Genomic DNA, 71750 nt, shown 5'->3' on the forward strand with positions numbered 1-71750 from the left:
TGCAGTCGGAGGCATCAATGACAAATTTTGTTGTTGGTGATGTATTTGATGCCTCCGACTGCATTTCATTTTTACGCAAATTCGAACGATACGAAGTTCGCCGGGTCAGCTAGTATAAATAAAAAACTCCTTAACATAGATAAATTTTTCCTTTTTTATTTTTGACTAGCTGTGTTCGTCCGCGTGGAATAATGACTTTGGGCAGGCAGTTTTAATAATTTAGTCTAATTATTTTACAGATAAGACACACGTGCGTAAATACTTAAATAAGCTATGTATTTAAAGAAAACTAAAACATATTATTTAGATAAATTAACAATAAATCATCAGCTCAACATGAAATGATGAATTTCAGATGCTTGAATATTTAACATACCATAACATTAGAGGGTTTGCCGCAATTTCCCTAGGATTCCATCATCAGACTCTGACTTGGTGACAGTGGGATCACATCGGGAGTATCCCTATCGAAAAAAATAGAAAAAGTACGTATCGTTCTAGCTTCAAAAGTGAAGAATTTCCACCCAAACTTTCATCCCTTAATTGTATTACTCCCTTTAGGGCTTAGGGTAACATTCTTAGAAACTTTAAATGACATTTTTATTTATGTCTAATCAAAAGCCTTAAAAATATGTTTCAACATTCTAATTGCTTCATTTAACCTTTCATCCCCCCTTCAACCCCTTATAACCTCTTTTTCGCATTAAAAATAGCTTTTGTCCTTTCTCAGAATCTGGACTGTCTGTGTACCAAAAGACAATGCCGGAAATTGGCGTCTTTTTTTTTCCGCGCGGCCATCGACCAAACTTTGTTTTTTGATTACAAAATAGTGTAATAAACCAAACTTACTATGACATGTATACCTCTAAACTCAGTCTGAACTGAGTTACGAGCATTAGAAGTTTGATGATTTTCATACTAGATTTGCTTTTTTCGCGCAAAGTTTTGTAAGAAATTGCAACAAAATAGTGATATTGTATGTGTAAACAAACAATACCATCCATTAAAGGCTCCAGACATCAGTATGGAGCAGAATCAGCGCAATAAAAAAATAGCGCAATATTTTGTTGCATTTTCTTACAAAACTTGCGCACAAAAAGCAAATCTAGTATGAAAATCATCAAACTTCTAATACTCGTGACTCAGTTCAGACTGAGTTTAGAGGTATACATGCCATAGTAAGTTTGGTTTATTACACTATTTTGTAATCGAAAAACACAAAGATTGGTCGATGGCCGCGCGAAAAAAAAAAGACGCCACTTTCCATACAAAATCTGGCATTGCCATTTCATTCAAATCGGTTCAGTAGTTTTGACGTGAAAGTGAGACAAACAGACAGACAGAGTTACTTTCCCATTTATAATATTAGTATGGAAACTTTATGGATTAAGTAATGACAAACGAAAGGTACAACCACGTACAATTACATAACATTACAAACATAANCCGCGTAAGATAGATGAAGGGGGTAAAACGGGATCCACGCGTACGATGTCGCGGGCGGCCGCTTAGTGTATGTATATTTCTTGGGCATGGCCTACACCCTAAACGGCTTGACCGATTTTAGTGTGAGTGGTGTTGTTAGATTCGTCTTAATCGTGAGAGTGAAACTGCGGGCACGAAACTGGCGACAGCCGAACCACGCCGAGCGATGGCGAGGTGATGCGACGGCGGAGCGGCGGCGATGCACACGCATTGACTGGACAGTATAATATGGTAACGCGCACGAAACGGGCGGCGGAGCGGGACGATCGCGATACTATTTCTCAAAACAAAAGTAATTTTCTCAAAACCTATCTAGTAGGAGGGGGGGGGGATCAAAATAAAGGGCTTTTTAAGTAGCTTACAAAAATTTATGTTATTTAACTAAAGTCGGTTCGCCGAGAGTTGATAAATATTATGAAATGTCTTGCAATAGCGACTGTCGCTTAAGTATCGCATTTTGTATGTCACAACGCGCACTGAGTACCATGGTACGGCGGGCGGCGGCGGCCACAGCGTGACCACTTTTAGTAGATTTCTACTTTTTTGGTAGATTTGAGGCTCAATACTCAATACTCAATACTTTTGTAGAATGTTTTATTTTGGTAGATAATCGGTATTTTTAGAACATTCTTATAAATGGTAGTCCAAAATTAAATTGTAACCGAGCCGAGAATACAGGCCAAAAAAAAGGCCAGGTCAAATAATCTACCAACTTTTTCATTATATCGACAAAAATAATTAGCGGGCCGCAATTTATAATGAGTTTAGAACCTCTGACATTTTTTTTTATTAACTCTCGGCGAACAGACTTTAAAAAGATTAAAATACAAATATTATTGAAATAACAAAAAACACAAATGCGTAAAAATGAACTAAAAGATAAAAAAATATTTATTGAATAAACAAAAAACCCAACTGCGTAAAAATGAACAACAACAAATGAATGAAAGGTACAACCACGTACAATTACATAACATTAAAAACATAAAAACGATAAACAAAAGTTATAGCTCTGCACAAACAAATTACCTATTTACAATTCAGTATGGTTTGCCACACCTCTTAAAAATTGAAGTAAATCCATAGTATGCCGTTTTTCGCTTAATTTTAAAAGTGCATGCGAACGTTCTTTAATTTTTTTTCGGGGCGGGGTCTTCGGAATGCAAGCTAAGGTTTTTTCAATTGCATGGTTGGTGGTGGTTTGTTCCTTCTTCAATTCCCGAATGGTTTCATACAGGCCATGTCGGTTATTATTTAACAGACTGTTCCACCTACGATGCCATGCCTCAACTTTATTTTGGGTTCTGGGCAATCGCAGGTGATTGTTCGTATTTATAGACCACAATTGCGGGGGGAACATTGGCGAAGATCTTGAAATGAAGACTGATGTACTATTACTGGGTTGAGACACAAGTTTTCCCAAAACATAGTAAGTTTCAAACCACTCAGTGACGCTTCGAGCTTCTTCAGGTAGTACGCTTTCCTTGAGTGATTTGAAGGCTTCGGGGATTTCATCAGGCGGAAGATAGGCCAGAGCAATTAAATGTCTCAATTTCAGTGAAAAGTCACTATCACTGCCATAGCGCGAAGCTAACCCAGATCGTTGTATCTGCCTCCACACATTTTGACCAAGGTGGAATAAACAACCTTGATGATGAGCATCAGGGAAATCAATCCTGATTATGTTTATGATTGCAATTTCGAAATCAGTTACAATATGGCGTGGATTCAATTCATATTCATATTCTGCAGCAAATGATCTAAGTTCTCTTATAAAAACCAAATAGCTCTCTTCTGTTTTATCGGTCAATAGACAGTAAACCAACGGTATTGTCTTTTTGGTTTTATCATCATGTCCAACTATAGCATGAATGGAATAGATCTGACGAAACAAGGCTGGACAAGTTTTAAAAGTTCCGTCCATCAACCAAACTAATGACTCGGAAAGTATTTTTATATTTTGCTTAGTGCAAAATAACAACATGCGATTTTTTCCGCCATATTTCGTGTCACGCGCCAAAAACCGTTCTCCTTCGACGAAAACATATTCAGATGGTATATCAATATCATCTAAAGTCAGCGGTTCTTTAGGTTTNCCCAACTGCGTAAAAATGAACAACAACAAATGAATGAAAGGTACAACCACGTACAATTACATAACATTAAAAACATAAAAACGATAAACAAAAGTTATAGCTCTGCACAAACAAATTACCTATTTACAATTCAGTATGGTTTGCCACACCTCTTAAAAATTGAAGTAAATCCATAGTATGCCGTTTTTCGCTTAATTTTAAAAGTGCATGCGAACGTTCTTTAATTTTTTTTCGGGGCGGGGTCTTCGGAATGCAAGCTAAGGTTTTTTCAATTGCATGGTTGGTGGTGGTTTGTTCCTTCTTCAATTCCCGAATGGTTTCATACAGGCCATGTCGGTTATTATTTAACAGACTGTTCCACCTACGATGCCATGCCTCAACTTTATTTTGGGTTCTGGGCAATCGCAGGTGATTGTTCGTATTTATAGACCACAATTGCGGGGGGAACATTGGCGAAGATCTTGAAATGAAGACTGATGTACTATTACTGGGTTGAGACACAAGTTTTCCCAAAACATAGTAAGTTTCAAACCACTCAGTGACGCTTCGAGCTTCTTCAGGTAGTACGCTTTCCTTGAGTGATTTGAAGGCTTCGGGGATTTCATCAGGCGGAAGATAGGCCAGAGCAATTAAATGTCTCAATTTCAGTGAAAAGTCACTATCACTGCCATAGCGCGAAGCTAACCCAGATCGTTGTATCTGCCTCCACACATTTTGACCAAGGTGGAATAAACAACCTTGATGATGAGCATCAGGGAAATCAATCCTGATTATGTTTATGATTGCAATTTCGAAATCAGTTACAATATGGCGTGGATTCAATTCATATTCATATTCTGCAGCAAATGATCTAAGTTCTCTTATAAAAACCAAATAGCTCTCTTCTGTTTTATCGGTCAATAGACAGTAAACCAACGGTATTGTCTTTTTGGTTTTATCATCATGTCCAACTATAGCATGAATGGAATAGATCTGACGAAACAAGGCTGGACAAGTTTTAAAAGTTCCGTCCATCAACCAAACTAATGACTCGGAAAGTATTTTTATATTTTGCTTAGTGCAAAATAACAACATGCGATTTTTTCCGCCATATTTCGTGTCACGCGCCAAAAACCGTTCTCCTTCGACGAAAACATATTCAGATGGTATATCAATATCATCTAAAGTCAGCGGTTCTTTAGGTTTATTTTTTTTTCTAGCGCGATATATAACTTGCCTCATGGCATTTTTATTTGGCAGGCTCGATGCACTTGTGCTTGGTACAGCTTCCAAATTAGCCTGAATTATCTGTACAGGTTTTATCGAAGTGGCAGCCGCGTCTTGTTTTAACTTGTTTTTAAATGATATTGACGACAATAATGAAGCGTCAGGAGAGTGAGAGTGTTCAGTCATATCTTTAACTACGGAATGCCCATTACCTTCAGAAAATTCGGTTGTCATAGTACTGGAACACTGCTTCCTTTGCTTGTGCACGCAGCACCAATAAAATTTGTCATTCACATTTTTGTTCAAACAAAACTCATAACCACTATTAATCAGTATGTCATTTCCGCGTTTAGATTTTTCTATTATCACTGAGTCATTCATTTCAGCAATTTTTTCATCAACCCACTTAAGTCATAGAACCCTCACAGTAAACCTCAAGCACCTGGCATAAGTATTATTACAACACTAACTTTGTCTGCGGCTTCACTCTCGTGAAATTTAGTTTGTCACAGATCGTCATAAATTATAGCCTATATGTTATTCTGGGTTATAAACAATAATACTGTAAAGTTTCATCAAAATCCGTTCAGTAGTTTTTGCGTGAAAAAGTAACAAGCATCCAGACATCCAGACATCCATACAAACTTTCGCATTTATAATATTAGTAGGAAGAATGTGAGTGAAACAAACAAATGCTCATTTGACACTGAGTTTATTATTTTTCTTAATAGGTCTATGGTACAAAAAGTATGTAAAGGTTTATAAAAAGTATGTAAAGGTGGTCGTAATAAAAAAATCCAATCCCTCTCCCATTCCTTTCCTCTCTGTTTATAAAGTCATGTTAAAAATTCTAGAAACTTTAACGTTAGGATCATTGAAATCAGTTTCCCTAAGTAACCATAACAAGACGTGTAATTGAACAAGGCTTCGCAGTATGATATTATCGCAGAAAAATTGTTCGCAGTAAAGTCTTTCGATGTAACGAAACATCGCAGTAACATGACGTCGATATAATGAAGCGTCGCAGTATAATAACTTCGCAGAAAGGTTTTCGAAGAAACAAAATTCGATGTAACGTTTGTCGCACTGACGTAGGTAACCCCTAAAATATGTAAGTTAAATAATGGAATATGATAATGTATGTTTATATTATTATTATGTATGAACAGTATGATTTATGTTGCACAAATAATGAAGGTATTTTTAGTAGCTTTTGCCAGCGGCTCCACCCGCTTAAAATTTAGTTTGTCACTGATTGTCATAAATTATAGACTGTATGTTAATCTAGGTTACAAACAATAATACTGTTAAGTTTACACAAAATCAGTTCAGTAGTTTTGGCGTNGTCGGCCGTTTGGTGTAGTGGTTCAGAACGGACTACTATGCCGAGAGGTCCCGGGTTCGATTCCCGGCCGGGCAGAAATTGAAATGATGAATTTTAATTTCTGTGACGGGTCTGGGTGTTACTATGTATAATATGTATGTATTTAAAAAAAAAAAGTATATAAGTAGTATATCCGTTAAGCTAGCACCCATAACACAAGCATTAAGTTGCTTACTTTGGGGCTAGCTGGCGCTGTGTGAAATTGTCCAAAAACTACACCCTCATTCTCGTCTATCACCATCGTGACCAAAGACTACTATTGTATATGTTACGGTNTCTGATTGGAACCATGAGTGCACCAGATTCACTCCCGAAGATATAGGAACGATAAACGTCACCATCTTATTCACGTATTTCTGATATTCGGTTTGACCGAAGCTTCGGCTGGTTTTTGGCCGAAAACGAAAATATGGCCGAATGTCCATTTTTTGGCCGAAAATGGCCGAAAACGAAAACGAATATTCGGTCGGTCACTACAAATTAGGCACAGGCTCTCTGTTTATAAAGTCATGTTAAAAATTCTAGAAACTTTAACGTTAGGATCATTGAAATCAGTTTCCCTAAGTAACCATAACAAGACGTGTAATTGAACAAGGCTTCGCAGTATGATACTATCGCAGAAAAATTGTTCGCAGTAAAGTCTTTCGATGTAACGAAACATCGCAGTAACATGACGTCGATATAATGAAGCGTCGCAGTATAATAACTTCGCAGAAAGTTTTTCGAAGAAACAAAATTCGATGTAACGTTTGTCGCACTCACGTAGGTAACCGGTCTCGAATACAAAATGTCGAATAAATCATTAATTATTTTTAAAAACAAGAGTTTTCTACATTTTCGAAACCTACCTTTCATCTCAGCCCAAAATGATATTTTTTCTAATACCTAGTTCTGGTTTTGAGGAACCGGGTTTTTTGGGTCTGGTCTGAAAAAATCGGGGCCCCGATTTTATGTTTTTTTTTTATTGAAATAACACTTCTTTGAATAGACTAGAAATAATCAACAGACAAGATACAATATTTTTCTATTTTTACATTTTTTTTTCTCTAAAATAAAATAAAAAACTTAAAAAATCTACTTCTAAAATCTTCTAAAAAAGTAAAGTAATTAGTTTTCATTGAGGTACAACAATCGGTCTTTTTCATCCAACTTAACAATTTTTTTTTCTTGATAACAGTAAATTATCTGTTTTTCATAGCCTAAATAAAATATATTAAACTAAAATATAAATTCTAAGAATAGAAATTGAAATACATAATTAGTCTTAAATCAAGGGCAACAATCAATGTTTCATTACTTTCATTCATCGAAATTAACCACATATTTTTTTATAAATCAATAAATTATTTCTTTTTGATAGCCTTTTGCTCCTTGTAATAAGTTCTCAATAAAAGCATCTAAACTCTGGTCACTTAAACGCGACCTTATTTTATTGCAAAGCAATCCGGCAGAGGATTCCGGCAGGAGATCCGAAATTTTATCCGTTATTCCACTCCACCTATCAATCTGTACTTAACGAGACTGTCACGCAGCCCCTCAAAAAATTGCAGGTCACTGCGAGTTTCTTCAGCTGAGCTATGTATTTATCTCTATGTAGCTTAATATTATAGCTCAGCTGAAGCTATTATTATTATACTTTCACCTTCCGTCTGATTTCTATTGAAAAATATATGCCTATTTATGCTTCCATTACTTTTAGGCATGCAGTTATCTTTTAGGGCTTTTAGTACTTAGTCAAATTCCTTCTTTTTTTCCTTGGGCCTTGTCCAACAGGTGCAATAATATGGCCGCTCTTATTTCTGAGCTTTTCTTGTGGCAATCACTCGCGGCCATAGACAGCTCCAGCTGTAAAATGATTTTGAGCTTAAGGAGAAATTGTTTCTAATTTTGTAATTCACTGTTTCACATTCACACACCTTTTTAAATGGAATTAGGTCACTGCAAGATATCTCAGGTCAATCAGTTTGAATTCTTCTGTTTGCACGTTGGTTGAAATCAAATCAAATCAAAATCCATTTATTTGCTTGATAAGCGGTACAGCAGATGTCAATATAAAAAATAGTTCTAATGTCTGCGCGCATTATCTTCAAAGGATATTATAACCATAGGCGGACTGGTTTTCCCATTCGCAGAGAAGGTAAACATCACGGTGAGGCAGCTCTTTGCTTGGGCATGGTCGATTTCGTACACGTTCCTATTACCTTTTTCACTTTGTGTTTTTAGGACATAGTTGAAAATTGGTCTCATCACCATTAAAAATTCTAGACGGGTGATGAAGAATGTCCAGCCATTGATTTTCCTGTAAAATTTCTTCTATTTGTCCAAACCACTTCCGTATGTTTTCTTCTGAAACATTTGCGCTTGCAGCAGTTACAGCTTCAGCAGTTCTGCTTACTATCTCTGGATTTCGTTTGAGAAATAGGCGATACCACCCTTCACCTGGTTTATTGTTTATAAAGCTGTTAGGTCTTGGATTTTTTATCAAAAATTGCTCAACACTAAAAAGTACATCCTTTTTCCTTCGAGGAAACCCTCTTTTGCTGCAATGTATTATCCACTTTACTAAAGTTTTTTCTTCTTCATCTGTTAAAACGGTAGCTGGTCCTGGCTTAGTTTTTATAAACTGAGAACTCAAACGAAATTGCAGAGTAGGCCTAGGCACGCCATACTTAGTCGCTGCATTTTTTTAGGCATACCTTACCTTACCTTAATAGCATTCTTGACGTCTTCCTCAGTATATTTTTTATAGTAAGAACCTCCATCTGCAACTTTCGGCATTTTTCTTGACTCTAGAATTGATAAAAAAAAACTACGGAAGCACAAAAATTAACGCGCTATTGATAATAATTGCAACGATTGGCATAGATGGCAATTTAGGCCTCTCACCCGAGCTACACAAAAGTAACCTTTTCTCATTTTGGTAACAAACATTTGCAGTTGAATTTGAACTGTGAACAAGTTGTAATTTTCCATTTTTTCGCTTCATGAACAAACTCAGTGAAGAGGCTAGTTTTAGTTTCACATTGTGAAGCTTGCTTGCACAACTGTTCCATAGTCACATATTTCAAGGTCGTACTTACTCTGGAGAGCCTTGGTTTTTTTTTTCAGAAACATTCCACCTCAGTGCAAGAAGGTTCCTCTGTGCGACGATAGATGCATGCATATTTACAGCCACCAGCTGAAGCTGCACAGTCCAAGCACTGAGCTAACAACAGTAACAACTTCACCCTCATTCTCGTCTATCACCATCGTGACCAAAGACTACTATTGTATTTGTTACGGTAATGTGATAAATTGAAAATTATTAATAATCGCCGGTTATTATGAATAATTACCAACCGACAGTCGAGGTAAAATTCATGAAGCCGGAGAGCCAGTCTTCACTTGCATACTCATTCTTGGGACCAAGATGCTGGCCTCGTGCGTGATGTGGTAATGTTTGGCTAAGTCAAACGCTAATCTTCTTATTTCTTTTGGGGACAGTCTGTAGTATAATATATCTGCCGTTCTTATCACATACTCACGTTTCTTGACTTTCAGTAAAAATTTTGGTAGCCGTATTGTAGCCCATACTTACTGTGTGGCCTTCGGGAGCAGTTTCTCTTTTTTTGGTACCTTGATAAAGAGACATGGCAGAGATCAATTAATATTCTTGCGGCAGCACGAACTGAGCGCCTTTGACAGATCTCCTCGTATGCTTGATCATATTGGGCATTTCGATTTCACCTTGAGGTGCCTTGAGCGTCCGAAAAACAAAATGGCGATTAGCAGGCGACCACTCCGCACGGCGTCGCTCGCGCGATTGGCGTTGTGTCCAGTGTTGCAAAAGTCAAAAAATAAAATTCGGTAAATTTTCTAGCCAAAAATCGGGAGAAATCGGGTGATTTAAAAAAAAGTCTATACCTTTACTTTAAATACTGTAAACTTTATTAAAAATAAAGAAAGGTATATTTTTAGGTTTATTAATGCTCATACCATTTCTTGGCAGCAATTTTTTCAAACATTTTATGTTCTATCTTAAAATTATAACATATTTGGTCATTTTCTACTACAAATCTTTTAGTGTGTAGGAGACCTATAATAGATTCGGTGGAGAGTTTGTTATTTTAAGGGAATTTCCTCTAAACAATATTGAACCTTATTGTGAATGCGTTTCGATGCAATATCTTTTGTGTATACTGCGGTAGTGAAAGGCCGTGCGAGAAGTATTGGGGAATTCCCCTGCATAGTTTAAGTGTTACCAGGTTAGTTTTAGTGTTGTCGGCCTTAGAATTGTTTGGCACCTTAGTAGTAAAATAAAGGAAATGGAAATTCGGGAGATTAGGTCGTTAAATCGGGATATCGGGAGGGAAGAGCCGAAATCGGGAGATCTCCCGATAAATCGGGAACGTTTGCAACACTGGTTGTGTCGAATGAGTCTAGACTCTAGATGTGTTAGTACACGCACACACGCGCAAATACACAGGACGATACTGTAGATATTGTCGATGTTACAACGGCCCCTGTTACTTTTGCCTTCGGTCTACCCTACGTTATTCGTTATCATTTCTTGATAACAATGAGGGCAATACAAATCGGCGTACTCGATCGCAGAGATTAAAAACGTCTTTGAATTGTAATATCCACAATTGTAACAAACGTCACTTGCGATAATGCCTTCGTCTTGAAACCATGGTCGAACATCCTCATGTGGAAGACAGTCCAAATACAGGGTGATTCAAAATATCCCCTAATGCCTGAAAGGGCACAGAAACAATAAATCTGAAATAGAAGCCGTTGTCCCTTGTCGTATCTTGAACTGTTTTGGAAAAAACTTAAATCGAAAGTTTCCAAAAAGTAGATGTTTCATATCTTCTGTTAAAACTTTTTTACTTGTTTGTCTCAATTTTGGCCTTATAGACGATAAATAAGGATCAGATGATATTATTAAATAATTTAAATTTTTTTCTTTCTTCGCTTCTTTTGAATGGGACTCAAATCACTGAACGGTTTTCTAGGAGAAAGTTTTATAGTAGAAGTACCCATTGAACTTGTAGCTTGAACTGAAACCGGAACATCATCAAAACGAGATGTAGAGGTCTATTGTCAGTATCCATGTTTGTGGAATCTGAAGTTAGTTTGTTCTGAATACTATTAGGCCAAGAAATGTCAGACTGTAACCAGCTTTCATATTTTTTTATAAATGTAAGATTTGTACGATTAGGGTGCATCGTTGAACAGTGAACCGGCCTTTTTTCTAAATGCTCTAATTAGCTGGAAAATGAAGCTAAAAATGTCGTTATGGTCTTATCAGTCAGGTAATTTAATAAGGTTTCTAATTTTTAGGCTATAATTAGCCTCAGCAATAAAACGGAAACTTAAATTAGGTTTTAAAAAAAATGAAATTTGGCTCACTTCAATATATCAATATATATTGGTTATGGCTATTGGAGCGGGTACCACTTTCCATACATTGGTGCCCATCATCCTTTATGGAAACTTTCTTTTCCTAGTTGCCATACCATGATCGTGACGTTGTAAGAGCTGCTCCTCACCTTGACAAGAAATGTAAGATTTGTCCTGTGCACAAGGTATCTTACATTTCATTGTGCAAATAAATTGTATTCTCATTTCATTGTGCAAATGAATTGTATTGTATTGAATCTGACTCGCGACGCAGTTGCACATAACCAATGGCATCGTCCCCATACGATTCCCTTGCAGACCTGCAAAAGTAAACAAATTATGGTTTGTTTCACGAAACTGCGCCAAAGTTTAACCTATAAAAGTTAACATTCACAACCTATTATCTCAATCATTATTTCACTTTCTTATCGTCAGTAATAGGTGTATTCACATTCGTCTGACGAGACAAGGAAACCATTGATGATGTCTTCGTTTGTCGCTTTCGACAAAATTTGCGCGATTCTGTTCTCGTATTAACGTTGGAGTCTTTGTTTCTGGCTTTCGATGCCTCTTTAGATAATTTGCCAATAGGCATGATATTGAAGTGCTTAATCATTTCAGCCCGGTGCAGTAAAAGTTTGTGGACACTTAAAGGCATGTGATACCATGTGCATGTGAGCCATAGAGCTCCACATAAAATTCTGCTGTTTGGCGCGCAATTTTTTTTAACGCCTCAACTTTTATGGGCTCTCCCCACAGGCCATCACACGCAAGTGTTGCTTGGATCAAATTAGCATCCAATACTGTAATATCTGCAGTTCTGGTAGGATTACTAAAAAATATCCTTGATGTGTTTCCATCGTTTGTGGTTCCGGAACCTGAAATAAAAATTATAAATGAATTAAAACTAATTCACAACTTTGCATAGAAAAAACTAACGTTACTTGAAAAAAAAAAAGTTTAAGAACAACGACTGTTATCATAACTCACCTTGTTTGACGATGTCTACTAGGAGGCCCATTTCATCACGGATGGTTATTTTGTTATGGTTTGTTTTCTACTCTTCAATGACTCTTTTCTGGCTTGCCATGTTTTGAAGTCCAGACTCCAGTCTATACGAAATATGGAGTAGGCACTCCATACATCTAATCCACACATGAAGTGTAGATAAACCATACTGATATTATACATATCTGTTGAAACAGGTTTTCTGGATAGAAAGTGAATTAATTAACAAAAATATACACAGCATTACGGTAATCTGAAATTAATTTATCAAATTATTTAAAACTTACTGTGAGATTTGAGATTTTCTCCAACTTATTCATTTCCGAAGGGGTAGCTTTACAGATGTCACAAGTCTGCGTTGAGGTATTTGACAGTTGCGAAGTGATTTTACCATCTATCATGGTTTTATGCTCCGGTTATGGTTATAATATGTCTTATGACGGCCTCCAGTGCTGCAATCTCAGTTTCAATCAAAGCCTGTTCTTCCTTAATATTTAATTTGTTTTCATTTGCGAAATGAAGCGGTCTGTAGGACATTGTCAGTGTGACCAGATTAAATTTTACGTAATACCGAGGCACCTCAAAAAAATACTGAAATATACTGACTTACATTGGGCAGATATACCAAAAAAAATACTGATTGCGTTAACAAGTTTTATAATTCATGCTCACAATAAATGTTAGAATTATACGACTAAGCACAAGTGTTTGTGTTTGTACTAAGATCAGTCGACTCGTCATTAATAAGCGAAAACTCGTCAATAAATTACTCAAACTCTCTTTATTTAAAACTAATTAATAATTATACGAGTATGTAGGTATGAATTGTTGTTATTTTATTTTTATTTTTAGCGATATAAATTTTATTGCATGTTCAATGAATCAATTTAGAATTCAGAGGTATTCCACAAACAACACTATGCCGCGTGCGTTGCGCTTGCGCCCCCCTATCCGCGCGCCGCGCCCGCGCCTCCTCATTTGTCAACTTTACTCTCAGGGGCATCGTGGGTCTGAAGTGTAGTTCTTTAACGAGACCCACGATACCACCAGGGAATGTCTGCAGTGNGGAGCAGGCCACGCCCTAAAATGTCCGGATGTCGTCATAGTATTATGGAATACATATAAAATACTTTTATTATTTCATTTTTTAATCCTCAAGTGTCCGTTACAATCTAATTAATATTTAAGTATTCAAAAAGTAAGAGATTAATTTTGATACTTTACTGCTGTGCCCAGGAATCTAAGGCGGTTTCTGACAATGTCCTTTCATTGCATGTTCAATGAATCAATTTAGAATTCAGAGGTATTCCACAAACAACACTATGCCGCGTGCGTTGCGCCCCCCTATCCGCGCGCCGCGCCCGCGCCTGTCCTCATTTGTCAACTTTACTCCCAGGAGTATCGTGGGTCTGAAGTGTAGTTCTTTAACGAGACCCACGATACCACCAGGGAATGTCTGCAGTGGAAACGGAGGGTCTGCAGTGAATTTCAGCAACTGACAAATTTGTAGAGCATCCATCAAATGTAACACTTACTACTGAAACTCCAACGTCATGCCATTTTTGTAAACAGGTGGTACAGCAGTTTTGCCTGCTATTAAAAAGTAACCTACAGGGAGTTTTAAATTTTCAGTCAGCGACATAAATACTAAGGCCTGTGATGCTACGTACGTTATCGTCATCATCACCTTCTTGAGGACCTGCTCCGAAATTAACGGCACCGACCTTCCGTTGGTTGTGATATAATTTTTGTTTACGAATAGCCATCTCGTCAACATGATTATGAAAGTTTAAAACAACATACATAAATAACAATATATTCTGTACATACATTTTTTGGATACTCTAACAGGTGTTCTATTTTTGCCAATAGAAATAATACACTCGCTTTCGAATGCCGATATCTTGTGAAAAATCTTTTCGTCGTATTTCGTGAAAAAATCTGGTCTTTCACGATAAATGTGGTCGCCTAAATAAATTTGATTCAAAAAGTGTTTCCACAGTTTCTATAGCATCGAAAGCTTAAAAAAAATAATTTAATTCAGAAGTTTCCATTTTGCCATTTGCCGCGTACCCAGTGTGACCACTTTTTCATCAGATAATCTACCAAAAACGATGCTCAAATCTACCAAAATCTACCAAGACCTATTTAAAATTCTACTTAAATTCTACCACTAATACCTATCTAATCCAGGTGGTTGGCACATAAAATAAAACATATAATTTGAACAAAAGATAGTATTTTTATTTATTCATCATCATCATTATAGTCTTTTTTAACATTTTTATATAATTTTTTGTCAAATTTCATTACTTGTAGCATGGATGCTTCAGGTTTAAAATTTGTGCAATTTCCAGCGCTATTTATAATATTAGTATAGATAATAATTATAACACTTTTAAAATTAGTACTTTTTAATAATACAAGTTTTAAGTTTAATTTCATTGATAAATAAAAGTACTTCTTAAAAATAAACCCTTGGTTTGAACGTTTGAATTTTTTTATGTCGATATTAACAACACTAGCCAATATGTGGCAACATTTATGTGCATTGAATTGAACTGTCAAGTTAGTTCGCCTTCTTATAGTGACCATAAACGGACCCTAAAGTTCTTTTTTTCTGGCCTGGATTCTCGGCTCGGTTACAATTTAATTTTGGACTACCATTTATAACAATGTTCTAAAAATACCAATTATCTACCAAAATCTACTAAACGATTTCGCACTACTAAATCATCGTTCTCTTTGCCTCAAAAAAGTAGAAATCTACTAAAAGTGGTCACGCTGCGCGTACCTAATTGACAATAAAACTGTCATCTAACACTTAGGGGCCCGGAAAGTTTATTATTAGAGTTAACATATTGAATTGAAATAATATCTTTACTTATGCTATCTTTTATGAAATGATATTTGATATCAATATGTTTGGCTCGTTTTGAAATTTCTAAACTTTTTGACATCATTGCACTTTGATTGTCAACAAACAGTTTTACATTATTCAGATTCAGACAACCCAAATTACTTGCCACTCCGACGAAGTTCAGTAGCTCTTGTGTAGTTGCAGCAGCGGCCACATATTCCGCTTCTGCCGTTGAGAGTGCCACGCAACCATGTTTCTTGGAAAACCAAGCAACTGGATTGCATCCGTGCAATCTTTCAAGTAATTCTCTTCCCATTTGATCGATAAAAATTTTTAGTTCACCCAAAGCATTTCTGATTAGTTTCAATGCATGGTAAGGATCGATAAATACCTGTACTTGTTTCCCATACCATTAGAAAATTGGTATCTGTCTGGTGGTCTGGTCCTTTAAAACATTACAACCTAAAGTTGTGAACATGCTGAAGTTCCCAGCCAGACCGTCGCACGTTAGACTCACTACTTCCACTTTAGCATTTTGGCACAATTGGAGTGCTGTGTCGCACAGTGAAGCTTTTTGTTCGCCTGAAAGAGACAGAAAGTATCCTATTGGAAGTTTCCAGGACCCATTTATTGCTGTTACAAGTAATACCAAACATTGGCTGACTTCGCCAACATTGCCATAGCTTTGGGATCCCATGACAAACACTTCCATATTGACATTTCATCCATCGTTAATGCACAAATGAGAGGGTCGCGGCTTTCAGAAGCTTTTAGCTTTAACTGCCGCATTACTTGCCGCTCCTCCCGGATATTGAAATTAATGACTTCCTCCTCGTCGGCGGCTTCCAAACAAAAGTGACGTATAAGATTTATGCAATCATTTTTGTATTTAAGAAAATAAAAAAGCGCCCCCGCCGCACTTTACCGATTTTTAGAAACTTATATGCAAAGAACCATAACATATAAAAAAAACACACATCAAAAACTTATAAATATCCGAAAGGTTTCGTGTTTTGGCATTCTCGCGCACTAAGTTGCGGGCACAGCTAGTTTTTAATAAATACTTACCCTGAGACGGGAACCAGACGGCGTAGGCTGATAAATCACCGCCTCCTCACTCGAGCAGGTGATTGTCCCACTTGGAGATCTATGAGCGGGGAAGGCAGGTACTAATTTTTTTGACATTTCTGTAAATACAGAGGTTTCTTATAAAATATTGCAAACGGAACCCTACTAACAGCTGCTTAGCAAAACAGGACGGACAGACACGAAACTATTACTATTGACGAAGAAATCGCGGAACATACCAACTTTGAGTAACCTGATAATTTCTTCAGACATCATAACACAACTTAAATCCTCATAATTTCTTCAGACATAACACAAATCAAATAAATTAGTACGCTAATTAAAACAATAGTCCTCAAAATTACACATACCCAATAGCTACGGACTGTATTGCTCTGCGTGAATTGGAACTTCATGCTCAATAATTTCATTATCTGAGATGTCGCTAAAATTATCTGAAGCTGTAAGTGTGTCTGACCCTTTTTTTTTTTAGATGGTAAAAAATGCATTACTGCATACCCGCCGCTGGGTCAGGCGGCGGGTTATGTGAGGCTCTCCTCGCCAGAAGGGTGGGGCCTACCCACTAAAAACTTCCACCAGTCTCCATCTTGCTGCGTGTAGGGGGCGCCGGTGTAGCGAACCTTTCCCGGATGCCCCTACAGCACAGTTTGCCTGCCAATGCAAGCCCATCGGTGTTGACCGCTCCTACTCGGAGGCTAGATTCGGGGAATCTGCCTATGACCCTTGGAGACTATTTACAATTTGTACAAAATATGTATTTACACTATACACTGTACAAAAATATTTACAACAATCCGTATATATACAAATATATATACAGGTGGTGCCAGCAGCCAGGTGTAGAGAGCCTGACTGCTGACTACCGGATATCCTACTCTATGACTAGAAGTGGTCAATAGACCGACTAGACTAAGGACGACGCGCAAATGCACGCCGCCTACGACCCACTCTTCTGCGGCGAGCAGGGTCAGCGAGGGGATCCTCCTCCCTCTCTCGCTCGCTCTCCTCTTTGGTTGCCATCACCACTTCGCAGTAGGTTCTGACAGCGTCAAATCCGGTAGGGCTGCTGACGATAGCACTAACTAGCGCCGGCAGTGTCACGTCCGATCCTATGGCCGCACGGAGCGTGGCTCTGTGCGGCGCCCACGCAGTACACACTTCGAGCGTGTGCTCTGCCGTATCTTCCGGTTCGCCACAATGGTGGCAGACGGCAGATCTCTCACGACCGATTCTGTGCAGGTATCGTCCAAAGCAACCGTGCCCGGTCAGCACCTGCACCATCCGATACGTGAGAGATCCGCCGCGCCTCTCGACCCATTCTCTCAGATAGGGCTGCAGTGCGTCGACCGTCCGGTGACCCGCGCTGGGCTCCGTCAGACGGGCCGACCACTCGTCTCTGATCTCGTTGCGGGCCTCCTCCCTCCAGTGCTCAATAGCGATGTTTCCTGGGTCAAAAAGCAAGAGTTTTAATTAGTCCGTCAGTCAACTTATCAAAAAATACTCTACACGTATTTTTCACTTTTTCAAACTAATGAAAATTTAAAGAGATAGAGCGCGCCAAAGTTCATAAGAAGAGGCCCGTGACGTCAATACTTGCATAAAAGTGCCGCACGTTGTGACGTCGTGCGGAACTTCAACGCACCATAACTATGTAATATTATTTGTTAGATTGACAAATAAAAAAATATGTGTCCAATATTTTTTGATATTAAACATGACGGACTAAAAAGATTTTTTTAGGAAACTAGCCTATTTCCCGCGGTGCTGGCGGGTTTCCGCTGCGCTTTGCGGCGGCAGTGTGATGGTACACCTCAGCCAGCACTTTGGCTTCAAGCTCCCATGGAGGGGTGCCCGCAAGCGCACAGGCAGCTTCTCGCGACACCGTGCAGTAGGCACGCACAATCCTCACAGCCATGACTCGCTGTGGCCTCCTGATCCTGAGTGCTGTCAAGTTCTCTCTTCCGAGGGCGTCCACCCATATGGGCGCGCCGTACAACGCCATGGAGCGTATAACTACGGCGAAGAGACGACGACAACCAGTGTGCGGACCACCCAGATTTGGCATTATGCGGCACAGTGCCGCTGCCGTCCTCGTCAGTTTGGGAGCGAGATATCGGAAGTGGGCCTTAAAGTTCCATCGGCTGTCGAGGACCAATCCCAGGTATTTCATGGTCGACCCGACACCGATGGATACGCCACCCACCATGATCTCCGCCCCCGCCGGCGGTGTTCTACGAGGCCCGTGGAAGCATATTGCTTCGGACTTGTTTAGCGCCACCTTCAATCCCAGGCGTTTGATGCGGTCCACGGTAGTTTAGTTTTATTTGTGTCCATGTCATATACTCTGCTTGCGGGCGCAGCTGCCCCACCCTCGCTCCACGACGGGGTAGCAACTAGATACCCTCTAGCCATTCGTCCCCTCGGCCCCCGCCAGACCTTGGGATTAGGGGTTTTATAGACTTTTCCTTGTCTTGACCCCGACTTCCGTAGCCGGGGCCCCCGGCCCCCCTCCGTTGGGGGGTTACGGGTTGCCCGACAGGCCCGCCGAGTTGACGCGACCTGCCGCGCCGGTGAGGAGTCAGCCGCCCGCGTGACAGAGCACGCGGACGTTGATGCACCACGGGGAGGTCCCTCACCATCGCACCCCAGTGTGTCTGACCCTGCTGTAAGTGTATCTGACCCTGCTGTAAGAGTATCTGATCCTGCGGTAAAGGTTTCGGAGCTCGCTGTTGATGTCTCACAACTACTCGGTCTGTCGAGGCGATTGTCACGGGCTCGTCTTGACTCATTAGACTAGAGGAAATTTCGATCACGTGATGGCATGCATTCCATTGAGTCCCAGACTAAAGCTCCTTTGGTGAATCCAGGTTCTGCGTTTAATGTTTGATACCATTTGCTTAGCGTTCTAGGATGTGGCAAATAAGTATTATACGTTTAAGTGAAGGGTAAGTGCAAATTTCCTGCTGACTTCAGAATACTTTTTCGCATTAGGTAACCTCCTTAGGTAATCCTTTAGTTTTATTAATTTGCCTCTTCAAAAAATCTTTTGGCACTGCACTTTCTTCTAATACGATGCTTTCATCAGCATTTATAAATTTTATTTCCTGAAGATCCTTAATTATGTTAGAGAAATGTGCTAACTTTTTATTTTGTCTCCGTATCTTTTCATTTAACGTTTTTATTTTCTTCTTTAACGTCATAGATAGATGCAAAGGCAGTAACATCCAGTTTTACCAAAATGGCAGTAAACGAAATTTTTAGTTTTATAGCAGTAAGATGTGGTGTTATTTTTAACATACATTGAGAGAATCTGTGATTAATACAAGAAAAACAAAGGATTTTATAGTACTAATATCGTATTTTTTTAAGTAGCTGGTCTTTTTTGTCAACCCCACCCATGGAGAGGTTATAATCTAGTACAACTTCGGGCTTGTATTTATATTTTCCATACTTTTCTTTCCGCCGACTTTTGCTGCATGGTATGTTGATATGAGGGACAACTACGTTAGACTCTTTCCAGACTACTATCGTAATGTCCCTCGTTTGGCTAAAAGCCACTTCCCCAGTGCCCATGTTCGCTGTGGTCTTGGATTGGAGGCTGTTGGGAACAAATTCGCGGTTAAGGCGCAATGTGCCCATTGTGTCCGTTTTGTATTTTTGTTTCAATGCTCTCGACAGCAAAGGGCTGTTGTAAAAATGATCCATTACCAGAGTGTGCCCCCGATTTAATAATGGCCTAACAAGATAAAAAACAATCTTGCTGGCGGCACCCTCTGGCTCATTTCCGTCGCTATCGTCAAAAGACATTTCATGCCCTTTGCCGGCATAGAACTTCATCCTCCACAAATATCCCGACTTGGACTAGCGTTTGTGCTCAGAATGCCAACTTCTCAAAATGCCAACCGCTCGCAAAATGACAACTTCGCAGAAATGCCAACTTCTCGAAATGCCAACTTCTCAAAATGCCAACTTCTCGAAATGACAACTTACAATTGAGGAGTGTCTTTTCAAAAGGGGATACCTACATTCTATCTTATTTTTCACAAAATGGGAAATACTTATATGGGAAATATTTACAGACCTACCGAAAAGCATTATTTCTTTTATGAAACTATTTCATTACAGTGTTCTAACTACACTTTTTGCCAAAAATATGACNCGGGTCTAGACAAAGTGCAAATTATAATCGCAAACCAGTCGAAAAGTGGTCGAAAAGCCCCTTTTTTGTATGGAGTTTTGACGGATTCTATTTTCGATTCGATCAAAAAGTGCGTTTTGTCTAGGGGGGCAGGTCTGATAAAACACAGATTATTCTTTTTTTTTAATAATAATAATGACCAAAATTAAAGACCTTACTAAACAGAATTATATTTTTTTAATTATTAGACATTCAAATCCTGATTTGTCCAATATCAGGTGTCAGACAATCACTCAACATAGATTCCGTTTTACGTTAATTTTGCGTTCCGTTCTACAGAGTAAAATGTCTAAAAATAAACCCTAAAGCNAATTTTGTGTTCCGTTCTACAGAGTAAAATGTCTAAAAATAAATCCTAAGGCATAAAGTTAAAGGAAATAAAACCCTATGTAAAAGTAAATATCCCGTTTTGAAACGGCTAATTGGTATAGTGTAAATATTTGTATTGTAAATATCCTCTCTTGTTATGAAATGAAAAATAACTATTATTTTTTTAATTTTGTAAGTGTAAATATCCTGTTCTGAAATGAACACTCATATTTGAAGCTGCTTTACTTGGGAGAATATCCCGTTTTGATTAAGATTCAAGTGACGAAAGTGAGTATTCAGCACTAAGAACAAGGCTGCATACTCAGTTTAATAAATAATAAAAATGTAAATATCCCCTTTTGAATAGACACTCTTCATTTATTAAGGTCTACTCTGAGAGTTACTGATTTGACAACAGGTTCAATCAAATCAAATCAAAATTTTCTTTATTTGTTTACACTAATTAAATTAATTCTTGCAAATCGTCAAATGCTCTTAAGGAGCCTATACATGTCTCATTCTTTTTTTGCCCTACCAGCGCTTCGAGACAAACATTTGGCAAGTTCTGAAAAAAAGCGCCGCAACAAACTCAGTCAGGTTAAAACATAATTTTGTTTTCTGCATTCTGTCTGCCTCTTCAAATAAAATAGTCATTAGTAAAAACTTTGTGGCTAATTAATTAAGTTTTTCTTTATTAACAATATTTTTTTTTCGAAGTAAAAGAAAATAATATTAAAACAATATTACCTCCGCGCGTCCGCCAGGCCGCTTGCGCACTTTCTCCTTATAAGTAGGATAGCCTTCCACTCCAAGACGTATCTTCTTCAGCCCGCGCTCTTTCATCACTTGCTTTGCCACGTCTCTGGAAAACAATAAGTTCATTATTAATCAATAAGTAAAGTAAGAAGCAGTCACGAGGAGAGCCTGGATGCGAGCAGTGCAAGATCATTTGTTGTGGAAATTCTTGGGGAGGCCTTTGTCCAGCAGTGGACAAATTTTTGTTAAAGAAACGAACAAACCAGTACTACAATCACCTCAGTGGTTTGGCTAGAGTGCTGGTTCTAAGATTAGTTTATTAAAATTAATAAGTAACAGTCGTAAGCAGCACTTAGATGCAGGCAACGCAAGAACGGTTGTTGTCTTGTGTAAGTCTAGCAGTAGACGTCTTTCAGCCTATAGGATGATCAGAGAACATTCTAGCTTATCTTCAGGATAGACACCTGTTCTCTACGAAAAACAAGCGAAGACTGTGACCTTTATGCAGCAATCACCTAATAAACTCCTTTATGCCTAGAGGAATGCCACCATCAGGTGCAGGATCAGATCGAGGAAGGACTGGCTTCGATTCCCAGTAGTCATGAAAGTGTGGCAGCAATGGGAGGCAAGATAGACAGTTTCTGCCTTCGGCGGAATCAACATACATCATTTCATCCGCTCAAGGAAGGATTCCCACAAGGGTCATTTCTCCACAATGCTGAGAGGGTGTGTTTTGGCAGCTGAAGGTCTGTCAGTTCCTACAATCGGCCTGATCCAACTAGCCTCAGTCTCTCAGTCTGCTCACGCTAGTTAGACGGCGAGAGTCCTAATGTTCGCATATTTCTTCCACAGTTAAAGAAAGAGGAAAAAAAGGAGACGGAAGGTCGCAGATGACGTTTGCTGTGATCTGTGTGTGTTTTGGAGTTCTTTCGCTGCTTGCAGCGTAAGAACGGTCCTTGTTCAGCTTACATCCAGCAGTAGACGTCTTCCAGATTGGAGAAGGATCACTCACCTGTTTGTTCTCCACCACAAAGAAGTGACCTTTGTCCAGCAACAAACGACTTTCACCTTAGAGAAGGAACACAATCACAGGAAATTCAACTCTATTCCCTTCAGCATACGCACCTGTTTTCGATGTATTTGAAGAACCTGTAGAGCGGCGTGCACAGCACGGTCTGGCTGTACTCATCTCCCATCTACAAAAGACACTCTTAGAAGTTTTTCGTATTGAAGAAGGATTAGAGGAAATTCAACTGTATTCCCTTCAAGATAAGTCACCTGATCTCTACGAAAAACAAGCGAAGAGCGCGACCTTTGTTTGTCCAGCAATAGACGTCTTTCAGCTAAGAGGAAGAACACAGGAAATTGAACTCTATTCTCTACAGAATACCGACCTGTTCTCGATGTACTTGAAGAACCTGTAGAGAGGCGTGGAGAGCACGGTCTGGCTGTACTCGTCGCCCATCTATAAAGGACACTCCGAAAAGACTTTTGGCTTAGAGAAGCAGCACAGGATATTCAACTCTATTCCCTTCAAAAGGCACTCTTAGAAGTATTTCTGCCAAGAGAAGGAGCACAGGATATTCAACTCTATTCCTTTGAAGATTAAGTCACTTGTTCTCTACGAAAAACAAGCGAAGAACGCGACTTTTATCCAGTAATAAAGACCTTTAACTCTAGGAAAGTTTCACAGGATATTGAACTCTATTCTCTTCAGCATACGGACCTGTTCTCGATGTACTTGAAGAACCTATACAGCGGCGTGGACAGCACGGTCTGGCTGTACTCGTCGCCCATCTATAATGGACACTCCGAGAAGTCTTTCGTATTGAAGAAGGATCAGAGGATATTCAACTCTATTCCCTTCAAGATAAGTCACCTGTTCTCCACGAAAAACAAGTGAAGAGCGCGACCTTTGTCCAGCAATAGACGTCTTTAAACCTAGAGGAGTGTCACAGGAAATGCAACCCTATTGTTTTCAAAATACTGACCTATTTTCAATGTATTTGAAGAACCTATACAGCGGCGTGGACAGCACGGTCTGGCTGTACTCGTCGCCCATCTGCAAAAGGCAATCTTGAAGTCTTTCTGCTAAGAGAAGGAACACAGGATATTCAACTCTATTCCCTTGACGATAGTCACCTGTTTTCTACGAAAAACAAGCGAAGAGCGAGACCTTTGTCATCCAATAAACGCCTTAAAACCTAAAAAAGGAGCACAGGAAAATGAACTCTATTCTCTACAGAATACCGACCTGTTCTCGATGTATTTGAAGAACCTATAAGCGGCGTGGACAGCACGGTCTGGCTGTACTCATCTCCCATCTACAAAAGACACTCTTAGAAGTCTTTCGGATATAAGAAGGATCAGAGGAAATTCAACTGTATTCCCTTCAAGATAAGTCACCTGTTCTCAACGAAAAACAAGTGAAGAGCGCGACCTTTGTCCAGCAATAGACGCCTTTAGACCTAGGGAACAATCACAGGAAATTCAACCGTATTCCCTTCAGCACACGCACCTGTTCTCGATGTACTTGAAGAACAAGGAGGATACTCCTAAGTCCTTCGATTTTGAGAAGAGTCACAGGAAATTAGCCTTCCGTCTTAGAGAAGGATCTCAGGATATTGAACTCTATTCTCTACAGAATACCGACCTGTTCTCGATGTACTTGAAGAACCTGTAGAGAGGCGTGGAGAGCACGGTCTGGCTGTACTCGTCGCCCATCTATAAAGGACACTCCGAGAAGACTTTTGGCTTAGAGAAGGAGCACAGGATATTCAACTCTATTCCCTTCAAGATAGTCACCTATTCTCCATGAAAAAGAAGAGTGTGGAGCTTGACCTTAGTTCAGCAGTAGACGCCTTTCAGCCTAAAGGAGGATCACAGGAAAATCAACTCTATTCTCTTCAGCACACGCACCTGTTTTCAATATACTTGAAGAACCTGTACAGCGGCGTGGACAGCACGGTCTGGCTGTACTCGTCGCCCATCTGCGAGAATACTCCTAAGTCTTTCTAGAGGTACTCGTCGCCCATCTATAATGGACACTCCGAGTTTTTCTGCCAAAAGAAGGAACACAGGATATTCAACTCTATTCCCATAAAGATAGTCACCTGTTCTCTACGAAAAACAAGCGAAGAGCGCGACCTTTGTCCAGCAATAGACGCCTGTAGACCTAGGGAAGAATCAGAGGAAATTCAACTCTATTCCCTTCAAGATAAGTCACCTGTTCTACACGAAAAATAAGCAAAGAGCGAGACCTTTCTCATCCAATAAACGCCTTAAAGCTTAAAAAAGGAGCACAGGAAATTGAACTCTATTCCCTTCAGAATACGCACCTGTTTTCAATATACTTGAAGAACCTATACAGCGGCGTGGACAGCACGGTCTGGCTGTACTCGTCGCCCATCTATAAAGGACACTCCGAGGTTTTCTGCTAAGAGAAGGAGCACAGGCTATTCAACTCTAATCCCATCAAGATAGTCACCTATTCTCCATGAAAAAGAAGAGTGTGGAGCTTGACCTTTGTTCAGCAATAGACGACTTTCAGCTAAGAGGAGGAACACAGGAAATTGAACTCTATTCTCTACAGAATACCGACCTGTTCTCGATGTACTTGAAGAACCTATACAGCGGCGTGGACAGCACGGTCTGGCTGTACTCGTCGCCCATCTGCGGCGGGTACTCCTCGTCCCACTCCACCGAGTCGTCGTCGAGCAGCACCACCACGTGGCACTCGCGGTCGCCGCGCTCGGCCGACTCCACCATCAGGCAGGATCAGATCGAGGAAGGACTGGCTTCGGTTCCCAGTAGTCATGGAAATGTGGCAGCAATGGGAGGCAAGATAGACAGTTTCCGCCTTCGACCCAACCACCACACATCATTACTATCTAGTGAGATGCAGGAGCAAGAGTTTCCCCATTGTGGTAAGAAGGAGTAACATCACGGGAGCGCGTGAATACGGACAGTGCATGACCGGTCGTTGTAGAAATCTTTAGAGAAGCCTTTGTCCAGCAGTAGTCCCCTTTTAGTTACTTGGGGGAGGAGGATCAGTAGCACATAAAGCATTATATCAGACAGCTATCAATTTGGTCGCCTTTCACTTAGCATCACAGAGTTGGTTGCTTGCGACAAGTGATTCTGCACACAAGGAGGAAAAGTTGCATCAGGTAAGAAGATCGCGGGATAGACACCTTTTCTCCACAAACCGAAGAGCGCGAATTTTGTCCCGCAATAGACCTAGGGAACAATCAAAAGAAAATCAACCCTATTCTCTCCAGAATACCGACCTGTTCTCGATGTACTTGAAGAACCTATACAGCGGCGTGGACAGCACGGTCTGGCTGTACTCGTCGCCCATCTGCGGCGGGTACTCCTCGTCCCACTCCACCGAGTCGTCGTCGAGCAGCACCACCACGTGGCACTCGCGGTCGCCGCGCTCGGCCGACTCCACCATCAGGGGTAGGATCAGACGCTCGAGGAACGATTCGAATTGGCGGCGGGCACCTTCGTTGGATAACTCGTGGAGGAGGCCGCGGAGGTTCTGGAATAGAAGTAAAAGGCATTAAAGTACAAAAGCTTTAGCTTTTGGAAACCATTGTAGCCTTTAGAAACCATTAATGTCAAAAGTGCACGTCCATTAAACAAGGTGCTTGTAAGTGTTAAAGACAACTTATTGTGCAGAGGCTGAATGGAGACAGAAGGAACACCACAGCTCATGCTTATGGCACGCAAGAACGAGGTAATCTCCAACACCTATTCAAGGTGCAACAGTCAGCCCACTATGCAGAAGTTGCATGGAAACAGAAGGAACACCACAGCATGGGCTTATAAAAAGCAGTAGTAGTAGATGATCAGGCCAAAAATACTTCAATCTTCAGCATCACTGCCGGGCCTACAGCAGCCTAGATAGGCTGCTCGCGTTTTGGAGTAGTCTAGGTTGTGTGGAGTAGGAAGGGACTCACGAACCAGCAGACACAAGACTGCAGAAAAGACCTGACTGGCTGAAGAGAAGGGCGCAGGTATAGAAGCTTGTATCAGACGAGTAAAAGGCAAGTTACTTTGGACGAAAAATGAGTACGAGGCTTACTCCCTTTGGGATGTCGGGTGGGGTGACATGGACTGACCTGGCACCGAACATTATTCGCATTAAAAAGCTCCAGCATGTAATCGCAAGCTTCCCTCAACCCCTGAGTAAAGGGGCCTTCTATCTCTCGTTCCTGCCACCATATCTCCTGTGTAGCCAGCAACCAGCGCCAGTTTCTACTATGGGGACCTATCACGAGAGCTGTTAGCTACTTGACTGACCTGGCAACGCACAGTATTGGCGTCAAACTGCACCAGCAGGTAGTCGCAGATTTCCCTCAACTATTGAGTAAAGGGTCCTATTCCCAGCTAGTTTAACAATGGGGAACCTATCACGAGAGCTCTTAGCTACTTGACTGACCTGGCAGCGAACTGTGTTGGCGTCAAACGACAGCTGAAAAGACCTGACTAGCTGAAGGACGCAGTTATTGAAGCTTGCACCAGGCGTGTATAAGGTTAGTTACTTTTGACGACGACTGAGTGCAAGGCTTGGCTCTTTGGGATGTCGGGTGGGGTGACATGGACTGACCTGGCACCGAACAGTATTGGCGTCAAACGGAACTAGCATGTAATCGCAGGTTTCCCTCAACCCCTGACTAAAGGGGCCTTCTATCTCTCGTTCCTGCCACTACATCTCCTATCACCTATGACGAGAGCTGTTAGCTACTTGACTGACCTGGCACCGAACAGTATTGGCGTCAAACGGCACTAGCATGTAATCGTAGGGTTCCCTCAACCCCTGACTAAAGGGGCCTTCTATCTGGATGGCCCGGAAGACTGTCGCTGAGATGCCCTCGCATCAAGCGCTAATGATATCGAGAGGAGAGGAATTTCTAGCCAAAGTGCCATCAAGCGACAACCAGACACTGCCCTTAAAGAAGCAATTATAGGTGTGACAGACCTAGACAGTCTACAGTGCAAAGGCTCCATGGAGCGAGAAGACACAGCACGTGCTTATGGAATACAGGAGCATAGTAGATCAACAAGCCCAAATATCTAGCATCACTGCCAGAAGCTTGCAGCAGTCTGCCCAGGCTGTTCGCGTTTTGGGGTTATTTGGATGGTATGGAGTAGGAATCAGCAGACACTAGACAGCTGAAAAGACTTGACTGGCTGAAGACAAGGGCGCAGGTTTAGATGCTTGCACCGGGCGTGTAATTTTGACGACGAATGAGTCCGAGACTTGGCTCCTTGGAACTAGTGAAGGCCTAGTTTACTATGGGGATCTATTAGCTACTGGACTGACCTGGCACCGAACAGTATTCGCGTCAAACGGCACCAGCAGATAGTCGCAGGCTTCCCTGAGCTCTTGAACAGACACGGTGGGCGGGCAGCGGATGGTGCCTCCTCTGTAGTACTCCAGGATGGCTCGGAAGACTGTCGCTGAGATGCCCTCGGCGACTTCGTACTCGCCACGCTCGTTGGTGTGAGTGAAGTCCAGACCTAAAGGAAAGTCAAGGCCTCTGTTATATTAGATGTTTAGCAAGACGTCAGGAGTGTGTTTGGTAGACCACACTGTTGGCGATTGTCATTTTTATTCCAATACAGTTGGCGTGCAATTTTCCGTGTGGGGTCCTGCAAAACTCCATTAGTTTTATAGACAGATTAGCTTTTGCCCGCGGCTTCACTCGCGTGAAATACCTTTTATCACAGATCTTACATAAATTATAGCCTATACATATATGTTATTCTGGGTTATAAACAATAATACTGTAAAGTTTCAAAGTTTTCAAATCCGTTCAGTAGTTTTTTCGTGAAAGAGTAACAAACATGTCAACATCCAAACATCCACACAAACTTTCGCATTTATAATATTAGTAGGACAGGAAGTAGGATTTCGCATTTTAAATATTAGTAGGATTAGTAGGATAGTAGGATTTCAAATATATTTTTAAGACAACTCTGTATTCAGTTGAACTCAGAGCCCCGATTACGGTAACTTTTAACGTTTCCAATCCAGACACGCTTCTCGATTCTGCGATACGATTGGTCGTTCAACAGCGTACGTCAGCTGTTTTGACCAATCGTATCGCAGAATCGAGAAGCGTGTCTGGATTGTAGACGTTAAAAGTTACCGTAATCGGGGCTCAGAACTCAGTCATTAAACATTTGAAAGAATATAGGTAGGTAGGTACTTCAGTTTCATATTTCTTTATCAAAATCAGTCAATTTAGTCAAAGTTATTTAGTAAATAAAATATAGAAAAGTAATCAGAGAGGCAAGGCCTATCCAAACATATTTAGAGAAAACATTAGTATGTCCTATCTGACTCATAGAAGCTGCTGTTAACTTTCACCTATAAACCAATAAATACTTGCCTAAAGCAAGTGACTCACACTTAACTAACAGTACTCAGCTAATGCAGGCCTTGCCCAGAAGTGGATGTGTCATAGAAAATCAATATTTGAGAGGGTTAAGTTTTTATCTTTATATAAAAAAGCGAAAGGTCACTGACTCACTCACTCACTCATCACGAAATCTCAGAAACTACAAGTGCTAGGAGTCTCAAATTTTGCATGGGGGTTCCTTTTAGAACGTAGGTGCTCACTAAGACGGGATTTTGCAAAATACAACCCCTAAGGGGATAAAACGGGATCCACGCGTACGAAGTCGCGGGCGGCCGCTGGTTACAAAATAACAAAAGAATTGGGTAAAAAGTAGTCTTTAACACTTATGAAATATGTAACTTTCTATTGATGAAATCATTTTCTAATGCATCAATAAGCACAAAAGAAATTCAGTGTTATAATTTTATTATAATTAATTAGATCATTATATTTAACGTGTTACAATTAACAAATAAACAATTAAATAACTGTATTTTATTCGTTCTGATTAGATCGTATGCTTCATATTAATTAACTTGATTAGAAATTTCATTATAACTTATAAAGTAGGCATCATCATCATCATCAATTCAGCCACACAACGTCACACACGCACACGCTCGTGCACATGCACACACACTCGAAAAACATAACCTTCCTTCTGGCGGAGTCAGTTAATAAACATTAATGACCAACATAATACAAGTTTGACTAATTCTCTTCTTTAGTACATAGTTATAATTTATCTAATGACTAAGACAATTCTGTGACAAAGAAAATGTGTAACAAAGTTGCTTAAATGAAAACAAAGCAAATGTCAATCACCAAAGTAAAAACATCATAAAACTCATTTCATTTCTGCAAATAGGCTTTTAAAAAGCACTTTTAAACGTCGCATTATTAACCCTACCACTGCTTCGGGACAATAAATGGGCCAGTGCTGAGAAGAAGCAGCGCAAGAAACTCACGCCCGTATTAAAAAAGATACTTGCTTAAGTAAAGCAGCAAATCGAACACACAGCATTGAATAGGGCTCTGTGATTGGTTCGTGTGTCACCCTGTGCGTCCACGTGCACTATGAGACCTCATAGTAGGTAATGTTTGTAAATACGGGCGTCAGTCACTAAAGTGCAATAGGTTAGCTAAACATGCCTTCATGCTGACATAATAGAAACACAATATAATTGGTTATCAGACAATATTGACCATGTTATCATGTCAAATACACTATGCCCTAATTAAAACATTGTTTATGGTCAGATTACACAATATAATGCAATTTAGCATTTAAATTACACCATTGTTTGAAAAAGCAATGGCTGACATTGTTTTGAAGCCACAATGAGTTTTTTTTTGTCAGAATATGATTAAATCCCTTTATTTTATGGAATTTATCGGAGTTGGCATCATTGAACTTACGTTTTACATGAAGATACATGCAAAAATGTCAAATTCAAAATGTTAATTTGTATTTCAGGTCCTCCGAAACAATTTATGATAAATAACAGTAGGTAAATACTCCTGAAACTGTAATTCCACACATTATTTGCGATAGTAAACTCTTATTTGGTAAAGAAAAAACAAAACAACTCACCAGAACTAAACATTCTGCCCAACATGGTATTAGGATGGGCAGTGAACTGTGCAGGATCCACCACAAACCTGGTGTTGTCCACCACCAGGGTAATTCTATCGTCACACAGCTGGATTTGCGACTTCTGTCCGTTCCTTGGAGGGTCCTGAGCAGACGAAGTCGAAGGAGTAGGCGCGCTAGGAATCTGGTTCTTGGGAGGCATATTCGGCAGTCTCCCGCGGATGTTAGGGCCGTTCCGCTTAGACAAACGCTTGCGACGGTCCTCGTCTCTCCTATACTCTTCGGTGTCGCTACTGCTGTCAGGGTAGAAAAATGGTCTGCGTTGATCAGTCATGGCCTCTTGGCCTGGCAATTGCGAGTCGGACATAGGCGCTCGCTCAACTCGAGCCCTCACATCACGATCGACGCTACGTTGCCGCGGCGGCTTCGACAATTCAGTGGTTTTCGTCGTGGAAATTTTTGTTTGCGAAATAAAAGACGTCAACTGGAATGACAGTTCCAGAAAATATGGTACGGTAGTGCTGCTCGTGTATCGATGATAGTGCAGTTATTATCTCACAGTCTCAAACTTTCACACTACGAGTACGATAAAATAGATAGACAACAATTTTTTTTCCGAACTGTTCATAGTATCGATACTATTCGATGCTATGCTTGCTATGCTGATAAGAAAAATAATCACACAACAGATGGATGCCAAACTTGGATGTTGGTGCAAGCAGACATTATCGATCATCATGATAAACTATCGACAAAGATTTATCGATAATTTGAACAGCATTGGATTTGAAGTTTGAAATATGGCATAGGGAAACACTATTTAGCCACTATTTCTTGAAAAGTGAAGCACACTTCGATATTCGGTTAAAAAATTATAGGAAAACAAAGTACAACACCTATTTACTTACAATGCATTATGAATATTACAGAATACAATTACGAACAATGTTTCTGATTAGCGACTATCGATTTGAGTTTGTCCTCTCTGCCCTTACTGTGGATGGTTTATCTTTGTTATTGTTATTAAATACCAATAAAAGACTTCTACTTATCAGAGAACATTAAATTTTTCCAGTTTCAAGTTTAATCATAAAAGTGAAGTGTTTGAAAAGTTAGTGATCTCGAGCGGCGGGGAGGGGGTTGTTCACAAGGGTGGATTATTGGCGAAACTGCAGAACCTAAATTAAAAAAACAATAAAACCAACGAATGAATGAATCGGCTGTTGACCTTTCCCACTGTCAAATGCGGAAATTGGTTAATTTTGTAATTGTTTTCCCAACAATTATGAAGAAAACAACTTTCTACGTATCTAAATTACGTAAGCAATAAATCGGAGTGATAAATCTGGATACGCGCGAGTGTTGTGCGGTGTAATTTATTTATAAGTGGCAAAACTTGTTCTGTGACGCTGTAGGGCGTTGTTGGTGAATTCCCTCCGGATTATACTTTAAAATGGATAGTAAAGAAGAATATCACGATCCGGATTACCCGGGGGCTCCGGCGGTGGTCAAGGAAGAGGTGCCTGATGTGTCGGAAGAAGAAAAAGTTGAAAAAATCAAAACAATTATTCACCGGGAATTTTCGAACGAATTGGAGATCAGAGAAAACGAAGTGATGCTTATTGAACAAAGGTAAGGGCTTCTTGCTGCCGGTATATTGATAATAAACTGCCGGGGAGGTTATAAATAACATGTTCGCCCAGCAGGTTTATTGTTATGTTGACCATGTGGTGTTTTTCAGTACACTTTTGGCGCCTGAATAACGCCTATCTTTTATCTCGACAGCACATCCTTCTGGCTTATTCGTTTCATATTGCAATGAGAGTAAATTACCTAATTTCCGCGGCTGTATCAATATTATTGGAGTTGACATTGGCTGCTTCTTAAAATACCATAGCATTTAGGTTAGAATAATTACTATTATTGACAGCAAAATATTTGTAGTAACCGAATATTTACAACTTGTATAACGTCTTCCTAAAAGAAGCAACAGTATGTCCTCAATTTTCTTTAGTTTTCTTCAGTTATGTCTACTTATTATATTCATTACCTTTTTCAATAACAAATTAAAACAAAACCCTCACTTCTGGAGTTAATGATCCTATATTGTTATTTCTTAATCTGTAGAATAAAATAAAATTTGCACCATTGAGGCCATTAGACAGAATAATAATAATAATAGAATAAACTTCTTTGCCATCTTGACTGCCGAAACAAATATTGAATCTGCTAACCATTCACTTTGTAGTTCAATACACCCCATAGACTTACAATAGAAGAAGCAAGAGGGTCATTCCATCGTTTCGGGTGTTACGTTCGTACACACATATTCAACAATTTCATGTATTTTGAAATAGTATTTTAATAATGTTACTGCCTTAATCTGTCCGTTTTTAGTTGTTTTATCTAAATAATAAAGTTTGTACAGCTTAGAATGTAGGATAATGAAAATATGAGTCGAAAAGTGTGCGTTTCGGGCGTTACGAGATTTTGCCTCTATGTTCTGACTGTTGCTGCATTTACTCGAAATTTAGCGAATTTTCTTAAGGAATCATACCTTAAACTTACAGGACTTCTAAAGTATGAAATTTACAAACCATGTAATATACAATCACTGTTACATAAAACGTTTTACTATTTTTTTATAATTTTTTTCTTTGTTTCGGGTGTTACAATGGTTCTGTTTCGGGTGTTACGAGTACGAAAATTCAACGCTTTTTATCAATAAAATCGGTGTTTTATTAGTCTCTAGGTATTACAAAATAAGGAGTACAACAAATAAACACAAATAGAGCTAATTGCGCCAAAGTTCATAAGAAGAGGCCCGTGACGTCAATACTTGCATAAAAGTGCCGCACGTTGTGACGTCGTGCGGAACTTCAACGCACCATAACTATGTAATATTATTTGTTAGATTGACAAATAAAAAAATATGTGTCCAATATTTTTTGATATTAAACATGACGGACTAAAAAGATTTTTTTAGGAAACTAGCCTATTTCCCGCGGTGCTGGCGGGTTTCCGCTGCGCTTTGCGGCGGCAGTGTGATGGTACACCTCAGCCAGCACTTTGGCTTCAAGCTCCCATGGAGGGGTGCCCGCAAGCGCACAGGCAGCTTCTCGCGACACCGTGCAGTAGGCACGCACAATCCTCACAGCCATGACTCGCTGTGGCCTCCTGATCCTGAGTGCTGTCAAGTTCTCTCTTCCGAGGGCGTCCACCCATATGGGCGCGCCGTACAACGCCATGGAGCGTATAACTACGGCGAAGAGACGACGACAACCAGTGTGCGGACCACCCAGATTTGGCATTATGCGGCACAGTGCCGCTGCCGTCCTCGTCAGTTTGGGAGCGAGATATCGGAAGTGGGCCTTAAAGTTCCATCGGCTGTCGAGGACCAATCCCAGGTATTTCATGGTCGACCCGACACCGATGGATACGCCACCCACCATGATCTCCGCCCCCGCCGGCGGTGTTCTACGAGGCCCGTGGAAGCATATTGCTTCGGACTTGTTTAGCGCCACCTTCAATCCCAGGCGTTTGATGCGGTCCACGACAGTTTAGTAAGACAAGTGTTAGCAAAAAAAAAAATTTAAAATTTTTTTGACTCACAACTAATATTTTCTTTTTTTATGTTAGCACCACCAATCCTTCCAAACCACTGCCACTATGACCAATTACCAGTTCAATCCAATCTGATAAAAGCTACTGGCTAAGTATAGGTAGATAAGAAAAACTTTCCACAAAACAAATAACAAAAGTATAATATTTAAAGCTTGCTATTTAAGCTGATAATGCACTTGTAAATGCTTGTCAGTTAACATCCGGGTGGAAAAAATCATGTTTTTTTTTTATTTATAAGATTTTTTTTTATTTTTATTAGGTTTTACGTTAATTTATTTGGCTTTATTTGCATAGAATTGACATATAGAGCTGGCAACACGGCCAAAAAAAATGTAGTTATCTATAAAATCGCAAATATGTTTGTATGGAAATAATAAAATTTTCAAACTCCATGCAAACGTCAATTTCATACATGAATACCTAATATTAACATTGTTTTCGAACATTACAGTTGATGAATATAAACTCCCAGCCTTTTATTAATTCCATTTTCGGTCATTGATTTAAATCAGTGATTTTTAGAATCATGCAACCCTGGCCACGGCATAAAATATGCTGAGTGGGGTCCCATTGCAGTGGGCATCTTGTTTGTGAATGGGAAGAAGAATAATAACTTTTTAAAAAAATAAAACAGACTTCAAATGCGTGAACACAAAAAAAAACTAAAAATTAAAAATATTGCGTATAAAAAAGTTCATCCCCAATTTTCCACCCTTGGGGGTGAAATATTTTCTTTCTTCAAATTCGCATGAAACCACCCTTTTGATAATACCTATTCAACAAAAAAATAATCGTTCAAATTGATTTATAATCGGCGGAGATATTGCGTATAAAAAAGTTCATCCCCAATTTTCCACCCTTGGGGGATGTTTTTTCTATTATTAAATTTAAATGGGACCACCCTTGAGGTATTAACTATACGCCGCAAAAAGATTTGTTCAAATCGGTTCATAATTGGCGGAGTTATCGCGTAACAAACATAGAAAAAAAAAAACATACGGGTCGAATTGAGAACATCCTCCTTTTTTGAAGTCGGTTGAAAAACAAAAACTAGTGAGACTGAGTACTCTTGTTTTTGTTTTTTCTTCTTCCATTATTATGTGCCACTGTCATGTCTATGCCTGTATTTGTGTGATTGTCCATTGTAATAAATGTATCTTTCGTTCTTTCTAATGAGATTATTGTCCCAACCCACAGAATGTCAACGTCCCGTCGCCTGCTGCAGCGTCTACGCTACGTGCTGGTCAGCAACTACTTCCAGGAACAGAAGCTGCTGCTATCCAGCAGCCAGATTGACGACGACGTGGCCACCCAGCACGAGACTAGGAGAGCTGAGGTAACTATTATCTCATCATCATCTTTTACTGCCTCTGTGCTATCAAGGCTGCTCAACCCCAGGCCCGCGCAAGTGTGGTTTGATCTTAATAATTGAGTTTTATTGCGCTTGAGAGTACCTGAAATAGGAAATGTAAGTGGCCCGTCATTAACGACTAAATCCACCTTTAGCCCGACCCTTCAAAAGGTTGAGCAGCCTTGGTCTAGTGGTATAACCACCTGCTTCAGGCTTAGAGGACCTGGGTTCGTTTCCCAGTGGGAGAAAAATTGTGGATGGACGTCTCACGCTGCGTTTTTCGGTACGCGGCCTCCACTCCAGAACCTTGCTGCCCCATCGGCCGTCAGTTCTGCGTACTATGTGCCCTGCCCATTGCCACTTCAGCTTGCTAATCTGTCGGGCTATATCAGCGACTTTAGTTCGTTTACGGACCTCCTCATTTCTAATCCTACTTACTGATTAAATTATTTTGTTTTCTTTCTTCCCACCAGGTGTCGTCGCTCCTTCGAGACGGTCAGCGAAGACTGCACCCATCGGTCAGGAAGTTACTTGGCAAGAAGACTGCTGACCTGACCGAGATATTCAAGACCAGGGAACCGAGAAACAAAGCTAGGAAGGATTATTCGGTGAGTCTAAATAAATACAATTGGAATTCCAATGGGGAATTTTGAAATACATAATCAGTTTTGGGAATATACCTAGTCTATTTCTATTATGATTAAAATAGACTCAAACAGCACACCTGGGAATCTAAATCTAATGATTAGATTATACACTGAATTAGGTTTATATTTTCATTTTGAAGTATTCCTTATCCATGATACCATTTTCGTTGTTGATGGAAACTTATAAAATGGTGGGCATAGGGATATGCCAGCTTCTATTCAAAAACGTTTTTTTTTTCGGATAGGAATCGACTTGAAGATTAAAAAGTGTCCTGTCCCTTAGAGATATGTTATTTTTTATTTCGAATTTGCTTCAGAGAGCGAAGTAACAAAAAAAAGTAGTGAAAGCTATTTCGGAAGTACATCTGACACATTCACGATGTTTTCCTGAAGTGGTGGTATATGAACATGCTCTGAGTGCTGCATAGTAATAAAAAGTCGATGAAGCACATGATGTCGTGCCCTGCGTTCCCAAACAACTGCACGCAGGAATATTTAATGAAAGCTACTGACAACGCTACTCTTGTAGCGGAGTTTTAGGCTGACATTACTTTTTTATGTGACAGGAGGCAAACGAAACGACAAGAAGAAAAAGTAATAAACATTTTGATTTTCCATAGGCGATGCTCCAAACTCGCAACTACACGATAGCTGCCGACGCGACCAAGTCCCTCCGTCCGGAGAAGAAGCAAGAAGAAGAGCCCAGCACCAGCTCGGGAGTCAAGCCTAAGAAGGTGCCGCGGCAGACCGACCCGCGGGCAGAGAAGGTGGTCACCCTGGAAGAGGCCACGAGGAATAAGATGAAGCATCGGTACAGGCTTATTATTGGTAAGTGTCATCCACATCATCATTATCACCATTATTTCAGCCACAGGGCGTCCACTGCTAAACATAGGCCTCCTCCAATGACTTCCACATCGCACGGTTGGTAGCGGCCTGTAACCAGCGCCTTCCTGCTACCTTTATCAGGTCCTCGATCAGTCGGTGGGTGGACGTCCCACGCTGCGTTTTCCGGTACGTGGTCTCCACTCCAGAACCTTGCTGCTCCATCGGCCGTCAGTCTGCCCATTGCCACTTCAGCTTGCTAATCTGTTGGGCTATGTCAGAGACTTATGTTTGTTTACGGGTCTCATCATTTCTAATTCGATCTCGTAAAAATACACCGAGAGCCCTTTCCCTTGGTCTTTTATGATGAGGCATATAGTGAGAGGCCACGTTTCGGAACCATATTATGTGATCCACATAGTGTAGTGTTATGCATTATGGAGTTTTTAAAACTTTTTTTAGACAATAATAGCCTAACGGTGTCGGCATAGACCAGTGGTTCTTAACCGGTGGTCCGCGAACCACTGGTGGTCCCTGGAGGCATTCCAAGTGGTCCTCGAAGACATCGTAATAAACAAGTGACGTGACGTGATGAGTAGAGTCAACACAAACGCAAACGGCGCACAGTAGGCGAGAAATCGACCTCCCCATTCATAGGATTTTGAAAAAAAAAAGTGGTCCCTGACAAGAAAAAAATTTGGTAAAATGGTCCCTCGTGACTTAAAGGTTAAGAACCACTGGCATAGACTATTGTGGTAAACCTAATCCCCGCCGATAGAATATTGTTTTTTTTTTTTTTTTTTTTTATTCAGTTTCGACCACAAGTGGCACTTATGAACGTCAATAGAAAATAATAAAAAAAGAAAAGGTAGCCCTTATGGGGCACTTTACATGCCTCCTTATCTTTTGGGCCCTACCAGCGCTTCGAGACAAACATATGGCAAGTGCTGAGAAGAAACGCCGGAACAAACTCAGTCACCACTTATTGCCAGGAATTATCTAACGGTAAGAATAGTCAAATTTAAGTACATCAAATATGTGCAGACTGAACTGACCACGCATCCTTGTCATCAATATAGTCTCGAACCTTGTAGTACCCTTTGGACATAAGGGCATTGTGGTAAACCTGAGTGGTTTTTACAAGCATGAAATGGATATGACACGACAAATTACATCTGTTATTAATGTTGTTAATTTAACCACTTGTTAAATGATGACGATTGCTTCGCAGGTAACACATCAAAGTACGCGCCACCCGCGTCCCGCGCGGACCGCTCGACGCACAAGTGGCTACTGTACGTGCGCGGGCCCCCCGACCGGCCGGACCCGTCGCCGGCGCTCGCTAGAGTGGTGGCAACGTTACACCACTCGTACGCGCCGCACCACGTCGTACACGTGAAGTGAGTGTTTTAACGCTATCATCGAACGGTAGGGGTTCATTTTTGAAAATAGGTAGTCACTATAGGTTACTGTAAGAACACGACGAAGCTTCATTAACCAACTTCAACAAAAGGAGGTTCTCAATTCGGTTGTCCAATTTAGGTATTAGAGGCAAATGGATGGTAGCCCATACTCCGCGCATATTTCCCCTTTAGGCACCTCTCACGACATGTTAAAAAGTACTCGATCTATTTCGTAACCATCAGGTCAAGCTCAGTTTAGGCCATGTCACGTCAAGTGAGTCATTATCATATGATCTTCAAATAATGCAGTCCCCACTACAATGATACAATTCACCCAACCCAACCCGTCTGGCCAACGTGGAGAGTGTAAGACAAAGCCTTAGTTTGGCTCTAGTTTTTTCCATCATCACAGGACGTCCACTGCTAAATATAGGCCTCCCCCAATGATTTACAGATTTGCCTGTTAATAGCGGCCTGCATCCAGTGCCTTTCTGCAAACTTTATGAGGTCGTCAGTTCACTTTGAATAGAACAGAATTATTTATTTGCTAAAACTTGTGAGTAAACAGAGTATGCTGTGAGAAATTTTTCACTAATTCGTATTTTTTCTCAATATACTCATGCCTCATTTTTATCTTTCTCAGCAAGCCGCCGTTCCACATCACCCGTCGCGGTTGGGGCGAATTCCCAGCTCGCGTTGAGCTTCACTTCCGACTGCCGGCCGTCAACAGACCCTTGGCTGTCGAACACACCATCAAGCTGGATAGAAACTACACTGGCTTGCAGACGCTGGGTAAGCATTTCAGTTATTGAGAGTTCGCGAGATAAAGAAATGTTGTGTATACCTGTAATTCAGGTCATATACGCATCATGTGTGTTAAACCATGTTAAAATGTATCAACTGTATGTGACTTTGTTGGTGTATCTAATAAATATATATTATTGGGGACCCCCCATGTGTGATATGGATATGGGGTTCATGAGGTATTATTGGGGATCCCTGAGATGTTATTGGGTCCATATCACGACTGGGGCGAGTTCCCCACTCGTGTGGTACCTGATCCTGGTTCTGTAGACTGGGTGGATTTAAGTTCTACTACTGGAGGCAGTGGACTTTACAAGTTTAAAAGATCTCAAAAAGGTCAAAATCGCTGTTCAAAACCGCACACTTTTAATATAAACTTTATTAATTTCAGGTTCAGAGACAGTAGTGGAAGTGTGGTTGTACAGCACTCCAGAGATGCTGGAATTTGAATACGTCGACCCGGTTCCGGATCCACTGGGCCCACCAGACTCCACCAGCACAGAAGACCACAACCACACCGAGGAGCCAGCACCAGTGAAGATGGAAATCGAGCCAGAACCAGTCACAGAAATCAAGGAAGAAGTCTTCGATCAAACCGACAGTTGGATGGAATTCTTCAGCAAGGACACCACAGAATTAGACGTAGATGAAATGATAATAAAACCAGTCAAAAAACCTGAACAAAAACCAGATATCGAGTCAGAGATATCTGCAAATATAATCATGGGAGAAGACGAGAGTGACGATAAAAGTGAATTCAATGAAACGGACAGTGATATGCCGGACATACAACAGCCTGTTGGTAAACGGATAATGAAGTATATCGATTCCACAACTGGGAAGATTTATTACCTAGAAATGGACAGGAAATTAGATCTAAGTAAAGTACAAGAGATAGTCATAAATAATACAAAAGCAAAAATAAGTCCGATCAAATCAAACGGCTTGAAAAGTTTCAGGAAAAAGAAAGGTGTTTCTTTATTGAAACCAGAAGTGCAGAATCAGTTGAAAACCGAAAATTGTAAAGTTGATAATGAGAAGCAAGCGAATAATTTGGCACATATAGAAAACGATCATTGTTACATAGGGAACAATTGGTTGAACGTTGATAATTCTGTGGAGAACTCCAACTCGGATTGTGCGGCAAATATCAATGTGAAAGTGAAGAAGGAAAAATCTCATTTTGATACAGTGTGCTCAGCAATCAATGGTTTTTCGTGTGTTAAAGTGTGTGTGAACTATTTGCTAAAGAACATGCCAATAGTGACGGACAGAGCTAGGGACCCTGATTATGTGAAAAACTTTCCGTTTGTGGTGGAGAACGCGGATAGGTATTGGAAGCTGGACTTCGCGAAACGAAGAAATATTGAGGTAAGTTTTAAATTGGTTTTAGAGCAGAACAAGACTTAGCAAAATAGTATTACTTCTTAGATTTATTCTTAAACTAGCTGACCCGGCGAACTTTGTTCCGCCTTAATGGCAATAAATAAGCAGACTTTTTTTTAATTTCGAACGGGATAAAAAGTATCCTGTGTCCTTCTCCTGGCTCTAAACTACCTCCCTGACAATTTTCAGCTAAATCGGTTCAGCCGTTCTTGAGTTATAAGCGAAGTAACTAACACGACTTTCTTTTATATATATAGATAATCGAAGCGCCAGCTTACTAAATAAACTGTTGTGAACTATTTACCTACATAAGCTGGTCATGTCGTCGTCACGGTCGTTTATTTAGCATAAATAATATTTTAAATAACACAAACATAAGTACTTATATGATAGTGGACCTAAAAGATCCCCTTAGATTAAAACTTATTCAAATTTTATCTTTCAATCAATTTGTACCATTACATAGATGTTTTGTATTCCAGTAAAACATTTTTTTTATGCATACAAGGCAGTTATTTGATAACAATCTGTTCGCATTATAAAAGATGTTATAATGCGAACAGCTAGGGACGTTATTATGCTGTTTATACTTTTTTTTATAATTTATATTTCCCTTTTCCAGTGGTCAAGAGCGAAACTAATAAACAAAATACTCGCAGAGCATTACCTCCACACCGAAGACATTTGGAGAACGAAGCAAATACTCATTTACTCCCGCTTGCACGGTTACAATCCAATGCGGCAGGAGACGACCCAGAAGCTTCCAGAAACGGACGACTGGTCGTCCTGGAACGATCTGGAAAATTCCAGAAAACTCGAATCCAACATCAAAGAAATATACCCGAACGCCTCAGACATATCCAGCTTGAGTTTATTCAATAGCGAGGAATTCCAAAAATCGTTGTCGGAGACGTTAGAAACAACGGATTCTGAAGAAGAGATTGATATAGTCAGTAGCGATGTGACCAAAGTGAAAACAGAAACGGAAGTGTTGCCAGATACGGAGAACAGTTTGACAGTGTTGCCAGTGGAGAGCGAAGAGGATCGGTTGAGGTTTATGTTCATAGAGAAGAAGTGTGCGGATATAGGCATAGAGCTGAGGAATGAGGACGTTGGGAACGGATACTCGTATAGGTGAGTTAATTTGAAATACAAGTAATTTCGTAGTGTTTTCACTATTTACTTAGAGTAGGCGCACACCGTTGATTTTTAGTTGGCCGATAGTTGTACCCGATTTTAAATTGTATGAAGAATCGACCAAATCGAATCGGCGTAGTGTGCGCACTCCCATACATGCCCATACTGATCAACTGCCCGACTGTTTAGTCGGTAGCCGATAGTTTTATCGGCCGACGAAAAATCAACGGTGTGCGCCTACTCTTACTGTCCGTGGGATACATCTGAAAGGTATTTGAAACGAAGGTATCGTTCGTCACATGTCGCACCTTTAAATTTAAACCGTTACTAAACGAAATTATGAAATTTTGCAGGAGAGCCAAAATAAGAAAAAAGTCAATGTTTTTTTTCAATACAGTCAAAGGAAATAGTATTTTAAGGCTTCTTAATGAGTTTTATGATAGATATGTGCTAACGCTATGTTATGTGATTTACAAAAATAAAATATTTTATGTATAGTATTATTTATTTTGATTTATATAATTATAGTAACACTTTGCCATTTACTATTTTTTCATTTTTAAATAAATTACTATTCAAATTGCAGTCCAAATAATGTTACTATATTGAAAACTATTTAAATTTCAATGATAATGGTGATATTATTATACATTTAAATTTTATATCATAGAGTAGGTATTTGTGATGATGTTACAATATTAAAAAATAACAAACATTCGAAATCAACAATATTTTATTACAAATTAAAGATATCCATACAAGCATTTAGCCTAGTTATTTATTAATCAGTCTTAAGACATTTTGTACCTTTAAATCATAGGAAGTATAACTGATAACGAATAAGAAAAAAACACACCTAGCAATTACCTACCAAAAATACATAAAAAATATATTAAACTCAAGTTACAATCTCAGCATTATTTCCCTACCCTCGAAAGGTTGTTCACATACCTACCTTAAATCACTTAATAATAAAAATAATGAACAATATTTTGTGGCCACTGCTCAGAATGGATGTAAGGTTGAGTCTCGTGATACTAAAGAGCTCCTCCTCATAGACATAACCATTAGCCAACAAGTTCGGCGAAGCAGGAAAGCTCTCTCTGCTGCCTGGATTGACTATAAGAAGGCCTATGATTCGGTGCCTCAATCATGGCGGGAGAGGATCTTAGAGTTGTATAAGGTAGATGCAATGAGATCCTTTTTACGCTCATGCTCATGCATGGGGCAGTGGACTACAGTCCTTCGGCAGCCAGGTGGTGGTGAGAGGTCTCCTGATCCATTGAACTTCATAAGGATTGAGCGAGGCATTTCCAGGGTGACAGTTTGAGTCCCTTGTGGTTCTGCCTAGCACTGAATCCTCTTCGCACTCTGTTAAAGGATTCAGGGCTTAGTTATCAGCTACAAAGAGGGGGTGAGGTCATCCGGAAATACGACATCACCTGGAGCAAATAAATGCTTTTAATCTATATTTTATTATAGACTAAAAAAAATGTTTCACTATTGTAAATCATAAAATTTACTCATGGCTTATTGAAAAACTGTAATTAACGAAATAGGCACCCTTTAGTGATAAATATTATTAGACAAGTACCTAAAAAAATAAAGGCAAACTGTGACTATACCAATTGTTACCGTTTACCAAAGAAATTTTATAATGAATTGTGTATTTTTTTTAAACGAAAACTGTGTTTAAACATATAGTCACACTTTACTCATTAAAAAACTAAACAACTTACCTTTTTTTGTGACGACCGGCCGTTACTATCGAAATAATCACACTATGAATTTAAACTTTCGTCATCACTCCGCAACAAACACGTTCTTACTTGCATAGACCCGTTATTGTATTTAGCGAGCCGTTCAAAGTTTGGCTTAGTAACGTTATGCTTTAACGCTAGATGGCGTTAGAAGGCAATTTTGAAGAAGTGGTCTATTTTATCTTGTAGTTTACGTGTTCTTTAGTAAGATGGCGTTGATAACTCATTTTTACGAAAAATTCGTTTAGTAACGGTTTAACTTTAAAGGTGCGATGTGATCCGCTATGCAGTGAATGGAAGTCATTACTTAACTTCAAATTGTTATTCTTCTGATTAATCTTTGTTGAGCGTCCAACAGCTTAACTTTCTCAAAACAAACTTGGGTTATTTGGCACTCAAGCTGTAGATCCTGGTAATACAGGGGTTGAACGAAAGGTTGGTACTTGGAATACTCTGGAAAATTGCCCTACAAGCCGAATTATCGTTTTTTCACCACATGAGGAAATCGATTTTATCAATAACAAAGTTTTATTTGTAAAGTCCGGTCGCCGAGCAGATAGAATTTCGTCCAATGACCCCAAGCTACCCATCCTTATCTCTCGCACGTAATTATATTGCTAAATTACTAACGCGCTGTGCGATGGGCGGCCGCAGTGAGAGTGCGAGACAGCAATAAATTACACGCGAGCGATAAGGATGGGTAGCTTGGGGTCATTGGACGAAATTCTATCTGCTCGGCGGCCCGACTTTATAAATTGTAATAAGTAATAACTAACTCAAATTATGTGGACTCTTTCTAATATTAACTTCCTACATAGTCGCATCGTGGAAGCCTGTAATGCTAGATGCATGATTGCTAAATAATTACCCTCTTACTAATAAAAAGTTACACAGTTGTTGAACACTGTTTTAAAATGACATTTCCATACTAAACGTCTCACTTTAAAACACTGTTCAACGAGCGTGTAAGTTTTATTAGTAAGGGGGTTAAATCTTTACCAGGGATGTTATGGATATCCGTAACCGTAACCGAAACGAAATAAAGATCAGAAATAAAAAAATAACCGAAACCGTTTTATCTTTACGAGTATAATGCCATCTAGTATATATATTTTTTTACTTTTTATTCGATGTAAAGTGTGTGGCCATGAATGAACCGTGTTGGACAACTATTGCAAATTGCAGTCTAAAGCACAGATATACGTAATCGGAACTGAAACTTTCGGATATCCGAAATAAAAAAATATCCGTAACCGTATCCATAACCGAAACTAAAGCCTGGTCCGTGAGCACGTAGAATTTTGTCCAATGACCCCAAGCTACCCATCCTTATCGCTCGCGCGTAATTATGTTGCAGTCGCGACTGTGCGACGGGCGCCCGCAGTGAGTGTGCGAGCTCACAGACCAGGCTTTAACTCAAATTATGTGAACTCTTCCTAATTCTTGAGCATGTAAAACATGTCTCGCTTTTCTTGAGCATGTAAAAAAGTATTCAAAAATTTTTAAGAAAGTTTGCTTCATGGCTAAGTCTTTTTATATTCGGGACAAGATAGGGAACGCCAGTAATAAAATAAAAGAAACTTGGAATGTTATCAACCGAGAGACTGGTAAACTAAAACCAAGAGATAATGACTTTTCTCTCAAAGTTCACGATAATTTGATATCTGCAGATAAAGATGTAGCGGAAGCTTTTGATAAATTTTTTGGTAATATAGCTTCAGCAACAACTGCCAACTTAAAGTCATCTCCCTCCGAGGCTGAAGAAATATTGAAAACCCACGTGACACCCTGTGACTCGCACTTCTCTTTTAAACATATTACTCCTTTAGATATCACTAAAACTTTTAATCTTTTAAATGTAAAGAGTACAACTGATATCTGGGGCATCTCTGTCAAGATAGTCAAACACATTATTGATATAATTTCCCCACAGTTAGCGATAATATTCAATAATTGCATAGAGAAGGGAATCTTCCCCGACCTCATGAAACATAGTAGACTAATGCCATTATTTAAGTCTGGTAGTAAAACCGACCCTGGCAATTATAGACCCATTTCTATCTTGCCCGCTCTGTACAGCCACGCTGGTCGCGCGTGGTCCGTGCAGGCGGCGGAGGTGTGGGCGGGCGCGTCATGACGACAAGCTAGTATATGAAATGACGCGCGGGCGCGTATTTTGTACACGCGTCTAGTCGCCGCGATTGTCGCCCAGTATTACAATCGCTTAGTTGTCAACATGTGACGTCACCAGCTGGTCCAGCCACGCTGGTCGCGCGTGGTCCGTGCAGGCGGCGGAGGTGTGGGCGGGCGCGCGGCGGGGGCGGGCGGGCGCGGGCGGGGCGGCGCTGGGCGCGCGCGCTCCCGGCAGCGAGGCCTTATGAATACACGCGCGGCGGGTCGTTACATTCCCTCTAATATGGTCGAGTGAAGCGATGGCTGGTTCACTCGTCATGTCTGTGAACAGGCGCTGCTTTCGGGGACTGGTCAATCCAAGTTATTCAAATTTATGTATGCGAGTCATTTCTACTAGTATCTTAATATGTAAGTCTAGATATTAGCACGTCACTACCTTGTTTAATATACTACGCAATCTTGTATACCCATTCTTATAAGATACACCATACAAGAATGCATGGTAAATTCAGTGAACTGCTCCTGAATCGAATGTACCTACTACTACTATTTATATTTATTTATATTAACCGGCAGACAGTGGTGACTGAGTTTGTTGCGGCGCTTCTTCTCAGCACTTGCCAAATGTTGGTCTCGAAGCGCTGGTAGGGTAAAAAGATTATGAGACATGTAGAGGCTCCTTAAGAGCAAAATGACGATTTGTAAGAACTATTTATTAGTCTAAACAAATAAAGAAATTTTGACTTGACTTTGACTTGACTTAATATAAACTTCCTTCTTTGTCGCATTGTGGAAGCCTGTAATGCTAGATGTATAGTTGCGAAATAATTAACCCCTTACTAATTTCATAAGTGCCACTTGTGGTTTAAACTGAATAAATATTTTTGATTTTGATATAAAAAGTTTACCCAGTGGTAGCAACAGTTTGCTTGTATAAATTGAACACTGTTTTAAAATGACATTTCCATACTAACAGCTCGTTGAACAGTGTTTTAAAGTGGCGCTTTAAAACACTGTTCAACGAGCGTGTAGATTTTATTGGTAAGGGCAGGCCTGTTCATCTCCGCGAGTTTACATCGAAAACAAAACACGCACGATGGCCCACCTGCAGGATACTATTTGACAAGGCCTCACATACGAGCGAACATTGACTCACGCACGCGTATTCTTGTGTATGATGGAAGAAAATAAAGAAAATGGTGTACTAAATACTGTGCAGTATTTAACTGCCTAAATATTAATAAAAAACAGAATGTACTTTTTTAAGTTGCCTCAAGACACTGAGAGGTAAATAAGTAGTTAATATTATTCATGATAATTCATGCTAAATCATGTATTTTCTCCGCCATTTTCCGCAGTTTGGCACCTCACGTCACATCATTTTACCGAAGTCAGCCCTATAGCTTCGGCGCAGTGCCGATCACTGACGTTTGTCAACAAAATGGTGCTTGACTCTTGAGACAGGCTAAATTACACCATATTGTTAATGACATTGAGCATACATTTTTTTAAATACCTTCGCGAAGTAAAACTTTTGTACGTAGTACTTAATATTATTCTGTGGTAAGGGGGTTAAATGTTTATGCATGTTTCACAGCGCCGTGCACGCGGTCCTTCTGTCGGCCATGAAGAGTTTCGCCGAGGAACTGGTCCGCGACGCGATGGCGGAGCGCTTAGTGAGACACCACGCGCCGCCCGCGCTGCCGTCAGCTTGGACCGGGTGAGATTGTTGTTTTTATCTTTATCTATATCTACAGGGTGTTGATTTCAATCCTAGCCATATTTATTTAGGTGATCTATTATGACATACAGACTTATGCACTACCTCTGTCTGGGCTTCGGCACAAAATATAACAGAAGGTAAACTCCATACTAAGCGCGCTCGAGCCACGCACACATAGACACCGCTCACGTACGCGTTATCAAGACTGTCTCGGACGAATGCGAGGCGCGACTGCGTTCGCTTGAGTGACGCTGCTCACGTGCTTCTGAAATTATTTTGTTTGTGCGAAAATTAGTGAACAACAAAAAAGGGGTATTATAACATTTGTTAAGTAGACGTTTGCTTACACTGAACATTACAAACTAAATTTTCGGTTTTTAAGCTACCAGTTGATTCCGGGAGGTAAGTAAGGTATTTATTTTTATTTCAATAGTTCGTTTAACGTTGACAAATTGAAAGCCAACTCAATTATTAGGAATATCGAATTGTTTTAAAGAAGTTTTAGGAATTATTGGATAATAGTGTCAACCACTCAACTACATAAGTACTACTTCCTTCTCGTGTATTTGTTTGCAAACTATTACTATAATAACGTACTAAACATAACTACATAATTATACGTAGAAATCTGTTATTGTCTTTCTTCCATAGTATTAAGAGTTTAATTTTTCTATCATAACGAAAACGCAACACATGACAAGACAACCCTAGCGCGACGGCCGAGCGTGCGAGCGAGCGAGGTATGCAAAGCGAAGTACAGTCACGGAATGAAAAGGTTCGTCAGTTTTCAAATTGATTCCTTCAACGAATCGCGAGCACATTTTACCTTTTGAAACTATGTTATAAAATAATCTCGAGTTAGAGAAAATAATCTTTAACTGTTCGTCAGTAAAGTTCAAAATTATTCAGATCAAAGTTGTTTGACGATTTATCTTGTCAAGATTATTATGATTGATAAACTAAAACCTTCTTGTTGGTTCAACCTGCCATTATTATTTCTATTAAGGGCTGATCTTTCAATCGTCGGATAACTTTTATCTGAAGAATAAAATTGTCATTTTGACATATTTCCCATACTTAAACTGTCAATGTGCCAAACTTATTCTTCAGTTAAAAGTTATCCGATAATTGAAAAATCAGCCCTAAATAAATAAAAACTACATTTTGTAACATTGCATGGGATAGAAAATTAAACAAGCAAAACCTTATTCGTTAGCAAACGTTATATTTATTTAAATGTTAGCAGCACTGTTTCTTGCACTGTTATGTTGGCAGGTTTGACTCTTACAGTACCTAGTGCAAGCGAAAACCGACACTAAGGTGACGAACCTTTTCATTCCGCGACTGTACATACATGAGTTTACCTTCTGTTATATTTTGTGGCTTCAGCTTGACACTATTTTTTGGGACAATCTGTATAGTATAAAAGAAAGTTTTCTTCTCAGAATAAGGAGAGCCGAGAAAAAGGGCTAGGGAAAAGAAGAAGTTTAAAAGTCTCCCCGTTGCGTTGCGAAAAAATAGTTAAAAAGATATAAGAGTGTGTACATTTTTATGCGGTTTCTTCAATAACGAATGTCAATGTTTGCCTGTGTCTTATTAGAGCACGCATAAGTAGTTTCAGTAGGGACAATTTTCTCTGTTAATTTACTATTTATTATATTTTATCAAAAGTAGACAATAGACGGGACGGGGACCCTGCCTAAAAAGATGACCTGATGAGATGGTCTCATCTGACCCGAAACAAATTAAAGATTATCCATACCTTAGACTCGACGCAAAAGGGCCATCGACCACCACCACCGACCACACTGTGGCCGACACACACTGGCCATCGACCACCACCACCGACCACACTGTGGCCGACACACACTGGCCATCGACCACCACCACCGACCACACTGTGGCCGACACACACTGGCCATCGACCACCACCATCGACCACACTGTGGCCGACACACACTGGCCACCGACCACACCACAGCCACCGGTGGCCAGCGACGGCGACTTAACACACTTTTTGTATAGTGGCGAGTCGCGGACACTACTGTACTGTAGCGAGCCGCCACCGGATATACACGTGTGCGCGTCTATACAAAATATATTAAAAGTGTGGTAAGTCGTCGTTGCTAATCACCGGTGGCTGAGGTGTGGTCGGTGGCCCATTTGTTCGTTCGTTTCAGCCAAATGACGTTGTAGTATGTGTATGCGCCACCCTCACACTAACTATTAAGACTATATATTTGACGTTGCTGCGTAAACTGACACACACAATATACTCGCATCGTACAGTATAAACTACTTTCATTGACAACTCCCGGTCCCCACATTACAACGTCCACTGCTGGACAAAGGTTTTCCACAATGCATTTGTGCCGACACTTAATTTTAGTGTTTAATTAGTATTTTTGTCAGCAGTTGGTCGCGCGCGTGGTCGCTCCAGGCAGCCGAGGTGTGGGCGGGCGCGCGGCGGGGGCGGGCGGGCGCGGGCGGGGCGGCGCTGGGCGCGCGCGCTCCCGGCAGCGAGGCCTTATGAATACACGCGCCTGATACAGCTTGGACTTTCATTTTATATACCCTGAGAAATAACTACATACCCCTGGAAAATAGTCTCTAACACAACCCCATTTTACATACAATACCTTGTCGAAATAACACTCGGACACACATTACTGGGCTAATATTATATTTGACACCATTTAGGTATAACACCAACGCAAAAAAGCGCACCTCATACTGGTGTTAACATTCTGTAAAAGCTTTGACGCGTTAAAATTGGTAAAATTTTAAGCGACAGCGCACATTAAGCGACATTCGCGGCGACTATAGTCTGGTCCGGGAGCACGTAGAATTTTGTCCAATGACCCCAAGCTACCCATCCTTATCGCTTGAGGTCATTGGACAATATTCTATGTGCTCGCGGACCAGACTATAGCCGAGGTTTGGGCGGGCGCGTCGCGACAAGCTAGTATATGAATGACGCGCGGGCGCGTTTTGTAGCCGTGTCTACTCGCCGCGCTCGTCGCCCAGTGTCCCAGTCGCTTGGTTGTCAACATGTGACGTCAGCAGCTGGTACAGCCACGCTGGTCGCGCGTGGTCCGTGCAGGCAGCCGAGGTGTGGGCGGGCGCGCGGCGGGGGCGGGCGGGCGCGGGCGGGGCGGCGCTGGGCGCGCGCGCTCCCGGCAGCGAGGCCTTATGAATACACGCTTATGTTACAACTTGGACTTTCATTTTATGAATATTCTACCCCCACGCGACTTATTAATTACAAATGAGTGCGCAAAAATAAAATTACAAGCATAAAAATAATGAATTACACACCAAACAGGTCCCCGTTTAGAATACATCAAATAAATCAGTCGCACAACCTCATTTTGCCAAATAATTACCTGTTTTACGCAACCTGCCATATAAACACTAGCCTTGTCGCACTATAACTATCATTCCATCATTCCAACCACCACACTGTCACTATCTGTCGCGCACGTGGTCTGTACAAGCGGCCGAGGTTTGGGCGGGCGCGTCGCGACAAGCTAGTATATGAAATGACGCTCGCGCGTTTTGTGGCCGCGTCTAGTCGCCCAGTGTGCGCAGTCGCTTAATGACGTCATCAGCTTGTATAGCCATGCTGGAATGGCGCGTGGTCCGTACAAGCAGCAGAAGTGTGGGCGGGCGCGTCGCGACAAGCTAGTATATGAAAGGACGCGCGCGCGTTTTGTGGCCGCGTCTAGCTAGTCGCCGCGATCGTCGCCCAGTGTTACAGTCGCTAGTTGTCAACATGTGACGTCACCAGCTGGTACAGCTATGCTGAAGTCCAATCCTAGTCCCGTACAAGCAGCAGAAGTGTGGGCGGGCGCGTCGCGACAAGCTACTAAGTATATGAAATGACGAGCGCGCGCGTTGTGACAGCATATATATAGGCGCCGCGATCGTCGCCCAGTATTACAGTCGCCCAGTTGTCAACATGTGACGTCACCAGCTGCTATGCTGGTCGCGCGCGTGGTCCGTGCAGGCGGCGGAGGTGTGGGCGGGCGCGCGGCGGGGGCGGGCGGGCGCGGGCGGGGCGGCGCTGGGCGCGCGCGCTCCCGGCAGCGAGGCCTTATGAATACACGCGCCTGATACAACTTGGACTTTTATTTTATATACCCTGAGAAATAACTACATACCCTGGGAAATAGTCTCTCTTACAACCCCATTTTACATACTATACCTTGTCAAAATAACACTCGGACACATTACTGGGCTTCCCTGGATATTTAACACCATTTACAACAGCAATACAAAAAAACACACCCCATTCTGGTGTTAAAACACTGCAAATGTACCTTAGTCGCTTTAAAATTAGTAAAACGTTGAGCGACAGCGCACACTGGGCGACAATTGTGGCGACAGACGCCGCGACTAGACGCTGCGACTTGTCAACTTCATATTTTAGCTGTCGTCGACGACAAGCTAGTATATGATATGACGCGCGCGCGTTTTGTGGCCGCGTCTAGTCGCCCAGTGTTATAGTGACGTCAGCTTGTAGCGGAGGTGTGGGCGGGCGCGTGTTATGTAGCCGCGTCTAGTCGCCGCGATTGTCGCCCAGTGTGCCAGTCGCTTAGTAGTCAACATGTGACGTCACCAGCTGGTACAGCCACGCTGGTCGCGCGTGGTCCGTGCAGGCGGCGGAGGTGTGGGCGGGCGCGCGGCGGGGGCGGGCGGGCGCGGGCGGGGCGGCGCTGGGCGCGCGCGCTCCCGGCAGCGAGGCCTTATGAATACACGCGCCTGATACAGCTTGGACTTTCATTTTAATACTCTACCCCCACGCGACCTAACCTAAATAAAACAAAACCTCATTTTACAAATAATTACTCGGACAGGACATTTGATATTTGACACCAACATAAAAAAGCGCCTATCATTCTGGTGTTGACAAGCTGTAAATTTAGCTTTGTCGCTTTAAATCGTCGCGACGACAAGCTAGTAGGTATATGAAATGACGCGCGCGCGCGTTTTGTGGCCGCGTCTAAAACCTGGTCCGTGAGCACGTAGAATCCCGTCCAATGACCCCAAGCTAACCATCCTTGTCGCTCGCGCGTAATTATGTTGCTGTCGCGCTCGCACACTCACTGCGGGCGCCCGTCGCACAGTCGCGACAGCAATATAATTACGCGCGAGCGATAAGGATAGGTAGCTTGGGGTCATTGGACGGGATTCTACGTGTTCACGAACCAGGCTTTAGTCGACCAGTGTTATAGTGACGTCAGCTTGTACAGCCATGCATGAGTCCGCTCGTGGTTCGTACAAGCAGCGGAGGTGTGGGCGGGCGCGTGTTAAGTATGTAGCCGCATCTAGTCGCCGCGATCGTCGCCCAGTGTCCCAGTAGCTTAGTGGTCAACATGTGACGTCACCAGCTGGTACAGCCATGCTGGAGTCCGCTCGTGGTTCGTACAAGCAGCGGAGGTGTATGACGCGCGTTGAGGGCGCGTTTTGTGACCGCGCCCGCGTATAGCTAGGCGCCGAGATTGTCGCCCAGTATTACAATCGCTTAGTTGTCAACATGTGACGTCACCAGCCGGTACAGCCACGTTGGTCCCGTACATGGTCGCTACAGGCAGCCGAGGTGTGGGCGGGCGCGCGGCGGGGGCGGGCGGGCGCGGGCGGGGCGGCGCTGGGCGCGCGCGCTCCCGGCAGCGAGGCCTTATGAATACACGCTTATGTTACAGCTTGGACTTTCATTTTATATGTACCCTGAGAAATAACTACATACCCCTGGAAAATAGTCTTTAATACAACCCCATTTTACATACAATACCTTGTCAAAACACACCCCATTCTGGTGTTAAAACACTACAAATGTACCTTATAGTCGCTTTAAAATTAGTAAAACGTTGAGCGGCAGCGCACACTGGGTGACAATTGTGGCGTCAGACGTCGCGACTAGACGCTGCTACTTGTCAACTTCATATATTAGCTGTCGTCGCGACTCCGCGACTTTGTCGCGAAGACAAGCTTATATGAAACAACGCGCACGCGCGTTTTGTGGCCGCATCTAGTCGCTTAGTGACGTCATCAGCTTGTATAGCCATGCTGGAGTCCGCTCGTGGTTCGTACAAGCAGCAGAAGTTTGGGCGGGCGCGTCGCGACAAGCTAGTATATGACATGACGCGCGCGCGTTTTGTGGCCGCGCCCGCGTCTAGCTAGTCGCCGCGCTCGTCGCCCAGTATGCCAGTCGCTTAGTTGTCAACATGTGACGTCACCAGCTGGTACAGCCACGCTGGTCGCGCGTGGTCGCTACAGCCAGCAGAAGTATGGGCGGGCGCGTGTTATGTGCACGCGTCTAGTCGCCCAGTGTGCCAGTCGCTTGGTTGTCAACATGTGACGTCACCAGCTGGTACAGCCATGCTGGGGCGCGCGTGGTCCCTACAGCCAGCAGAAGTTAGGGCGGGCGCGTGTTATGTAGCCGCGTCTAGTCGCCCAGTGTAACAGTCTCTTAGTGGTCAACATGTGACGTCAGCAGCTGGTCCAGCCACGCTGGTCGCGCGTGGTCCGTGCAGGCGGCGGAGGTGTGGGCGGGCGCGCGGCGGGGGCGGGCGGGCGCGGGCGGGGCGGCGCTGGGCGCGCGCGCTCCCGGCAGCGAGGCCTTATGAATACACGCGCCTGATACAGCTTGGACTTTTATTTACCACCAAAAATACCGCACACAAATACAAAACCTCATTTTACAAATAACTAGGACAGGACATTTGATATTTGACACCAACATAAAAAAGCGCCTATCATTCTGGTGTTGACAAGCAGTAAATTTAGCTTTGTCGCTTTAAATCGTCGCGACTCTGCGACGACAAGCTAGCGCGCGCGTTTTGTGGCCGCGTATAAAGCCTGGTCCGTGAGCACGTAGAATCCCGTCCAATGACCCCAAGCTACCCATCCTTATCGCTCGCGCGTAATTATATTGCTGTCGCGACTGTGCGACGGGCGCCCGCAGTGAGTGTGCGAGCGCGACAGCAACATAATTAGTCGATCAGTGTTATAGTGACGTCAGATTGTATAGCCATGCTGAAGCCCGCGCGTGGTCCGTGCAGGCGGCGGAGGTGTGGGCGGGCGCGTGTTATGTGGCCGCGCTTGTCGCCCAGTATTACAGTCGCTAGTTGTCAACATGTGACGTCACCAGCCGGTACAGCCACGCTGGTCGCGCGTGGTCCGTGCAGGCGGCGGAGGTGTGGGCGGGCGCGCGGCGGGGGCGGGCGGGCGCGGGCGGGGCGGCGCTGGGCGCGCGCGCTCCCGGCAGCGAGGCCTTATGAATACACGCTTATGTTACAGCTTGGACTTTCATTTTATATACCCTGAGAAATAATTAGGTACATACCCCTGGGAAATAGTCTTTCATACAACCCCATTTTACATAAAATACCTTGTCAAAATAACACTCGGACACATTAGGGCTTCCCTGGATATTTGACACCATTTACAACAGCAATACAAAAAAACACGCCCCATTCTCATGTTAAAACACTGAAAATGTACCTTAGTCGCTTTAAAATTAGTAAAACGTCAAGCGACAGCGCACTCTAGGCGACAATTGTGGCGACAGACGCCGCGACTAAACGCTGCGACTTGTCAACTTCATATATTAGCTGTCGTCGCGACGACAAGCTAGTATATGATATGACGCGCGCGCGTTTTGTGGCCGCGTCTAGTCGCCCAGTGTTATAGTGACGTCAGCTTGTAGCGGAGGTGTGGGCGGGCGCGTGTTATGTAGCCGCGTCTAGTGGCCGCGATCGTCGCCCAGTGTTACAGTCGCTTAGTTGTCAACATGTGACGTCACCAGCCGGTCCAGCCACGCTGGTCGCGCGTGGTCCGTGCAGGCAGCGGAAGTTAGGGCGGGCGCGTGTTATGTAGCCGCGTCTAGTGGCCGCGATCGTCGCCCAGTGTCACAGTCGCTAGTTATCAACATGTGACGTCACCAGCTGGTACAGCCATGCTGGTCGCACGTGGTCGCTACAGCCAGCAGAAGTTAGAGCGGGCGCGTGTTATGTGGTCGCGTCTAGTCGCCGCGATCGTCGCCCAGTATGCCAGTCGCTTAGTTGTCAACATGTGACGTCACCAGCTGGTACAGCCACGCTGGTCGCGCGTGGTCGCTCCAGGCAGCCGAGGTGTGGGCGGGCGCGCGGCGGGGGCGGGCGGGCGCGGGCGGGGCGGCGCTGGGCGCGCGCGCTCCCGGCAGCGAGGCCTTATGAATACACGCGCCTGATACAACTTGGACTTTCATTTTAATACTCTACCCCCACGCGACCTAACCTAAATAAAACAAAACCTCATTTTACAAATAATTAGGACAGGACATTTGATATTTGACACCAACATAAAAAAGCGCCTATCATTCTGGTGTTGACAAGCAGTAAATTTAGCTTTGTCGCTTTAAATCGTCGCGACTCTGCGACGACAAGCTAGCGCGCGCGTTTTGTGGCCGCGTCTAAAGCCTGGTCCGTGAGCACGTAGAATCCCGTCCAATGACCCCAAGCTGCCCATCCTTGTCGCTCGCGCGTAATTATGTTGCTGTCGCGCTCGCACACTCACTGCGGGCGCCCGTCGCACAGTCGCGACAGCAATATAATTACGCGCGAGCGATAAGGATGGGTAGCTTGGGGTCTACGTGCTCCCGGACCAGGCTTTAGTCGACCAGTGTTATAGTGACGTCAGCTTGTATAACCATGCTGGAGTCCGCTCGTGATTCGTACAAGCAGCGGAGGTGTGGGCGGGCGCGTGTTATGTAGCCGCGTCTAGTCGCCGCGATCGTCGCCCAGTGTGCCAGTCGCTTAGTGGTCAACATGTGACGTCACCAGCCGGTCCAGCCACGCTGGTCGCGCGTGGTCCGTCCAAGCAGCAGAAGTGTGGGCGGGCGCGTCGCGACAAGCTAGTGTATGAAATGACGCTCGCGCGTTTTGTGGCCGCGCCCGCGTCTAGCTAGGCGCCGAGATTGTCGCCCAGTATTATAATCGCTTAGTTGTCAACATGTGACGTCACCAGCTGGTCCAGCCACGCTGGTCGCGCGTGGTCCGTGCAGGCGGCGGAGGTGTGGGCGCGCGCGCTCCCGGCAGCGAGGCCTTATGAATACACGCGCCTGATACAACTTGAAGTTTCATTTTAATACTCTACCCCCACGCGACCTAACCTAAATAAAAACAAAACCTCATTTTACAAACAATTACTCGGACAGGACATTTGATATTTGACACCAACATAAAAAAGCGCCTATCATTCTGGTGTTGACAATCTGTAAATTTAGCTTTGTCGCTTTAAATCGCGCGACTCCGCGACGACAAGCTAGTAGGTATATGAAATGACGCGCGCGCGCGTTTTGTGGCCGCGTCTAAAGCCTGGTCCGTGAGCACGTAGAATCCCGTCCAATGACCCCAAGCTACCCATCCTTATCGCTCGCGCGTAATTATATTGCTGTCGCGACTGTGCGACGGGCGCCCGCAGTGAGTGTGCGAGCGCGACAGCAACATAATTAGTCGACCAGTGTTATAGTGACGTCAGCTTGTATAGCCATGCTGGAGTCCGCACGTGGTTCGTACAAGCAACGGAGGTGTGGGCGGGCGCCTATTATGTGCACGCGTCTAGTCGCCGCGATCGTCGCCCAGTGTGCCAGTCGCTTAGTTGTCAACATGTGACGTCACCAGCTGGTACAGCCACGCTGGTCGCGCGTGGTCCGTGCAGGCGGCGGAGGTGTGGGCGGGCGCGTGTTATGTGCACGCGTCTAGTCGCCCAGTGTTACAGTCGCTAGTTGTCAACATGTGACGTCATCAGCTAGTACAGCCATGTGCTGGAGCCCGCGCGTGGTCCGTACAAGCAGCAGAAGTTTGGGCGGGCGCGTGTTATGTAGCCGCGTCTAGTCGCCCAGTGTCCCAGTCGCTTAGTTGTCAACATGTGACGTCACCAGCTGGTACAGCCATGCTGGTCGCACGTGGTCCCTACAGCCAGTAGAAGTTAGGGCGGGCGCGTGTTATGTGGCCGCGTCTAGTCGCCCAGTGTCCCAGTCGCTTAGTAGTCAACATGTGACGTCACCAGCTGGTACAGCCACGCTGGTCCCGTACATGGTCGCTGCAGGCAGCCGAGGTGTGGGCGGGCGCGCGGCGGGGGCGGGCGGGCGCGGGCGGGGCGGCGCTGGGCGCGCGCGCTCCCGGCAGCGAGGCCTTATGAATACACGCGCCTGATACAACTTGGACTTTCATTTTATATACCCTGAGAAATAACTACATACCTACCCTGGGAAATAGTCTCTCTCACAACCCCATTTTACATACAATACCTTGTCAAAACACACCCCATTCTGGTGTTAAAACACTGCAAATGTACCTTAGTCGCTTTAAAATTAGTAAAACGTCAAGCGACAGCGCACTCTAGGCGACAATTATGGCGTCAGACGCCGCGACTAGACGCTGCGACTTGTCAACTTCATACATTAGCTGTCGTCGCGACTCCGCGACTTTGTCGCGACGACAAGCTTATATGAAACGACGCGCGGGGGCGTTTTGTGGCCGCGTCTAGTCACTCAGTGCAGTCGCTTAGTTAGCAACACAATGACGTCACCAGCTTGTATAGCCATGCTGGAGTGGCGCGTGGTCCGTAAAGGCGGGCGCGTGTTAAGTAAGTGGTCGCGTCTAGTCGCCGCGATCGTCGCCCAGTGTGCCAGTCGCTTGGTTGTCAACATGTGACGTCACCAGCTGGTACAGCCACGTTGGTCCCGTACATGGTCGCTGCAGGCAGCCGAGGTGTGGGCGGGCGCGCGGCGGGGGCGGGCGGGCGCGGGCGGGGCGGCGCTGGGCGCGCGCGCTCCCGGCAGCGAGGCCTTATGAATACACGCGCCTGATACAACTGGGACTTTCATTTCATGTGTACCCTGAGAAATAACTACATACCCTGGGAAATAGTCTCTCACACAACCCCATTTTACATACAATACCTTGTCAAAATTACTGGGCTTCCCTAGATATTTGACACCATTTACAACAGCAATACAAAAAAACGCCCCATTCTGATGTTAAAACACTGAAAATGTACCTTAGTCGCTTTAAAATTAGTAAAACGTCAAGCGACAGCGCACTCTGGGCGACAATTGTGGCGTCAGACGCTGCGACTTGTCAACTTCATACATTAGCTGTCGTCGCGACGACAAGCTAATATACGACATGACGCGCGCGCGTTATGTGGCCGCGTCTAGTCGCCCAGTGTGCGCAGTCGCTTAGTGACGTCACCAGCTAGTATAGCCATGCTGGAGTGGCGCGTGGTCCCTACAGGCAGCAGAAGTGTGGGCGGGCGCGTGTTATGTTCACGCGTCTAGTCGCCGTAATTGTCGCCCAGTGTCCCAGTCGCTTGGTTAGCAACATGTGACGTCACCAGCTGGTCCAGCCACGCTGGTCGCGCGTGGTCCGTGCAGGCGGCGGAGGTGTGGGCGGGCGCGGGCGGGGCGGCGCTGGGCGCGCGCGCTCCCGGCAGCGAGGCCTTATGAATACACGCGCCTGATACAACTTGGACTTTCATTTTAATACTCTACCCCCACACGACCTAACCTAAATAAAACAAAACCTCATTTTACAAATAACTAGGACAGGACATTGATATTTGACACCAACATAAAAAAGCGCCTATCATTCTGATGTTGACAAGCAGTAAATTTAGCTTTGTCGTTTTAAATCGTCGCGACTGCGCGACGACAAGCTAGTAGGTATATGAAATGACGCGCGCGCGCGTTTTGTGGCCGCGTCTAAAGCCTGGTCTGTGAGCACGTAGAATTTTGTCCAATGACCACAAGCTGCCCATCCTTGTCGCTCGCGCGTAATTATATTGCTGTCGCGACTGTGCGACGGGCGCCCGCAGTGAGTGTGCGAGCGCGACAGCAACATAATTAGTCGATCAGTGTTATAGTGACGTCAGCTTGTATAGCCATGCTGGAGTGGCGCTTGGTCTGTCCAGGCAGCAGAAGTGTGGGCGGGCGCGTGTTAAGTATGTAGCCGCATCTAGTCGCCGCGATCGTCGCCCAGTGTCCCAGTCGCTTAGTTGTCAACATGTGACGTCACCAGCTGCTATGCTGGTCGCGCTCGTGGTCGGTACAAGCAGCAGAAGTGTGGGCGGGCGCGTCGCGACAAACTACATAGTATATGAAATGACGCTCGCGCGTTTTGTGGCCGCGCCCGCGTCTAGCTAGACGCCGCGATCGTCGCCCAGTGTGCCAGTCGCTTAGTTGTCAACATGTGACGTCACCAGCTGGTACAGCCATGCTGGGTCGCGCACTTGGTCCCTACAAGCAGCAGAAGTGTGGGCGGGCGCGTCGCGACAAACTAGTATATGAAATGACGCTCGCGCGTTTTGTGGCCGCGCCCGCGTCTAGCTAGGCGCCGCGATCGTCGCCCAGTGTTACAGTCGCTTAGTTGTCAACATGTGACGTCACCAGCCGGTACAGCCACGCTGGTCGCGCGTGGTCCGTGCAGGCGGCGGAGGTGTGGGCGGGCGCGTCATGACGACAAGCTAGTATATGAAATGACGCGCGGGCGCGTATTTTGTACACGCGTCTAGTCGCCGCGATTGTCGCCCAGTATTACAATCGCTTAGTTGTCAACATGTGACGTCACCAGCTGGTCCAGCCACGCTGGTCGCGCGTGGTCCGTGCAGGCGGCGGAGGTGTGGGCGGGCGCGTCATGACGACAAGCTAGTATATGAAATGACGCGCGGGCGCGTATTTTGTACACGCGTCTAGTCGCCGCGATTGTCGCCCAGTATTACAATCGCTTAGTTGTCAACATGTGACGTCACCAGCTGGTCCAGCCACGCTGGTCGCGCGTGGTCCGTGCAGGCGGCGGAGGTGTGGGCGGGCGCGTCATGACGACAAGCTAGTATATGAAATGACGCGCGGGCGCGTATTTTGTACACGCGTCTAGTCGCCGCGATTGTCGCCCAGTATTACAATCGCTTAGTTGTCAACATGTGACGTCACCAGCTGGTCCAGCCACGCTGGTCGCGCGTGGTCCGTGCAGGCGGCGNCAACCTCATTTTACAATTTTATAATATTATTATTTTATAACAATTTTATAATATTATTATTTTATAACAATTTTATAATATTATTATAAAATTGTAAAATGAGGTTGTGTTTGTGTGTACTGTGGGCTGAGTGTGAATTTACTTACATCACTAGTGAGCGCGTTTAAATGTATATGTTACGGCTAAGGATAGGTGTGAACATAAACTTAAGATTAGCCGGCTAAACTTAAGTTTATCTTCGACGAGGTGTTAATGTTAGTTTCTTCTATCTTTAGCCGGCTAAACTTAAGTGTAACCGCAGGCCCTTGGCTAAAATTGTAGAAGGAAATGGAAAAGGAAACAATGTAATAATGTATACTATTTTGACACGAAAACTTTATTAAAAATAATCACTTTCTTTACACATACTTTTATGTACCTAGTAGAGGTATTCAAAATTACAATTATTACAATAACAAAATATATAGTAGGAAAATATCCTACTTAAAACAATAAAGTCTACCTAATCATTAAAATAAAATAATAAGGAACCATTTGGTCATTACAGAATCTTCTGTAGGTATTTAAAGATACAAAATAAAACTTCTTCAGTGTTAATTACTTTAAACAATATCTAGTCACAATTGTTAAATAATATGGCCGGCCTGGCGCGCCCATTTAATATATTTTTAGCCGTTTCGTTTTGGCTAATGTGCACATTAGCCGGCTAAAGATGGAATATCACGACGCAAACTAACATGTTATCGAAGTTTAGCTGCTTCTCGAAGATAAACTTAAGTTTAGCCGGCTAATCTTAAGTTTATGTTCATACCTATCTTTAGCCGTAACATATATACCCTTACAAATAATCACATTTTACGAGCGCTTTCACATTAGGACGTTAGTAACGCGACTGTAGCGCGGCAGCAGCGTTTTTATAATGTGAAAGCATGCATCCGTTGTCCCATAGTATGAAATTTTCGGCAGCGCGTCAGTAGCGCGTTTGTCGCGCTGCTAAATCGCCTAAAAGTGAAAGCGCTTTAAGCGGCTTTGGATATTGTCAAGGACAGAATTTAAAAGCAAATTAGGAAAAAAGGAATAAAGGGTAAGACGTCACTTTACAAACAAACTCAGAAAATTACGGTTTTTCATTTTGCTCTCTTCATAATATTATAAAAATATTATGGGGAGAATCAGATATTTGACACCATTTACGATAGCATCAAAAAAGCGCACCTCATTCTGGTGTTAACTTATAACACTGAAAATGTAACTTTCCTTCGCTGTGAAATTGGTAAAACTGAGTTTGCAAAATAGTGACATCATCGGCCTGTATTGCCATACAAAATATAAGGGAGAAAAGTTAATCATGTTTTGACAGCGCATACAAACTATGTCATTGTATGATGATATCGAAAACCCTAAAATTAGATGTTAAAATGACACAAAAATAATTCGCACACTCACTGCGACCGCCCGTCGCACAGTCGCGACAGCAATATAATTACACGCGAGCGATAAGGATGGGTAGCTTGGGGTCATTGGACAAAATTCTACGTGCTCGGCGACCGGACTATAGGCCTCATTTACTCGCCGTCATAAAATTGGATATCCTGCAATAAAACAATAATTTCTATTAACATTTATTACCGATCGCAATATACAGTTCAGAATCGTGTTTAAGGCATTTACAGAAGAAGGTAGAGTTCATCTTCTAACATAAGTTCATTTAACACGGTTCTAATAATATACCCACTTTAGGCACTCTAAATTAAAAGTACACTGCCACCCACTTAAGCAACTGTCATCTTTTTGAAGGTAGGTACATGTAATTTTCTAGCATTAATACCCTCATAAACGAAAATTCTATCGTTACATACATGAGAAGAACAAAACGAATACAACCTGAAAAATCCTTTAGCAATTTTACTAGTGAGGTGGAAGTTATACAAAAAATGTCTTACTTAAATCTAAAATATTTATTTAACAAGTGAAAACCTGTCTTGCCGTCATTTCTACACCCTATGATTTTGCATAGAGGAAATCTACGGACTTTATCAAACTATACATCATAAGTTCATCTAGTGCTTTTAAAAAACTAGGTCTATTACATATAATATTACAGTACATACTGCGTTTTTTATGGAATTTAAATGATTTCGGTTGGTAAATAACTGAATGAACTAATGAAATACATTCCTACTCTGTTATCCGAGTGCCCGTCTTCAAGTCTAAATAAAACTATGGATTTCATATCCAGTTATCTGTATACTTATTGATATTACATTTTAGATGAACACGAACAGTCCATTACGTAGCGAATTTCAAAAAAGTCAGTGATTCGTTGAAATACATCGGGTCAATCTATGTTCGAGTGTCAGTATACATACATAAATAAAATATAATATTAGAGATGTTGGCGAGAAAATTTCTCATAGATAACTTTCTTATGGCAGTAAGTTTTCATCTAGGAATCAATACCTTGGAAGATAGGAAAGACCTTCTAGTGGCACATTGGTGTGGTCACATACTAATGTCTTTGAAAGAAGTCATGTTGTTAGATATACAGGGTGAAATTTATTTACTTAAGTATATTTTTGTTATTTTCTTGTATGGATTAAGCATTGTTTTTTTTTCTGGAAGTTTTACAAAACAGAGTAACCAAATCTAATTTTAGAGAAAGTTTTCTTTCATCTATAAAATCTTTTCAAGCATTGACAAATTATTTCGTGGCTTACACACACGATATCATATTAAAAGATTGCATTAGAAATTATATGTAGCTATAAGAAATTATAAGAGAATTTAATTTAATTTACAATGATTTTATTATTTATCAAATCAAATCTTTCTTTATTTAATCTTATTTAGTTTTGGAATTTAGACATTAATTTGTAGTAGCATTTAGCAGAAGCAAAAATCTTGTAAATTGGCTTTAGAGGAATTTGAAGGTAAAAAGACATTACAGTCAAGGTTTTAAAATATTTTTATTAATATTCCCATATTGCGGTAAGAATTGCATTTTCATACTAAAATATAATTTAAGTTACGAAATATTTATAAATCTACATTTTAAGCTTAGGAAGCACAGTAACATTGCTGGAAATGTAATACGACCAACCAAATTAACACAGGGTGGCTATTTTTTTACGTTTTAAAATAAATTGATTTAAAAACATGTCAAGGATACATTATGTACAAACACGACCACCCTGTATTAAATACCGATTGAAAAGTTATTTCTATAGTTCTAGTGCTTAAGTCAGTGAATGCCTGAGGTATGGAAGCGGCACGGGAGGGATAAGGCCCGCCATACACGGACAGCTCGAGCAGTTAGTGATCAACATACACGGATAACACGGACCGCTCTTGCAGTCATCAGCTTGAAGCTGCCAGTGATAACTGCTCGAGCAGTTGGTATTAACTGCTCAACAAATCACAAGCGCGCGCGCCGTGGAATGAAGAAAGTGGGCGGAGGTAACTGCGCGAGAGCTGTCGACAGCTCGCGCAGTCAGTGTATGGCTGGCGACTGCTTGACCGCACGATGAAAATCATTCTGGGAGTGGGTAGTCAATGCGAAAAAACGCTCAACGGTTGAAATGTGCAGGTGTCAAAATGTCCATACGGACCGGCTGTTAGTGTGGCAAAAAGTATGAACGTCTAAAAGTCCCAGTGTCAAAATGTACATCATTACCATGGTTACAGTGCTTTAGTTACAAATGGTGAACATCACAAAATACAACAAAAGGTGTGATAGATAAAATGATCAACTGATATATTGTGCTCATGATTAAATTAATAAAATTGAATGTCAAAATGTTCAATGTTCTTGTAGTCTAGTCAATAAAGTTTTTTTGGTCATTTTTACCTTGATGCATTTAAACACGTGTTCACGTTAGCTATTACACAATAAGACGCTTGTTCGAATAAACCCGAAGACATTTTAACTTCAGATCATTTTAACCATTGCTCATTTAGACGTTCATACTTTTTGCCACACTAACAGCCGGTCCGTATGGACATTTTGACACCTGCACATTCCAACCGTTGAGCGTTTTTTCACATTGACTACCCACTCCCAGAATGATGTAAATTCACCGTGCTGTCGACCGCCCGAATCAGTTGCAACCGCTCGAGCGGTTCGTGTATGTGCGTCCATAGAACTCTGCAGTTCACTTTGAAGCTGTCGACCCAGACTGCTTCAAGCGGTCCGTGTATTGCCGGCCTAACATTGATAATTCTGACGTGACAGAGCATACAAATCTGCCCCCCTAGACAAAACGCACTTTTTGATCGAATCGAAAATCGAATCCGTCAAAACTCCATACAAAAAAGGGGCTTTTCGACCACTTATCGACTAGTTTGCGATTATAATTTGCACTTTGTCTAGACCCACTGAAGTCGCACTGACGTTTGAGGTCTCCATACCCTCAGACACTGATAGAGTTAATCGCTAAACCTATAACACATAATATCGTGTCTGCAAGCCACGAGCAATCTACAAAAGAAACTCTCACTAATTAAATCAGATTTTACTTATTTTTATTCAATTAATTGTATGAAACATTGCATTGTTGGAGACGGCCTGCAAAATTTTCAGAGTCACTTTCTGTTGATTTGTACGTTCACTGATGATTGACTAGCGGGCTGCGGCCTGGAACAAACGCGAAAATTTACTGGACTGTACACGAATTAGATACAAAAGAAGAACTAAATTAACCCTATAAGAGACAGTAAGGCTGAGGCACGATCTTACTTTAGCTTTAACAAACGTCAAAATTCTGTCAAACTCCATAAAAAAAAGCACTGGTTAGGCGGTTATCACACTGCGCCGCGCTCCGCCGCGGAGCGCGGGGCGACAGATTTAATCATTGTATGCAAGTACCTCAGTTTGTATAGAAAACACGCGCGGCACTTCACACTGACAACGCGTCCGCGCGCGTGATTTTTTATATGAAAATCACGCGCTCCGCGGCGGAGCGCGGCGCAGTGTGATAACCGCCTTATTGTCATGGTTACGCAAGTAAGTTAGTGAAACTCGGCCTTAGTTAATCTTGACAAAGTCCTCACTCGCTGTTAAGCCCCTCGAATCACTGATACCCCATGTCTTGGCTTGAGATGCAGGCCAAGACATTGTGGTTTTAAAAACAGCTCTCCCCCCACTCACAAGCAAGTTTCTACTCATTGTTAATCCCTTTTAATTGACAGGTTCCTTTTAATTTCGCTCTCAAGCCTATCGTTATCAATCACCCGTGGCGGGGAGACCCTGGCGCTCCCCCTCCACCTTGTCGCTGCCCCCTCCATTTTGTCTCCCACTCACCTACGCGGGCTGAGACGCGGCGGCGGCCGGCGTCCTTTGCGGGCCGGCCCTGGCGCTCCTCCTCCACCTTGTCGCTCCCCCTCCACCTTGTCGCTCCCCCTCCACCTTGTCGCTCCCCCTCCACCTTGTCGCTTCCCACCTTGTCTCCCACTCACCTACGCGGGCTGCGGCTGCGGCAGCAGCGACGGCGTCTTTGGCGGGGCGACCTTGTCGCTGTCCCCTCCACCTTGTCTCTCCACCTCCACCTTGTCTCCCACTCACCTAAGCGGGCTGCGGCTGCGGCAGCAGCGGCGCGGCGGGCGCGGGCTGCGGCGCGGCGGCGGCGTCCTTGGCGGGGCGGCCTTGTCGCTCCACCTTCACCTTGTCGCCGTTCATTATGGCCTTGATGTCTTCCGCGTCGAGCGTTTCATATCTGTAAGATAAGTTTTTTTTATGCAGAACAAGGCAGCTGCAGGTATTTGACTAAGATGGTACATAATCTAAATCCTACTGTAAATGCCTCTCTCTCACTTTAAGAGTAGGCGCACACTGTTGATTTTTCGTCGGCCGATAGTTTAAATAATAATAAAAATAAAAATAATTTATTTTCAGACAAAAGCAGTCCATAGTTTGGTTAGTAACAATTTGAACTTAGAGACTATATTAGTAGAGTTAGTAACAATGTTCTTAGAAATATGTTAGTCGTACATCATGAGTTCTGTATATTGACTCTTTATCTATGGACGCTGTATAGCTTCACATGCCTAATGTGTAAGTCAACAAAGCGACCATAGACGGCAACTAAAACTAACGGTTGTAGATCGGTTTAGTTTAGTTTAGTCGGGCAGTTGATCAGTATGGGCATGTATGGGAGTGCGCTCACTACGCCGATTCTTCATACAATTTAAAATCGGGCACAACTATCGGCCAACTAAAAATCAACGGTGTGCGCCTACTCTAAAAAGGTCAGAGACCATAATCTCATAATTTGGCTGAAACGAATGAGCGAAAGACGGTTGTGTTCTTGCAGTGGAGGCACAGAATAATAATCAGTACTACCACAGAATAAGTAATAGTACAGGTACAGAAGGATTACTCCGCAAGACGATTTAAATAAATGCGAGTCTTGCTGCGACGCAATACAGTGTAATTCAGCTCGCACAGCACTACGTACCTACAATTTTATTCACCTACAAGTTTTGTCTCTTTCCATCGCGTGCCTCTGAACTCTTCTTACGCTGTTAGGGTTGCTGTCTAGTAGTGTCTAGTAAAAAAAATAATTAATCTACTTATTTGTAATGAGGTACGTATGTAGGTAAGTATGCATTCATTATGGAAAACTTTGGGAGAGGCCTTTGTCCAGCAGTGGACGTCATTTGGCTGAAACGAACGAACGCATTCTGAGCAGTAGTCATAGTAGGTTAGGTTCCTATACTATCCTAAGAATTATTGATTACCTACATGGCCAACATACCTTTCAGCATCTTTGGGAAGCGAAAAAAAAAGATAAATCCGGTAGATTTCTTTTAGAATTTAAACACCCGAACGCCGCACAATATTTCTTTCTCTTTATGTCCATTTTTAAATAATACTTCGATCATATAATTATAATCATACTACAANTACTACGTACAGAAGTTTTACTTCGCGAAGGTATTTAAAAAAATGTATGCTCAATGTCATTAACAATATGGTGTAATTTAGCCTGTCTCAAGAGTCAAGCACCATTTTGTTGACAAACTTCAGTGATCGGCACTGCGTCGAAGCTATAGGGCTGACTTCGGTAAAATGATGTGACGTGAGGTGCCAAACTGCGGAAAATGGCGGAGAAAATACATGATTTAGCATGAATTATCATGAATAATATTAACTACTTATTTACCTCTCAGTGTCTTGAGGCAACTTAAAAATGTACATTCTGTGTTTTTATTATTATTTAGGCAGTTAAATACTGCACAGTATTTAGCAGGGTTCGAAAATATATCCGATATATATCAACTTTGATATATATCAATTTTGTATGAAAGCCATAGTATTATTTTATTGTATTATTCATGAATACTATTGCATATGTGTTACATAAACATGTTTTTAATGTTTTTATAACTTAAAATCAGACAAATAAAGCAAAAACATAAAATATCTTTGAAATACGGCAAATTCAACTAAAAAAATAAAAATCTTATGTCAAAAAGTACAAATACAGTAACAAATTTTAAAAGTTGATATATATCATCAAAACCGACTTGATATATATCGGATATATATCCGATATATATCTTGATATATATCCCTTGATATATATCCTCGAACCCTGGTATTTAGTACACAATTTTCTTTATTTTCTTCCATCATACACAAGAATACGCGTGCGCGAGTCAATGTTCGCTCGTATGTGAGGCCTTGTCGAATAGTATCCTGTAGGGGGCCATCGTGCGTGTTTTGTTTTCGATGTAAACTCGCGGAGATGAACAGGCCTGGTGGAGGCTAAATTATCAAATCATTTATTCAGTACGTAGGCCCTGTCCAAGGCGCTTATACACGTCCCAAATATAGCTTGCCCTACCACCACTTCGGGACCACATATCGGCTGGTGTTGAGAAGAAAAGGCGGAAGTAACTGACACGCGTATTCACAAACTTGCTTGCTTAAGTGAAGCAGTAACGCTATGCGAAGTTGAACGCACAGCGTTGAATGGTGATTGGTTCATGTATGTCACTTCGCTACTCCAGTATATGCACATGAATAGGTTTTTGGGATCCTGTGTGTCCACGCACCTATAAGACCGTGTTTGTGTGTTACGTCCGTATTTACAATGCTTGCTTAAGTGAAGCAGCAAATCCAACGCACAGCGTTGAATAGAGCTCTGTGATCTGTGTGTCACCCTGTACGTCCACGCGCACTGTGAGACCTCATGTTTGTGAATACGGGCGTTAGTCACCTTTGAGAGTCCAAGCTGTATTAACCGCTACTTACTTGAGTAGCGCATCGGCAAGCGCCTTGTGTTCCTTAGCATGCGCCCGAAGGATCGCTTTTGCACGCTCGTAACTATCCGATAGAAGCTTCTTGATTTCGCCGTCAACCTGCAACGCAAACATTGTAATGAGTTCAAATTAATTAATTTATTTAATTAATTAAAATGCAAGTGAGCTTACAGATAGATTCAAAGCGCTCACATTAATATTAATATCTCCTCCTCCTCCACTGGCCCATTTATTGTCCCGAAGCAGTGGTAGGGTTAATACTGGGACGAGTAAAAGTGCTTTTTAAAAGCAAAAATAAATGAGTTTAATGAAGTTTTTTTTATCTTGTGGAAATCGTTGGGGGAGGGCTATGTTCAGCAGTGGACGTCCTGTGGCTGAAATGATGATGATGAAGAATATCTCCTCTTCCCTCCTGGCATTGATGGTTAACGGACGTGTGAGGTGTCTCTCTGCGCGAACGGTGAATTCACACACACATTCAAACTCACACACACACACACACAATCAGAATCACTCACTCATACACACACACGCATTCAGACTCTCTCACACACACATTCACTCACTCTCACTTGCACACACACATACTCAATCTCACTCACTCACACATTCACTCACTCTCACTTGCGCAAACACACATACTCAATCTCACTCACTCACACATTCACTCACTCTCACTTGCGCAAACACACATTCTCTCACATTCAGACTCACACACACTTACTCTCTCACTCACACCCTTACACACTCTCTTTCTCACACACACACACACTCACTTACTCACACACATTCACTCTTACACACACGCACACACACACACACACACGGTTACTCACAAACTCAGTCATTCACACTCACATACTCACACACATTCAGACACACTCACGCACACACATTCACTTACTCTCACTTGCGCACACACACATACTAAATCTCACTCACACACACACACTCACACACACACCCTTACTCTCTTTCACACACACACACTCACTCACACACACACACCCACTCACCAGCTCGTTGGTGTAGGGCCCCAGCGGCTCGGCGGGGGCCAGCGCGCCGCGCGGCGGCTCCATGCTGCGCAGCCCCACCTTGTCGCTCATGCCCCACTCGCGGACCATGTGGCACGCTATGGACGTCGCTTGCTTCAGGTCTGATGACGCACACGCTCACTCACCTCACAAACACACATTCTCTCACATTCAGACACACACGCACACAGACATTAAGACTCACTCACACATACACACACACGCAACACACGCATACACTCACACACACGCTCACTCACCTCACAAACACACATTCTCTCACATTCAGACACACACGCACACAAACATTCAGACTCACACACACTCACACACACTCTCTCTCTCTCTCTCTCTCACTCACACACACTCTCTCTCTCTCTCTCTCTCACTCACACACTCTCTCTCTCTCTCACTCACACACACACACACACCCACTCACCAGCTCGTTGGTGTAGGGCCCCAGCGGCTCGGCGGGGGCCAGCGCGCCGCGCGGCGGCTCCATGCTGCGCAGCCCCACCTTGTCGCTCATGCCCCACTCGCGGACCATGTGGCACGCTATGGACGTCGCTTGCTTCAGGTCCGATGACGCGCCTGTGGATAACAAACATACATTTATTAAAACTCCCGTTTAGATTTAGACGTCCTGTGGCTGAAATGATGATGATGATGATGATCATCATCAGCAGGCCTAGGATGCGAACCACAAAAAAATTTAGCTAGACATAACGATTTTGCACGATAAGCCCATACATTTGTCATCTAAAATCGTTAAGATTTTATCATGGTGCACATCCTAGCCCAGCAGGTTCTTTACGCCCGTATTCACAAACATTACTCTGAGGTCTCACAGTGCGCGTGGACGCACAGGGTCACACACGAACCAATCACGTTAATACAGGTGTCAGTCTCCACTGCACGACCTTCCTGATCTTCTCTAATAATAAACGTCAAATGAGGATTTAGCCTACATTCGTCGGTCGGTGTCGGCCGTTTGGTGTAGTGGTTCGAAACGGACTACTATTCCGGAGGTTGCGGGTTCGATTCCCGCACAGTACAAACATTTATGTGCATGAACATATTTGTTTGTATTGGACTGGGTGTTTTCTATGTATAATGTATGTATTTACAAAAAAAAAAGTATTTAAGTATGTTTATATCCGTTGTCTAGTACCCATAGTACAAGCTTTGCTTAGTTTGGGACTAGACGCGCAGTGTAAAAATGTCCAAGGATATTTATTTATTTTATTATTTATTTATTTACATTCCCACGCTGACCAGACGGGTTGAGGTAAGAGTAAGAGTAGGCGCACACCGTTGATTTTTCGTCGGCCGATAGTTTAGTCGGGCAGTTGATCAGTACGGGCATGTATGGGAGTGCGCACACTACGCCGATTCGATTTGGCCGATTCTTCATACAAATTATAACCGACTTCAAATGCGTGAACACAAATAATACCTATTCAACAAAAAAATAATCGTTCAAATTGGTTCATAATCGGCGGAGATATTGCGTATAAAAAAGTTCATCCCCAATTTTCCATCCTTGGGGGTGAAATATTTTCTTCAAATTCGCATGAAACCACCCTTTTGATAATACCTATTCAACAAAAAAATAATCGTTCAAATTGGTTTATAATCGGCGGAGATATTGCGTATAAAAAAGTTCATCCCCAATTTTCCACCCTTGGGGGTTGTTTTTTTTATTATTAAATTTAAATGGGACCACCCTTGAGGTATTACCTATACGCCGAAAAAAGATTTGTTCAAATCGGTTCATAATTGGCGGAGTTATCGCGTAACAAACATAGAAAAAAAAAAACATACGGGTCGAATTGAGAACATCCTCCTTTTTTTGA

General features: G+C 42.5%; 5 protein-coding genes and 2 long non-coding RNA genes across 7 annotated transcripts in view; 1 reads left to right on the forward strand and 6 right to left on the reverse strand.

Moving 5' to 3' along the window:
• Window positions 1–3682: 3682 nt before the first annotated feature.
• LOC114357115 (uncharacterized) lies at window positions 3683–5311 on the reverse strand. The gene has a single exon (XM_028310592.1). It carries the CDS (start codon window positions 5166–5168, stop codon window positions 3705–3707), a length of 1464 nt encoding a protein of 487 aa, XP_028166393.1. The 5' UTR covers window positions 5169–5311; the 3' UTR covers window positions 3683–3704.
• Window positions 5312–10195: 4884 nt separating this feature from the next.
• LOC114357534 (uncharacterized) lies at window positions 10196–12582 on the reverse strand. Its single transcript, XR_003656307.1, has 2 exons — window positions 12547–12582; window positions 10196–12434 (listed from the first exon to the last, which is right to left on the reverse strand). It is a non-coding gene; the product is annotated as an uncharacterized LOC114357534 (long non-coding RNA).
• Window positions 12583–21752: 9170 nt separating this feature from the next.
• mri (BTB/POZ domain-containing protein mrityu) lies at window positions 21753–31317 on the reverse strand. The gene is made up of 5 exons (XM_028311055.1): window positions 30783–31317; window positions 28108–28304; window positions 26137–26319; window positions 23768–23838; window positions 21753–21882 (listed from the first exon to the last, which is right to left on the reverse strand). Exons 1-5 carry the CDS (start codon window positions 31147–31149, stop codon window positions 21753–21755), a joined length of 948 nt encoding a protein of 315 aa, XP_028166856.1. The 5' UTR covers window positions 31150–31317.
• Window positions 31318–31691: 374 nt separating this feature from the next.
• On the forward strand, window positions 31692–50118 carry D12 (YEATS domain containing 2 homolog D12). The gene is made up of 10 exons (XM_028310179.1): window positions 31692–32414; window positions 35604–35742; window positions 36231–36365; window positions 37025–37232; window positions 38461–38629; window positions 39276–39424; window positions 39828–40807; window positions 41445–41956; window positions 47450–47572; window positions 49991–50118. Exons 1-10 carry the CDS (start codon window positions 32236–32238, stop codon window positions 50106–50108), a joined length of 2712 nt encoding a protein of 903 aa, XP_028165980.1. The 5' UTR covers window positions 31692–32235; the 3' UTR covers window positions 50109–50118.
• Window positions 42675–43909, reverse strand: LOC114356824 (uncharacterized). Its single transcript, XR_003656251.1, has 2 exons — window positions 43699–43909; window positions 42675–43401 (listed from the first exon to the last, which is right to left on the reverse strand). It is a non-coding gene; the product is annotated as an uncharacterized LOC114356824 (long non-coding RNA).
• Window positions 50119–57608: 7490 nt separating the features above from the next.
• On the reverse strand, window positions 57609–59101 carry LOC114357450 (proline-rich transmembrane protein 1-like). Its single transcript, XM_028311065.1, has 3 exons — window positions 58958–59101; window positions 58311–58460; window positions 57609–57770 (listed from the first exon to the last, which is right to left on the reverse strand). Exons 1-3 carry the CDS (start codon window positions 59099–59101, stop codon window positions 57609–57611), a joined length of 456 nt encoding a protein of 151 aa, XP_028166866.1.
• A 5996-nt stretch (window positions 59102–65097) lies between these two features.
• The window catches only part of YME1L (ATP-dependent zinc metalloprotease YME1L), a 38279-nt gene continuing 31626 nt past the window's right edge, over window positions 65098–71750 (reverse strand). The window contains exons 14-17 of the mRNA XM_028310356.1: window positions 70334–70485; window positions 68853–68959; window positions 66053–66309; window positions 65098–65231 (exon numbers count right to left, since the gene is read on the reverse strand). Of these exons, the coding sequence (XP_028166157.1) occupies window positions 66159–66309; window positions 68853–68959; window positions 70334–70485 (410 nt within the window). The 3' untranslated portion in view covers window positions 65098–65231; window positions 66053–66158. The remainder of the gene's footprint in view (window positions 65232–66052; window positions 66310–68852; window positions 68960–70333; window positions 70486–71750) is intronic.

Source organism: Ostrinia furnacalis, unplaced genomic scaffold (genome assembly GCF_004193835.3).
Source record: "Ostrinia furnacalis isolate ACB-3 unplaced genomic scaffold, ASM419383v2 OfSCF0216, whole genome shotgun sequence".
In the NCBI taxonomy this organism is placed as follows: Eukaryota; Metazoa; Arthropoda; class Insecta; order Lepidoptera; family Crambidae; genus Ostrinia; species Ostrinia furnacalis.

What these genes read in the sequence shown, in the direction of transcription:
- LOC114357115 (XM_028310592.1), bottom strand. Translation starts at nt 5,168, where the DNA reads ATGAATGACTCAGTGATAATAGAAAAATCTAAACGCGGAAATGACATA.
- mri (XM_028311055.1), bottom strand. Translation starts at nt 31,149, where the DNA reads ATGTCCGACTCGCAATTGCCAGGCCAAGAGGCCATGACTGATCAACGC. An exon ending in CGAATACTGTTCGGTGCCAG is followed by an intron (nt 26,320 to 28,107) that starts GTCAGTCCAGTA and finishes CTTCTATTCCAG; the next exon opens with AACCTCCGCGGCCTCCTCCA. An exon ending in TTCAAATACATTGAAAATAG is followed by an intron (nt 21,883 to 23,767) that starts GTCAGTATTTTG and finishes ATTGTTTTCCAG; the next exon opens with AGACGTGGCAAAGCAAGTGA.
- D12 (XM_028310179.1), top strand. Translation starts at nt 32,236, where the DNA reads ATGGATAGTAAAGAAGAATATCACGATCCGGATTACCCGGGGGCTCCG. An exon ending in AAGCTAGGAAGGATTATTCG is followed by an intron (nt 36,366 to 37,024) that starts GTGAGTCTAAAT and finishes GATTTTCCATAG; the next exon opens with GCGATGCTCCAAACTCGCAA. An exon ending in CACCACGTCGTACACGTGAA is followed by an intron (nt 38,630 to 39,275) that starts GTGAGTGTTTTA and finishes TATCTTTCTCAG; the next exon opens with CAAGCCGCCGTTCCACATCA.
- LOC114357450 (XM_028311065.1), bottom strand. Translation starts at nt 59,101, where the DNA reads ATGAAAGTCCAAGTTGTATCAGGCGCGTGTATTCATAAGGCCTCGCTG. An exon ending in CAGCGTGGCTGGACCAGCTG is followed by an intron (nt 58,461 to 58,957) that starts GTGACGTCACAT and finishes GTTATTTCTCAG; the next exon opens with GGTACACATGAAATGAAAGT. An exon ending in CGGCTGCCTGCAGCGACCAT is followed by an intron (nt 57,771 to 58,310) that starts GTACGGGACCAA and finishes AAGTTGTATCAG; the next exon opens with GCGCGTGTATTCATAAGGCC.